The following is a 72,089-nucleotide window of genomic DNA, read 5'->3' on the forward strand; positions in this document are numbered from 1 at the left end:
GATAAAACACCCAACCGCGATATAAAGTTATAGCATAGCGCAGTAGAAACACTAGTAAAGAATAAAATATAAACTACAGAGACTAGTTAAATAAAGCCAAGTTATTTTATTCTAGCATAAAACACCGAACCGCGATATAAAGTTATAGCATAGCGCAGTAGAAACACTAGTAAAGAATAAAATACCATAGAGCTGCTGGTTCCCTAGGGGGCCGCAGCCTAGGGGAAAAAGGATCAGATTACGATAACTAGGAGAGACAGAGAGGGGCTGGAAAAACCCTGAAAAATAGGAACCAGGACTAAGATAGACAGAATAAAATAAACAGACAGAATAATAAAATAGACAGAATAAAATAGGAACGAAGCAATAAGAAGCAATCGGACAAACTAGCGAGCAAATAAATATAAAAAGAAAAGAATAGACATTATAAGAAAACAAAAAACAAAAGGATTGAATAAAGTAAAGCTGAGGTATAGATAACCCTCAAAATGAATAGGACAGATTCCCCCACCTTATTCCCATGGACAGATTCCCCCACCTTACTCCCATGGACAGATTCCCCCACCTTACTCCCATGGACAGATTCCCCAACCTTACTCCCATGGACAGATTCCCCCACCTCACTCCCATGGACAGATTCCCCCACCTTACTCCCATGGACAGATTCCCCCACCTCACTCCCATGGACAGATTCCCCCACCTTACTCCCATGGACAGATTCCCCCACCTCACTCCCATGGACAGATTCCCCCACCTTACTCCCATGGACAGATTCCCCCACCTTACTCCCATGGACAGATTCCCCCACCTTACTCCCATGGACAGATTCCCCCACCTCACTCCCATGGACAGATTCCCCCACCTCACTCCCATGGACAGATTCCCCCACCTTACTCCCATGGACAGATTCCCCCACCTCACTCCCATGGACAGATTCCCCCACCTCACTCCCATGGACAGATTCCCCCACCTCACTCCCATGGACAGATTCCCCCACCTCACTCCCATGGACAGATTCCCATGAGGAAGAGGGAGAACGAACCCCCACCTTACTCCCATGGACAGATTCCCCCACCTCACTCCCATGGACAGATTCCCATGAGGAAGAGGGAGAACGAACCCCCACCTTACTCCCATGGACAGATTCCCCCACCTCACTCCCATGGACAGATTCCCATGAGGAAAAGGGAGAACGAACCCCCACCTTACTCCCATGGACAGATTCCCATGAGGAAGAGGGAGAACGAACCCCCACCTTACTCCCATGGACAGATTCCCATGAGGAAGAGGGAGAACGAACCCCCACCTTACTCCCATGGACAGATTCCCATGAGGAAGAGGGAGAACGAACCCCCACCTTACTCCCATGGACAGATTCCCATGAGGAAGAGGGAGAACGAACCCCCACCTTACTCCCATGGACAGATTCCCATGAGGAAGAGGGAGAACGAACCCCCACCTTACTCCCATGGACAGATTCCCATGAGGAAAAGGGAGAACGAACCCCCACCTTACTCCCATGGACAGATTCCCATGAGGAAGAGGGAGAACGAACCCCCACCTTACTCCCATGGACAGATTCCCATGAGGAAAAGGGAGAACGAACCCCCACCTTACTCCCATGGACAGATTCCCATGAGGAAGAGGGAGAACGAACCCCCACCTTACTCCCATGGACAGATTCCCATGAGGAAGAGGGAGAACAAACCCCCACCTTACTCCCATGGACAGATTCCCATGAGGAAGAGGGAGAACGAACCCCACCTTACTCCCATGGACAGATTCCCATGAGGAAGAGGGAGAACGAACCCCCACCTTACTCCCATGGACAGATTCCCATGAGGAAGAGGGAGAACGAACCCCCACCTTACTCCCATGGACAGATTCCCATGAGGAAGAGGGAGAACGAACCCCCACCTTACTCCCATGGACAGATTCCCCCACCTTACTCCCATGGACAGATTCCCCCACTTTACTCCCATGGACAGATTCCCCCACCTTACTCCCATGGACAGATTCCCCCACCTTACTCCCATGGACAGATTCCCATGAGGAAGAGGGAGAACGAACCCCCACCTTACTCCCATGGACAGATTCCCATGAGGAAGAGGGAGAACAAACCCCCACCTTACTCCCATGGACAGATTCCCATGAGGAAAAGGGAGAACGAACCCCCACCTTACTCCCATGGACAGATTCCCATGAGGAAGAGGGAGAACGAACCCCCACCTTACTCCCATGGACAGATTCCCATGAGGAAAAGGGAGAACGAACCCCCACCTTACTCCCATGGACATATTCCCATGAGGAAGAGGGAGAACGAACCAACACCTTACTCCCATGGACAGATTCCCCCACCTTACTCCCATGGACAGATTCCCCCACTTTACTCCCATGGACAGATTCCCCCACCTTACTCCCATGGACAGATTCCCCCACCTTACTCCCATGGACAGATTCCCATGAGGAAGAGGGAGAACGAACCCCCACCTTACTCCCATGGACAGATTCCCCCACCTTACTCCCATGGACAGATTCCCCCACCTTACTCCCATGGACAGATTCCCATGAGGAAAAGGGAGAACGAACCCCCACCTTACTCCCATGGACAGATTCCCATGAGGAAAAGGGAGAACGAACCCCCACCTTACTCCCATGGACAGATTCCCCCACCTTACTCCCATGGACAGATTCCCCCACCTTACTCCCATGGACAGATTCCCCCACCTTACTCCCATGGACAGATTCCCCCACCTTACTCCCATGGACAGATTCCCCCACTTTACTCCCATGGACAGATTCCCCCACCTTACTCCCATGGACAGATTCCCCCACCTTACTCCCATGGACAGATTCCCATGAGGAAGAGGGAGAACGAACCCCCACCTTACTCCCATGGACAGATTCCCCCACCTTACTCCCATGGACAGATTCCCCCACCTTACTCCCATGGACAGATTCCCATGAGGAAAAGGGAGAACGAACCCCCACCTTACTCCCATGGACAGATTCCCATGAGGAAAAGGGAGAACGAACCCCCACCTTACTCCCATGGACAGATTCCCCCACCTTACTCCCATGGACAGATTCCCCCACCTTACTCCCATGGACAGATTCCCCCACCTTACTCCCATGGACAGATTCCCCCACCTTACTCCCATGGACAGATTCCCCCACCTTACTCCCATGGACAGATTCCCCCACCTTACTCCCATGGACATATTCCCCCACCTTACTCCCATGGACAGATTCCCCCACCTTACTCCCATGGACAGATTCCCCCACCTTACTCCCATGGACAGATTCCCCCACCTTACTCCCATGGACAGATTCCCCCACCTTACTCCCATGGACAGATTCCCCCACCTTACTCCCATGGACAGATTCCCCCACCTTACTCCCATGGACAGATTCCCCCACCTTACTCCCATGGACAGATTCCCCCACCTTACTCCCATGGACAGATTCCCCCACCTTACTCCCATGGACAGATTCCCCCACCTTACTCCCATGGACAGATTCCCCCACCTTACTCCCATGGACAGATTCCCATGAGGAAGAGGGAGAACGAACCCCCACCTTACTCCCATGGACAGATTCCCATGAGGAAGAGGGAGAACGAACCCCCACCTTACTCCCATGGACAGATTCCCATGAGGAAGAGGGAGAACGAACCCCCACCTTACTCCCATGGACAGATTCCCATGAGGAAAAGGGAGAACGAACCCCCACCTTACTCCCATGGACAGATTCCCATGAGGAAGAGGGAGAACGAACCCCCACCTTACTCCCATGGACAGATTCCCATGAGGAAAAGGGAGAACGAACCCCCACCTTACTCCCATGGACAGATTCCCATGAGGAAGAGGGAGAACGAACCCCCACCTTACTCCCATGGACAGATTCCCATGAGGAAGAGGGAGAACAAACCCCCACCTTACTCCCATGGACAGATTCCCATGAGGAAGAGGGAGAACGAACCCCACCTTACTCCCATGGACAGATTCCCATGAGGAAGAGGGAGAACGAACCCCCACCTTACTCCCATGGACAGATTCCCATGAGGAAGAGGGAGAACGAACCCCCACCTTACTCCCATGGACAGATTCCCATGAGGAAGAGGGAGAACGAACCCCCACCTTACTCCCATGGACAGATTCCCCCACCTTACTCCCATGGACAGATTCCCCCACTTTACTCCCATGGACAGATTCCCCCACCTTACTCCCATGGACAGATTCCCCCACCTTACTCCCATGGACAGATTCCCATGAGGAAGAGGGAGAACAAACCCCCACCTTACTCCCATGGACAGATTCCCATGAGGAAGAGGGAGAACGAACCCCACCTTACTCCCATGGACAGATTCCCATGAGGAAGAGGGAGAACGAACCCCCACCTTACTCCCATGGACAGATTCCCATGAGGAAGAGGGAGAACGAACCCCCACCTTACTCCCATGGACAGATTCCCATGAGGAAGAGGGAGAACGAACCCCCACCTTACTCCCATGGACAGATTCCCCCACCTTACTCCCATGGACAGATTCCCCCACTTTACTCCCATGGACAGATTCCCCCACCTTACTCCCATGGACAGATTCCCCCACCTTACTCCCATGGACAGATTCCCATGAGGAAGAGGGAGAACGAACCCCCACCTTACTCCCATGGACAGATTCCCATGAGGAAGAGGGAGAACAAACCCCCACCTTACTCCCATGGACAGATTCCCATGAGGAAAAGGGAGAACGAACCCCCACCTTACTCCCATGGACAGATTCCCATCTGGAAGAGGGAGAACGAACCCCCACCTTACTCCCATGGACAGATTCCCATGAGGAAAAGGGAGAACGAACCCCCACCTTACTCCCATGGACATATTCCCATGAGGAAGAGGGAGAACGAACCAACACCTTACTCCCATGGACAGATTCCCCCACCTTACTCCCATGGACAGATTCCCCCACTTTACTCCCATGGACAGATTCCCCCACCTTACTCCCATGGACAGATTCCCCCACCTTACTCCCATGGACAGATTCCCATGAGGAAGAGGGAGAACGAACCCCCACCTTACTCCCATGGACAGATTCCCCCACCTTACTCCCATGGACAGATTCCCCCACCTTACTCCCATGGACAGATTCCCATGAGGAAAAGGGAGAACGAACCCCCACCTTACTCCCATGGACAGATTCCCATGAGGAAAAGGGAGAACGAACCCCCACCTTACTCCCATGGACAGATTCCCCCACCTTACTCCCATGGACAGATTCCCCCACCTTACTCCCATGGACAGATTCCCCCACCTTACTCCCATGGACAGATTCCCCCACCTTACTCCCATGGACAGATTCCCCCACCTTACTCCCATGGACAGATTCCCCCACCTTACTCCCATGGACATATTCCCCCACCTTACTCCCATGGACAGATTCCCCCACCTTACTCCCATGGACAGATTCCCCCACCTTACTCCCATGGACAGATTCCCCCACCTTACTCCCATGGACAGATTCCCCCACCTTACTCCCATGGACAGATTCCCCCACCTTACTCCCATGGACAGATTCCCCCACCTTACTCCCATGGACAGATTCCCCCACCTTACTCCCATGGACAGATTCCCCCACCTTACTCCCATGGACAGATTCCCCCACCTTACTCCCATGGACAGATTCCCCCACCTTACTCCCATGGACAGATTCCCCCACCTTACTCCCATGGACAGATTCCCCCACCTTACTCCCATGGACAGATTCCCCCACCTTACTCCCATGGACAGATTCCCATGAGGAAGAGGGAGAACGAACCCCCACCTTACTCCCATGGACAGATTCCCATGAGGAAGAGGGAGAACGAACCCCCACCTTACTCCCATGGACAGATTCCCATGAGGAAAAGAGAGAACGAACCCCCACCTTACTCCCATGGACAGATTCCCATGAGGAAAAGGGAGAACAAACCCCCACCTTACTCCCATGGACAGATTCCCCCACCTTACTCCCATGGACAGATTCCCATGAGGAAGAGGGAGAAACGAACCCCCACCTTACTCCCATGGACAGATTCCCATGAGGAAAAGGGAGAACGAACCCCCACCTTACTCCCATGGACAGATTCCCATGAGGAAAAGGGAGAACGAACCCCCACCTTACTCCCATGGACAGATTCCCATGAGGAAAAGGGAGAACGAACCCCCACCTTACTCCCATGGACAGATTCCCATGAGGAAGAGGGAGAACGAACCCCCACCTTACTCCCATGGACAGATTCCCATGAGGAAGAGGGAGAACAAACCCCCACCTTACTCCCATGGACAGATTCCCCCACCTAACTCCCATGGACAGATTCCCATGAGGAAGAGGGAGAACGAACCCCCACCTTACTCCCATGGACAGATTCCCCCACCTTACTCCCATGGACAGATTCCCCCACCTTACTCCCATGGACAGATTCCCCCACCTTACTCCCATGGACCGATTCCCCCACCTTACTCCCATGGACATATTCCCATGAGGAAGAGGGAGAACGAACCCCCACCTTACTCCCATGGACAGATTCCCCCACCTTAATCCCATGGACAGATTCCCCCACCTTACTCCCATGGACAGATTCCCATGAGGAAAAGGGAGAACGAACCCCCACATTACTCCCATGGACAGATTCCCCCACCTTACTCCCATGGACAGATTCCCCCACCTTACTCCCATGGACAGATTCCCCCACCTTACTCCCATGGACAGATTCCCCCACCTTACTCCCATGGACAGATTCCCCCACCTTACTCCCATGGACAGATTCCCCCACCTTACTCCCATGGACAGATCCCCCCACCTTACTCCCATGGACAGATTCCCCCACCTTACTCCCATGGACAGATTCCCCCACCTTACTCCCATGGACAGATTCCCCCACCTTACTCCCATGGACAGATTCCCCCACCTTACTCCCATGGACAGATTCCCCCACCTTACTCCCATGGACAGATTCCCCCACCTTACTCCCATGGACAGATTCCCATGAGGAAGAGGGAGAACGAACCCCCACCTTACTCCCATGGACAGATTCCCATGAGGAAGAGGGAGAACGAACCCCCACCTTACTCCCATGGACAGATTCCCATGAGGAAAAGGGAGAACAAACCCCCACCTTACTCCCATGGACAGATTCCCATGAGGAAGAGGGAGAACGAACCCCCACCTTACTCCCATGGACAGATTCCCATGAGGAAGAGGGAGAACGAACCCCCACCTTACTCCCATGGACAGATTCCCATGAGGAAGAGGGAGAACGAACCCCCACCTTACTCCCATGGACAGATTCCCCCACCTAACTCCCATGGACAGATTTCCATGAGGAAGAGGGAGAACGAACCCCCACCTTACTCCCATGGACAGATTCCCCCACCTTACTCCCATGGACAGATTCCCCCACCTTACTCCCATGGACAGATTCCCCCACCTTACTCCTATGGACAGATTCCCCCACCTTACTCCCATGGACCGATTCCCCCACCTTACTCCCATGGACATATTCCCATGAGGAAGAGGGAGAACGAACCCCCACCTTACTCCCATGGACAGATTCCCCCACCTTAATCCCATGGACAGATTCCCCCACCTTACTCCCATGGACAGATTCCCATGAGGAAAAGGGAGAACGAACCCCCACAAAACTCCCATGGACAGATTCCCCCACCTTACTCCCATGGACAGATTCCCCCACCTTACTCCCATGGACAGATTCCCCCACCTTACTCCCATGGACAGATTCCCCCACCTTACTCCCATGGACAGATTCCCCCACCTCACTCCCATGGACAGATTCCCCCACCTTACTCCCATGGACAGATTCCCCCACCTTACTCCCATGGACAGATTCCCCCACCTTACTCCCATGGACAGATTCCCCCACCTTACTCCCATGGACAGATTCCCATGAGGAAGAGGGAGAACGAACCCCCACCTTACTCCCATGGACAGATTCCCATGAGGAAAAGGGAGAACAAACCCCCACCTTACTCCCATGGACAGATTCCCCCACCTAACTCCCATGGACAGATTTCCATGAGGAAGAGGGAGAACGAACCCCCACCTTACTCCCATGGACAGATTCCCCCACCTTACTCCCATGGACAGATTCCCCCACCTTACTCCCATGGACAGATTCCCCCACCTTACTCCCATGGACAGATTCCCCCACCTTACTCCCATGGACAGATTCCCCCACCTTACTCCCATGGACAGATTCCCCCACCTTACTCCCATGGACATATTCCCCCACCTTACTCCCATGGACAGATTCCCCCACCTTACTCCCATGGACAGATTCCCCCACCTTACTCCCATGGACAGATTCCCCCACCTTACTCCCATGGACAGATTCCCCCACCTTACTCCCATGGACAGATTCCCCCACCTTACTCCCATGGACAGATTCCCCCACCTTACTCCCATGGACAGATTCCCCCACCTTACTCCCATGGACAGATTCCCCCACCTTACTCCCATGGACAGATTCCCCCACCTTACTCCCATGGACAGATTCCCCCACTTTACTTCCATGGACAGATTCCCCCACCTTACTCCCATGGACAGATTCCCCCACCTTACTCCCATGGACAGATTCCCATGAGGAAGAGGGAGAACGAACCCCCACCTTACTCCCATGGACAGATTCCCATGAGGAAGAGGGAGAACGAACCCCCACCTTACTCCCATGGACAGATTCCCATGAGGAAAAGGGAGAACGAACCCCCACCTTACTCCCATGGACAGATTCCCATGAGGAAAAGGGAGAACGAACCCCCACCTTACTCCCATGGACAGATTCCCCCACCTTACTCCCATGGACAGATTCCCATGAGGAAGAGGGAGAAACGAACCCCCACCTTACTCCCATGGACAGATTCCCATGAGGAAAAGGGAGAACGAACCCCCACCTTACTCCCATGGACAGATTCCCATGAGGAAAAGGGAGAACGAACCCCCACCTTACTCCCATGGACAGATTCACATGAGGAAAAGGGAGAACGAACCCCCACCTTACTCCCATGGACAGATTCCCATGAGGAAGAGGGAGAATGAACCCCCACCTTACTCCCATGGACAGATTCCCATGAGGAAGAGGGAGAACAAACCCCCACCTTACTCCCATGGACAGATTCCCATGAGGAAAAGGGAGAACGAACCCCCAGCTTACTCCCATGGACAGATTCCCATGAGGAAGAGGGAGAACGAACCCCCACCTTACTCCCATGGACAGATTCCCATGTGGAAGAGGGAGAACGAACCCCCACCTTACTCCCATGGACAGATTCCCCCACCTTACTCCCATGGACAGATTCCCCCACCTTACTCCCATGGACCGATTCCCCCACCTTACTCCCATGGACCGATTCCCCCACCTTACTCCCATGGACATATTCCCATGAGGAAGAGGGAGAACGAACCCCCACCTTACTCCCATGGACAGATTCCCCCACCTTAATCCCATGGACAGATTCCCCCACCTTACTCCCATGGACAGATTCCCATGAGGAAAAGGGAGAACGAACCCCCACCTTACTCCCATGGACAGATTCCCCCACCTTACTCCCATGGACAGATTCCCCCACCTTACTCCCATGGACAGATTCCCCCACCTTACTCCCATGGACAGATTCCCCCACCTTACTCCCATGGACAGATTCCACCACCTTACTCCCATGGACAGATTCCCCCACCTTACTCCCATGGACAGATCCCCCCACCTTACTCCCATGGACAGATTCCCCCACCTTACTCCCATGGACAGATTCCCCCACCTTACTCCCATGGACAGATTCCCCCACCTTACTCCCATGGACAGATTCCCCCACCTTACTCCAATGGACAGATTCCCCCACCTTACTCCCATGGACAGATTCCCCCACCTTACTCCCATGGACAGATTCCCCCACATTACTCCGATGGACAGATTCCCATGAGGAAGAGGGAGAACGAACCCCCACCTTACTCCCATGGACAGATTCCCATGAGGAAGAGGGAGAACGAACCCCCACCTTACTCCCATGGACAGATTCCCATGAGGAAGAGGGAGAACGAACCCCCACCTTACTCCCATGGACAGATTCCCATGAGGAAGAGGGAGAACGAACCCCCACCTTACTCCCATGGACAGATTCCCCCACCTAACTCCCATGGACAGATTTCCATGAGGAAGAGGGAGAACGAACCCCCACCTTACTCTCATGGACAGATTCCCATGAGGAAAAGGGAGAACGAACCCCCACCTTACTCCCATGGACAGATTCCCATGAGGAAGAGGGAGAACGAACCCCCACCTTACTCCCATGGACAGATTCCCATGAGGAAAAGGGAGAACGAACCCCCACCTTACTCCCATGGACAGATTCCCATGAGGAAGAGGGAGAACGAACCCCCACCTTACTCCCATGGACAGATTCCCATGAGGAAGAGGGAGAACGAACCCCCACCTTACTCCCATGGACAGATTCCCATGAGGAAAAGGGAGAACGAACCCCCACCTTACTCCCATGGACAGATTCCCATGAGGAAGAGGGAGAACGAACCCCCACCTTACTCCCATGGACAGATTCCCATGAGGAAAAGGGAGAACGAACCCCCACCTTACTCCCATGGACAGATTCCCATGAGGAAGAGGGAGAACGAACCCCCACCTTACTCCCATGGACAGATTCCCATGAGGAAGAGGGAGAACGAACCCCCACCTTACTCCCATGGACAGATTCCCATGAGGAAAAGGGAGAACGAACCCCCACCTTACTCCCATGGACAGATTCCCATGAGGAAGAGGGAGAACGAACCCCCACCTTACTCCCATGGACAGATTCCCATGAGGAAGAGGGAGAACGAACCCCCACCTTACTCCCATGGACAGATTCCCATGAGGAAAAGGGAGAACGAACCCCCACCTTACTCCCATGGACAGATTCCCATGAGGAAGAGGGAGAACGAACCCCCACCTTACTCCCATGGACAGATTCCCATGAGGAAAAGGGAGAACGAACCCCCACCTTACTCCCATGGACAGATTCCCATGAGGAAGAGGGAGAACGAACCCCCACCTTACTCCCATGGACAGATTCCCATGAGGAAAAGGGAGAACGAACCCCCACCTTACTCCCATGGACAGATTCCCATGAGGAAAAGGGAGAACGAACCCCCACCTTACTCCCATGGACAGATTCCCATGAGGAAGAGGGAGAACGAACCCCCACCTTACTCCCATGGACAGATTCCCATGAGGAAAAGGGAGAACGAACCCCCACTTACTCCCATGGACAGATTCCCATGAGGAAGAGGGAGAACGAACCCCCACCTTACTCCCATGGACAGATTCCCATGAGGAAGAGGGAGAACAAACCCCCACCTTACTCCCATGGACAGATTCCCATGAGGAAAAGGGAGAACGAACCCCCACCTTACTCCCATGGACAGATTCCCATGAGGAAGAGGGAGAACGAACCCCCACCTTACTCCCATGGACAGATTCCCATGAGGAAGAGGGAGAACGAACCCCCACCTTACTCCCATGGACAGATTCCCCCACCTTACTCCCATGGACAGATTCCCCCACTTTACTCCCATGGACAGATTCCCCCACCTTACTCCCATGGACAGATTCCCCCACCTTACTCCCATGGACAGATTCCCATGAGGAAGAGGGAGAACGAACCCCTACCTTACTCCCAAGGACAGATTCCCCCACCTTACTCCCATGGACAGATTCCCCCCACCTTACTCCCATGGACAGATTCCCATGAGGAAAAGGGAGAACGAACCCCCACCTTACTCCCATGGACAGATTCCCATGAGGAAGAGGGAGAACGAACCCCCACCTTACTCCCATGGACAGATTCCCCCACCTTACTCCCATGGACAGATTCCCCCACTTTACTCCCATGGACAGATTCCCCCACCTTACTCCCATGGACAGATTCCCCCACCTTACTCCCATGGACAGATTCCCATGAGGAAGAGGGAGAACGAACCCCCACCTTACTCCCATGGACAGATTCCCCCACCTTACTCCCATGGACAGATTCCCCCACCTTACTCCCATGGACAGATTCCCATGAGGAAAAGGGAGAACGAACCCCCACCTTACTCCCATGGACAGATTCCCATGAGGAAAAGGGAGAACGAACCCCCACCTTACTCCCATGGACAGATTCCCCCACCTTACTCCCATGGACAGATTCCCCCACCTTACTCCCATGGACAGATTCCCCCACCTTACTCCCATGGACAGATTCCCCCACCTTACTCCCATGGACAGATTCCCCCACCTTACTCCCATGGACAGATTCCCCCACCTTACTCCCATGGACAGATTCCCCCACCTTACTCCCATGGACAGATTCCCCCACCTTACTCCCATGGACAGATTCCCCCACCTTACTCCCATGGACAGATTCCCCCACCTTACTCCCATGGACAGATTCCCCCACCTTACTCCCATGGACAGATTCGCCCACCTTACTCCCATGGACAGATTCCCATGAGGAAGAGGGAGAACGAACCCCCACCTTACTCCCATGGACAGATTCCCATGAGGAAGAGGGAGAACGAACCCCCACCTTACTCCCATGGACAGATTCCCATGAGGAAGAGGGAGAACGAACCCCCACCTTACTCCCATGGACAGATTCCCATGAGGAAAAGGGAGAACAAACCCCCACCTTACTCCCATGGACAGATTCCCCCACCTTACTCCCATGGACAGATTCCCATGAGGAAGAGGGAGAAACGAACCCCCACATTACTCCCATGGACAGATTCCCATGAGGAAAAGGGAGAACGAACCCCCACCTTACTCCCATGGACAGATTCCCATGAGGAAAAGGGAGAACGAACCCCCACCTTACTCCCATGGACAGATTCCCATGAGGAAAAGGGAGAACGAACCCCCACCTTACTCCCATGGACAGATTCCAATGAGGAAGAGGGAGAACGAACCCCCACCTTACTCCCATGCACAGATTCCCATGAGGAAGAGGGAGAACAAACCCCCACCTTACTCCCATGGACAGATTCCCATGAGGAAAAGGGAGAACGAACCCCCACCTTACTCCCATGGACAGATTCCCATGAGGAAGAGGGAGAACGAACCCCCACCTTACTCCCATGGACAGATTCCCATGAGGAAGAGGGAGAACGAACCCCCACCTTACTCCCATGGACAGATTCCCCCACCTTACTCCCATGGACAGATTCCCCCACCTTACTCCCATGGACAGATTCCCCCACCTTACTCCCATGGACAGATTCCCCCACCTTACTCCCATGGACATATTCCCATGAGGAAGAGGGAGAACGAACCCCCACCTTACTCCCATGGACAGATTCCCCCACCTTAATCCCATGGACAGATTCCCCCACCTTACTCCCATGGACAGATTCCCATGAGGAAAAGGGAGAACGAACCCCCACCTTACTCCCATGGACAGATTCCCCCACCTTACTCCCATGGACAGATTCCCCCACCTTACTCCCATGGACAGATTCCCCCACCTTACTCCCATGGACAGATTCCCCCACCTTACTCCCATGGACAGATTCCCCCACCTTACTCCCATGGACAGATCCCCCCACCTTACTCCCATGGACAGATCCCCCCACCTTACTCCCATGGACAGATTCCCCCACCTTACTCCCATGGACAGATTCCCCCACCTTACTCCCATGGACAGATTCCCCCACCTTACTCCCATGGACAGATTCCCCCACCTTACTCCCATGGACAGATTCCCCCACCTTACTCCCATGGACAGATTCCCCCACCTTACTCCCATGGACAGATTCCCCCACCTTACTCCCATGGACAGATTCCCATGAGGAAGAGGGAGAACGAACCCCCACCTTACTCCCATGGACAGATTCCCATGAGGAAGAGGGAGAACGAACCACCACCTTACTCCCATGGACAGATTCCCATGAGGAAGAGGGAGAACGAACCCCCACCTTACTCCCATGGACAGATTCCCATGAGGAAAAGGGAGAACGAACCCCCACCTTACTCCCATGGACAGATTCCCATGAGGAAAAGGGAGAACGAACCCCCACCTTACTCCCATGGACAGATTCCCATGAGGAAGAGGGAGAACGAACCCCCACCTTACTCCCATGGACAGATTCCCATGAGGAAGAGGGAGAACGAACCCCCACCTTACTCCCATGGACAGATTCCCCCACCTAACTCCCATGGACAGATTCCCATGAGGAAGAGGGAGAACGAACCCCCACCTTACTCCCATGGACAGATTCCCATGAGGAAAAGGGAGAACGAACCCCCACCTTACTCCCATGGACAGATTCCCATGACGAAGAGGGAGAACGAACCCCCACCTTACCCCCATGGACAGATTCCCATGAGGAAGAGGGAGAACGAACCCCCACCTTACTCCCATGGACAGATTCCCATGAGGAAAAGGGAGAACGAACCCCCACCTTACTCCCATGGACAGATTCCCATGAGGAAGAGGGAGAACGAACCCCCACCTTACTCCCATGGACAGATTCCCATGAGGAAAATCGAGAACGAACCCCCACCTTACTCCCATGGACAGATTCCCATGAGGAAGAGGGAGAACGAACCCCCACCTTACTCCCATGGACAGATTCCCATGAGGAAAAGGGAGAACGAACCCCCACCTTACTCCCATGGACAGATTCCCATGAGGAAAAGGGAGAACGAACCCCCACCTTACTCCCATGGACAGATTCCCATGAGGAAGAGGGAGAACGAACCCCCACATTACTCCCATGGACAGATTCCCATGAGGAAAAGGGAGAACGAACCCCCACCTTACTCCCATGGACAGATTCCCATGAGGAAGAGGGAGAACGAACCCCCACCTTACTCCCATGGACAGATTCCCATGAGGAAGAGGGAGAACAAACCCCCACCTTACTCCCATGGACAGATTCCCATGAGGAAAAGGGAGAACGAACCCCCACCTTACTCCCATGGACAGATTCCCATGAGGAAGAGGGAGAACGAACCCCCACCTTACTCCCATGGACAGATTCCCATGAGGAAGAGGGAGAACGAACCCCCACCTTACTCCCATGGACAGATTCCCCAACCTTACTCCCATGGACAGATTCCCCCACTTTACTCCCATGGACAGATTCCCCCACCTTACTCCCATGGACAGATTCCCCCACCTTACTCCCATGGACAGATTCCCATGAGGAAGAGGGAGAACGAACCCCCACCTTACTCCCATGGACAGATTCCCCCACCTTACTCCCATGGACAGATTCCCCCACCTTACTCCCATGGACAGATTCCCATGAGGAAAAGGGAGAACGAACCCCCACCTTACTCCCATGGACAGATTCCTATGAGGAAAAGGGAGAACGAACCCCGACCTTACTCCCATGGACAGATTCCCCCACCTTACTCCCATGGACAGATTCCCCCACCTTACTCCCATGGACAGATTCCCCCACCTTACTCCCATGGACAGATTCCCCCACCTTACTCCCATGGACAGATTCCCCCACCTTACTCCCATGGACAGATTCCCCCACCTTACTCCCATGGACAGATTCCCCCACCTTACTCCCATGGACATATTCCCCCACCTTGCTCCCATGGACAGATTCCCCCACCTTACTCCCATGGACAGATTCCCCCACCTTACTCCCATGGACAGATTCCCCCACCTTACTCCAATGGACAGATTCCCCCACCTTACTCCCATGGACAGATTCCCCCACCTTACTCCCATGGACAGATTCCCCCACCTTACTCCCATGGACAGATTCCCCCACCTTACTCCCATGGACAGATTCCCCCACCTTACTCCCATGGACAGATTCCCCCACCTTACTCCCATGGACAGATTCCCATGAGGAAGAGGGAGAACGAACCCCCACCTTACTCCCATGGACAGATTCCCATGAGGAAGAGGGAGAACGAACCCCCACCTTACTCCCATGGACAGATTCCCATGAGGAAGAGGGAGAACGAACCCCCACCTTACTCCCATGGACAGATTCCCCCACCTAACTCCCATGGACAGATTTCCATGAGGAAGAGGGAGAACGAACCCCCACCTTACTCCCATGGACAGATTCCCCCACCTTACTCCCATGGACAGATTCCCATGAGGAAAAGGGAGAACAAACCCCCACCTTACTCCCATGGACAGATTCCCCCACCTTACTCCCATGGACAGATTCCCCCACCTTACTCCCATGGACAGATTCCCATGAGGAAGAGGGAGAACAAACCCCCACCTTACTCCCATGGACAGATTCCCATGAGGAAGAGGGAGAACGAACCCCCACCTTACTCCCATGGACAGATTCCCATGAGGAAGAGGGAGAACGAACCCCCACCTTACTCCCATGGACAGATTCCCATGAGGAAAAGGGAGAACGAACCCCACCTTGCTCCCATGGACAGATTCCCCTGAGGAAGAGGGAGAACGAACCCCCACCTTACTCCCATGGACAGATTCCCATGAGGAAGAGGGAGAACGAACCCCCACCTTACTCCCATGGACAGATTCCCATGAGGAAAAGGGAGAACGAACCCCCACCTTACTCCCATGGACAGATTCCCATGAGGAAAAGGGAGAACGAACCCCCACCTTACTCCCATGGACAGATTCCCATGAGGAAGAGGGAGAACGAACCCCCACCTTACTCCCATGGACAGATTCCCATGAGGAAAAGGGAGAACGAACCCCCACCTTGCTCCCATGGACAGATTCCCATGAGGAAAAGGGAGAACGAACCCCCACCTTGCTCCCATGGACAGATTCCCATGAGGAAGAGGGAGAACGAACCCCCACCTTACTCCCATGGACAGATTCCCATGAGGAAAAGGGAGAACGAACCCCCACCTTACTCCCATGGACAGATTCCCATGAGGAAGAGGGAGAACGAACCCCCACCTTACTCCCATGGACAGATTCCCATGAGGAAAAGGGAGAACGAACCCCCACCTTACTCCCATGGACAGATTCCCATGAGGAAGAGGGAGAACAAACCCCCACCTTACTCCCATGGACAGATTCCCATGAGGAAAAGGGAGAACGAACCCCCACCTTACTCCCATGGGCAGATTCCCATGAGGAAGAGGGAGAACGAACCCCCACCTTGCTCCCATGGACAGATTCCCATGAGGAAAAGGGAGAACGAACCCCCACCTTACTCCCATGGACAGATTCCCATGAGGAAGAGGGAGAACGAACCCCCACCTTACTCCCATGGACAGATCCCCCCACCTTACTCCCATGGACAGATTCCCCCACTTTACTCCCATGGACAGATTCCCCCACCTTACTCCCATGGACAGATTCCCCCACCTTACTCCCATGGACAGATTCCCATGAGGAAGAGGGAGAACGAACCCCCACCTTACTCCCATGGACAGATTCCCCCACCTTACTCCCATGGACAGATTCCCCCACCTTACTCCCATGGACAGATTCCCATGAGGAAAAGGGAGAACGAACCCCCACCTTACTCCCATGGACAGATTCCCATGAGGAAAAGGGAGAACGAACCCCCACCTTACTCCCATGGACAGATTCCCCCACCTTACTCCCATGGACAGATTCCCCCACCTTACTCCCATGGACAGATTCCCCCACCTTACTCCCATGGACAGATTCCCCCACCTTACTCCCATGGACAGATTCCCCCACCTTACTCCCATGGACAGATTCCCCCACCTTACTCCCATGGACAGATTCCCCCACCTTACTCCCATGGACAGATTCCCCCACCTTACTCCCATGGACATATTCCCCCACCTTACTCCCATGGACAGATTCCCCCACCTTACTCCCATGGACAGATTCCCCCACCTTACTCCCATGGACAGATTCCACCACCTTACTCCCATGGACAAATTCCCCCACCTTACTCCCATGGACAGATTCCCCCACCTTACTCCCATGGACAGATTCCCCCACCTTACTCCCATGGACAGATTCCCCCACCTTACTCCCATGGACAGATTCCCCCACCTTACTCCCATGGACAGATTCCCCCACCTTACTCCCATGGACAGATTCCCCCACCTTACTCCCATGGACAGATTCCCCCACCTTACTCCCATGGACAGATTCCCATGAGGAAGAGGGAGAACGAACCCCCACCTTACTCCCATGGACAGATTCCCATGAGGAAGAGGGAGAACGAACCCCCACCTTACTCCCATGGACAGATTCCCATGAGGAAAAGGGAGAACGAACCCCCACCTTACTCCCATGGACAGATTCCCATGAGGAAGAGGGAGAACGAACCCCCACCTTACTCCCATGGACAGATTCCCATGAGGAAGAGGGAGAACGAACCCCCACCTTACTCCCATGGACAGATTCCCATGAGGAAGAGGGAGAACAAACCCCCACCTTACTCCCATGGACAGATTCCCATGAGGAAAAGGGAGAACGAACCCCCACCTTACTCCCATGGACAGATTCCCATGAGGAAGAGGGAGAACGAACCCCCACCTTACTCCCATGGACAGATTCCCATGAGGAAGAGGGAGAACGAACCCCCACCTTACTCCCATGGACAGATTCCGCCACCTTAATCCCATGGACAGATTCCCCCACCTTACTCCCATGGACAGATTCCCATGAGGAAAAGGGAGAACGAACCCCCACCTTACTCCCATGGACAGATTCCCCCACCTTACTCCCATGGACAGATTCCCCCACCTTACTCCCATGGACAGATTCCCCCACCTTACTCCCATGGACAGATTCCCCCACCTTACTCCCATGGACAGATTCCCCCACCTTACTCCCATGGACAGATTCCCCCACCTTACTCCCATGGACAGATTCCCCCACCTTACTCCCATGGACAGATTCCCCCACCTTACTCCCATGGACAGATTCCCATGAGGAAGAGGGAGAACGAACCCCCACCTTACTCCCATGGACAGATTCCCATGAGGAAGAGGGAGAACGAACCCCCACCTTACTCCCATGGACAGATTCCCATGAGGAAGAGGGAGAACGAACCCCCACCTTACTCCCATGGACAGATTCCCCCACCTAACTCCCATGGACAGATTTCCATGAGGAAGAGGGAGAACGAACCCCCACCTTACTCCCATGGACAGATTCCCCCACCTTACTCCCATGGACAGATTCCCATGAGGAAAAGGGAGAACAAACCCCCACCTTACTCCCATGGACAGATTCCCATGAGGAAGAGGGAGAACTAACCCCCACCTTACTCCCATGGACAGATTCCCATGAGGAAAAGGGAGAACGAACCCCCACCTTACTCCCATGGACAGATTCCCATGAGGAAGAGGGAGAACGAACCCCCACCTTACTCCCATGGACAGATTCCCATGAGGAAAAGGGAGAACGAACCCCCACCTTACTCCCATGGACAGATTCCCCCACCTTACTCCCATGGACAGATTCCCATGAGGAAGAGGGAGAACGAACCCCCACCTTACTCCCATGGACAGATTCCCATGAGGAAGAGGGAGAAACGAACCCCCACCTTACTCCCATGGACAGATTCCCATGAGGAAAAGGGAGAACGAACCCCCACCTAACTCCCATGGACAGATTCCCATGAGGAAGAGGGAGAACGAACCCCCACCTTACTCCCATGGACAGATTCCCATGAGGAAGAGGGAGAACGAACCCCCACCTTACTCCCATGGACAGATTCCCATGAGGAAAAGGGAGAACGAACCCCCACCTTGCTCCCATGGACAGATTCCCCTGAGGAAGAGGGAGAACGAACCCCCACCTTACTCCCATGGACAGATTCCCATGAGGAAGAGGGAGAACGAACCCCCACCTTACTCCCATGGACAGATTCCCATGAGGAAAAGGGAGAACGAACCCCCACCTTACTCCCATGGACAGATTCCCATGAGGAAAAGGGAGAACGAACCCCCACCTTACTCCCATGGACAGATTCCCATGAGGAAGAGGGAGAACGAACCCCCACCTTACTCCCATGGACAGATTCCCATGAGGAAAAGGGAGAACGAACCCCCACCTTGCTCCCATGGACAGATTCCCATGAGGAAAAGGGAGAACGAACCCCCACCTTGCTCCCATGGACAGATTCCCATGAGGAAGAGGGAGAACGAACCCCCACCTTACTCCCATGGACAGATTCCCATGAGGAAAAGGGAGAACGAACCCCCACCTTACTCCCATGGACAGATTCCCATGAGGAAGAGGGAGAACGAACCCCCACCTTACTCCCATGGACAGATTCCCATGAGGAAAAGGGAGAACGAACCCCCACCTTACTCCCATGGACAGATTCCCATGAGGAAGAGGGAGAACGAACCCCCACCTTACTCCCATGGACAGATTCCCATGAGGAAAAGGGAGAACGAACCCCCACCTTACTCCCATGGACAGATTCCCATGAGGAAAAGGGAGAACCCCCACCTTACTCCCATGGACAGATTCCCATGAGGAAGAGGGAGAACGAACCCCCACCTTACTCCCATGGACAGATTCCCATGAGGAAGAGGGAGAACGAACCCCCACCTTACTCCCATGGACAGATTCCCATGATAACCGGACACATGGAAATAAGAGGAACGGTAGAAGTAACGGAGGAAGAGGGGGCCTGCACACCTGGAGCAGTATGCGCACCCTCTCACTCAACAGGAAGAGGCCCAACAAAAACAAAGAGACACACAAGAATTGAAGAAGAAGGTTTCAATTGCTATGGTGGATTGATGGAAGCCCTAAAAGCAATGGAAACAGAAATAGGGAAAAAGGAAACATTGAAACACAAAAGAAGGAAGAAAAGAAAAGGACCAGAAGAAAGAGCAACCAAGGAAGCCCTTTTAAACACCAGAGGAATCCCAAATAGGGGACAGTCTTGGTGAAGAATCTGAAGAAGAGGAAGAAAGTGGTAGACTTGGTATAAATCAACTAGAAAGAAGAAGTAAACTATTAACACAACAGATACAAGAGGAGTATGAACGAGCACAGGAAGAATATGTACAAGAGCAAGAAAGACAAGATGAGGCGATAGCTCGCAACCTACAGGAGAGCCTGAGATATGAGCCCACAGAAACAGATCGCAGAGTACTCAGAGAAGGGGCAAAGAAGAAAGCAGGACACTATAGTCCCGAATAAACAAAGTCCAATCCTGATTAAAGGAAATCAAGGACACTACATACCATGGGCTACGCAGGACCTGGAAGGGTTGGTTGCCCGGTTGCCGGACCTCCATGAGGGAGCTGGAAAGTGGATCAGGACCTTTGAAGAATTTACAATGGGGAAATTGCTGGCGGTAGGCGACATAAGGGCATTGTTGGCAAGGGTAACGAACGTGCAGAGAATGGGAGAAATCATGCAGGAGGGAGGAATCAACGGCACAGAGTGGGAAGTGTCAAGGGATGGACTGATGTTTGACAGGTATAGGCCTGCCGTCTGGAGGGCCCTAAGGGCAGCATACCCAACAAAAGTGGACCCCAAGGCACTAAGGGGAGAGGCCATTGGAGATACAGAAAACCCGGCTGCATACCTGCATGGACAATTGAAAAGATGGAGAATGGAAACAGAGCAGGACCCGGAGGAAAATGAACTGATGACAACAATATTCCGGACCTCAGTGGTGGAAGCTATGCCCCAGCCAGTAAGGAACCAACTGGAGGACGTAGTGGGACTTACTTCAAAACCTTACAAAGAATTTCTGTGACTATGTAATTCACGCTGTGGAGAAACATAGAAAGGAAGAGCAGAAACAAGCTGAACAAGGAAAGGAAATCCAGAGAAGGTTGGCCCAGTTGCAGCTGGATGAACTGACCAAGGGAAAGAAGAAAGTCCAGGCCTCAGTAACCACTCCTTTGCCCGAGATTGGAACAATGGCTGCTGTTTCCCCAGGAGGGCCGCAACTGTCAACCCCCGGCCGGACCCAAGTGCCTGCCCCATTGCCAGTAGCAAATGTGTACACACAGCCCCCGAATTGGAATGGTGGGAATATACAACAGAAAAACATACAGGTGGATCAAGGGAGAGGGCCCAGGACCCCGCGGGGGCCGCCTGGTGTGTGTTGGGGTTGCTACCAACGAGGACACACCAGACGTGAATGTCCCGCAAACCCGTGGCAGGATCGGACTGGAGATAACACCTACAATAGGCGTCCACCAACAAACAACAGCTCCGGTGGCTGGCGGCCACCTGCTGGTGGAAACCAGAATGGCTGGGGCCCTACTGGGGGATGGCAGGGCAGCCAAAACACACCCCCGGGCCCTGTGAACCCATGGTCAGGACCCAATCAGACGTACTAGGGGTGCCCAGAGAATCCTAAAGGGGAGGGTCAGTTCCCAATTCTAACCACAAGAGCTGACCAAGAACCTGTGTTGCAGGTTCAAATAGAGAATAAAGACATACCCATGATGATATATACTGGAGCCACTTACACATGTGTGAGTTCAAATTATGCCTCTCATCTCCCCATGTCTGGTAAATATGCCAAAACAATAGGATTCTCGGGAAATACGCAGCTAATTCCAATGACCGCTCCAGTTCATCTTACTGCCAATGGTAAACCAGCCACAATCCCAATACTGGTATCAGATCAAACACCAGTTAATCTTTTAGGAAGAGATGCCCTATGCAAAATGGGTATACAAATTAAATGTTCCCCCCCGACGGGGTGATAATAGAAAAAATAGGACTACAATTACCAGTGGTAAGCACAGGAGTCATGGCCAACGTATATTGGTTAGGAGGAATTGAGACAGATGTAGACAGAACAGCGAGGAGATGGGGTAAATTTATTCAGGCCCAAATACCTAAAGCCGTTAGAGCAAAATCTGAATATCACTGCACAATGCAATTTGACCCTCATCAGGACCCATTATTAGAACAGCTCTGGGTTATGGGGGCAAATGGTAGGAAAGCACCAATTATGTCCCAATATATAATCATTGGAGAACAGGGAGCAGCCATGGATGTGATGGACGAAGATGGATCTGAATTTGTACAAAAAATGGTTCAATGTTTCTGACTCTATCCCTCACATCACATTGCTGGTGAATCAAGGTTTCACATCAAAAGATCTAGGACCCATGATGAGGAAAGCTAAAAAGACAATATGGGACAAAACAGACAATCCATTGATCTTCCATTCCGAAGATAAAGCATTTATCAAGATAGTAACCACTACAATGATGATTGGCGATTCTAGGGAGATAGAGGTCAGTGCAGGCCAACAAGTAGTGTTAGGTGAAGGGATAGGGCTACTTAGTGAGCTTAGAGAAGAAATGGAAAAAAAACATACCATCAGAAGTATGGTCACAACATGACACCGACGTGGGGCTTGTCAAATCAGCAAGTCCGATCAACATAAAAGTAAAACCAGACGCCAAACTTCCCTGGAAAGCCCAGTATCCTATGAAGCCTGAAGCTGAAGAAGGAATAAATTCAACAATTGAAGGATTGATCAAGACAGGAGTATTGATTGAGATGCCAAGTGTTTGCAATACACCTTTGCTACCTGTGCTTAAAGGCGATGGTAAAAAATGGAGATTGGTACATGACTTAAGGGCTATTAATGATATAGCACAAGATTGTCCAGCGGAAGTTCCCAATCCTCACACGCTGTTGACTAACGTTCCCCCAGATGCCAAATACTTCACCGTGATTGATCTATGTGGAGCATTTTTTAGTGTCCCCCTGGCGGAGGAATGTAGGTACTTGTTTGCATTTAGGTACAGAGGAAAAACTCTGTCTTACTCTCGTCTCCCCCAAGGATTTAAAAATAGCCCGCACTTGTTCAATCAAATATTGAGAGCAGATCTAGAAGAATTAATGCTTGACGGCACTCTGACCCAATATGTAGATGACCTGTTAATCTGTGCCTCCACAGTAGAACAGTGCCACTCAGACTCACTAAAAGTACTGCAGACGGAGGACACAAGGTCTCTAAAACAAAATGACAGTACTGTCAACCCCAGGTTGAGTACTTAGGCAGAACAATAGCCCATGGAACCAAAGCCATAGCTCCAGGACAGCTAGAGGGAATTAGCAAAGCACCATTACCACAAACGGTAGCGCAAATGATGACCTTTTTAGGAATGACAGGACTTAACCTGACTGGACAAAGGAGTATGTAGTCAAGACAGCTCCTCTGAGAGAAATAATGAAGGAAGCAGGACAGCTTAATCTAAGAGCACCGCTGGAGTGGAACGCGGATGCTGTAGTTGCGTTTGAAACACTTAAAAAAGAGATGCAGACAGCACCGGCCCTAGCGGCCCCCGACTACACTAAACCATTTTTGTTATACGTAGCAAATAGGTGTGACAACTGTGCGGCTGCTATTCTCATGCAGGAAACATGTAGTGGTAGGAAGAAACAGCCTATTGCGTGCTACAGTACTAAATTAGATCCAGTAGCCCAAGGCTACCCACCCTGTTATCAGGGATTGGCAGCCTTGCATTAAAGATTTGCCTATCCACAGGGCTTAACTGGGTAGATGCTTTGCCGCTTGCACTAATGAGCAGTCGCATGGAAACTAACAGAAACACGCACTTGTCACCGCATGAAATTCTAACGGGTCGACCCATGCCTGTGCCATCACTAGGGGGACTGTACAAAGGTCCCTCTTTAGACATACTAGAAACAGAACTAAAATCATATGTAAAGCACCTAACCAAGATACATGAAGTTATATATTCACAGGAGAAAAAGAAGGAACCGGAGTAGAGACCAGAGGGGCCACGCCAGGTGATACCAGGGGACCTGGTCTACATTCGGGTGTTCCGGAGAAAGTGGGATCAACCAAGGAGAGAAGGACCCTACGAGGTGGCCGAAGCAACATCAACAGCCGTCCAGGTGAAAGGAAGCAAGACGTGGTATCATCTCAACCACTGCACCAGAGTCCCAACAGAAAGGAAGAAACAACCGGATAGAAAAGAGGATGCTGATACACCAAACGGGGGCGCGACAGGAGAAGAAGCAGCGGAAGAAATTGTGGCTCCAAAAGGAAGCCAGGAAGCTAACAGGCCAAGTGGAAGCCAAGAAACAACTGATACACCACCAACTGCTCTCAGAAGAAGTAAACGAAGAAACAGGGCGGGAGAAGAAACCTGCCAACAAACAATATTCAAACCTGTGGGACCAGAGACTCCAAGGGGGGGGAAACGATATGCCTGATACTCCTGGTGATATGCCTGCTGTGGTAGATATCTATGGCGAAAGCCCAATACAATGGGACCCAGAAGTACACCCCAGAGAATGGGAACAATTCTTCCCTGGAATTAATGACTACCCAGATGGGGAGCCAGGTGGGTCAGAGGAGGGAGATCCACAAGCTAAAGAAGGAAATACCCCTACAGGAGCCACTGAAGAAGGAAATATCCCAACAGAAGCTACTGAAGGAGAGACGAGCCCAACAGGAGCTGCCGAAGGAGAAACTACTCAAACAGCAGGAGGAGAAACTTCCCAATGGAGAAAAGAGGGAGACGTTCGAAGGGCAAGGGACTTTTCCCACAATTGACTTCTCGACACTCAACAGGTCCCCTTGATGAACAATTGAATAGGAAAAAAAGAGAGGAACCTGCCGAACAACCGGGTAGGACAAACAAGGTTAGCATTCCAGTCCCACCTCAGATCATAACGGAAACAGGAGAACAAAGATCGGTCACGATATACAGGGTAAAACCCCTACCTGATGTCGCGTACTGTGGATGGACTCATCATCAGACGAAGGGAGAAGTGATTTGGGATCCGAAAGGATGTGACTTAACAATAACCAAAGAAGAAAATGAATGGGTGCTCAGCATAAATAACATTGAACCCGTTGAAGGAGAAGAATTTATAGTTGAACTGGCACGTACAGGACTGACTGAAGGGAGCAGTTCAACCACCATGAAAATCGAATTCACACCGGCACCCAATCTAGAGGTGCTTACAACGACTAGAACCACGACGACTGTGGCAGCTGCTGTACACACCACAGTGGTCACCACCAGAGTACCAACTACTACTCTGGGTGAAAAATCCACTATACCTACAACAAAACCAAAAGCATCAGAAACAGCAGGGTTCTTTACTGACATTTGGAACTTGTTGACAAAACCCAACAGTCCACCTCAAGAGAACGACGCGGATGAAACAGCAAATATGTTAGAACCAGAACCGCTCAAGGACAAAACATTGGAAGAAGCGGTAAAGAATGATTGGTATAAATGGGCTAGGTATACGGCGGACAGACATAGAATGGACGATTGTATCTTGTGCAGCAAATCACCCTTGTCTGAAGTGTTAATAGTACCTGAACCTGCATCATTTGACAGTTGTGCTAATTGGAAAAATGCTAATTGTAAACCGGGAAAGTACCATATTCCTTTGTGACATTGAATGCAGAATGGCCTTGGGTAGTACTAGGGGTAAAACTATGTTAAATGAGACTGTACTGGCTAATAAGGAATGTGCTGCATACAACATTAAAACTGATTTAACTAGACCTCAGATAGAAAAAAGTACTGTGTTTAAGGGAAAATATGAATGTTTCTATAACTATGGTATTGGTCGGATTAACGTAGGAAACACAACTGTTAAATGTGACACTATCTGGGTGTTAGAGATTGCGGGGATTCGCAAATTTGATGAGAAAGGATTAACTACCAATAGGAGGGGTTCGTGTGGCCACATCACTCAGGTTGCACCGTCTCTTACTATGTTAAAAACCCAAGATAGAGGTATTGCTGATAGCTTTTGGATGTGTGGGAAAAACAAACTTCTGAATGTTCTTCCTGAAGAATGGATTGGATTGTGTGCTTTAGTCAGAGCAGTCCAACAGGTTACCATCATCAAAACACCACAGGAGGAGCATGTTAAAACAAGAACTAGGAGGGAGTACGAACCAGATCCTAGAGTGTACCTTGATTCAATTGGACAACCCAGAGGTGTGCCCAACGAGTTTAAGGCCAGAGATGAGATTAAATCTGGATTTGAATCTATATTTTTGTGGGTAACACCCAATAAGAACTTAGAGTGGATTAATTATATATACTATAACCAACAAAGATGTATTAATTATACTGACTCTGCCTTGACAGCCTTAGGAGAACAAGTAAAGGCCACAAGCCAGATTACATGGCAGAATAGGGAAGCTCTCAACTGGCTATTGGCAGAAAAGGGGGGAGTTTGTGTAATGTATGGAGATGCTTGTTGTACTTTTATTCCCAACAACACTGCACCTAATGGAACATTTTCCCTAGCTATGAATAAACTTAAAGGGTTAAGAGCAGAAGTAAAGGCGAATGCGGGGTTTGATTCTCATGCCTGGGATTGGTTGGACCTGGCTTTGGGAAAATGGGGTGCTATGTTTACTAGGCTGGCCATTATGATGGGTGGAGGTCTAGTAGCATTGGGCATTGTATTTTGCTGTGTGGTGCCTTTGGTTAAATCACTTGTGGTCAAAACCACTGTTAAAAACAGATGGCAGTACATGGAGCAGACCCTAGACATAAGAGGGGGTCAAGAAAGAAGTTTAAGGAACATATACTGGATCCACCTCTCATAATCAATCCTGTCCCTGGTAACCCTGGACATTATACGGACAAGTATGGAAAACCTTGCAATGCTGTTGGAGGACCCCTTGATTGCCCTTTTGGTAATCCTAACTGTCGTCATGGGGTAATTCTTGGGGGAGGTTATGAGTGCCATGATTGGCGTCCTGGTGGGTTTCCTGTGTATGCCAAAGACCCCGATTCGGATGAAATAATGCTTGTCCATGTACACAAAAAATGTCTGCAACCCAGGCGTTGCAAGTGGTGCTCCCAAGAGGACAATGATGGACATTACCATCATCCTGAACCCTTATTCTGTGCAATGTGTCAAAGAGAGGATTGCCCTATATGTGGAAATAAGGAATGTGCCCCTATGATGTAAATTCTGGTATGACTTTGAACAAACCTTAAGTGTATGTCGTATTTTATGTTTGTTTTATGGTTTTCATACATATATAAATGTATGCATTTTCTTTTAAATTTAAGCTAGTTTTGCCTTCCTAAAATGAGGATCATTTATTACACGCTAGGTAACAGAAGGTATTCCGGTTACAAGTGTCTACGGACCATGCCCTTAATCTTCTAGCAGTAATGAGTGATGTATGCTTAATTTCTGTTAGAAAGGGGTCCGCGAGGGAGAATCGTGTCTCAATTTGGAATGTTGTCTGTAACTTTTATTTTTGCTCACTCAGGCCTTGTTCAGATTCATAGTAAGAATATTAACTTTAATTAGGTCTATTATGTTTATTATTCTTTTAAATTCTTGTTATATTCTATACTCTACATAACTGAGATAACCTCAGGCAAGGCTATGTACTACGTGCTCATGCTTCTTCATAGTATACTAATTTGTTATGTGTATCCTCATTTACTATTTTAAGCCTGACTGGATCTTTTACTCCTACCCATGTTATTGGATTGGAGATGTTTGGTCCAGTATATGATTATGTTTTATCTGTTCACATTTCGTTCAACACACTTACTATTCTATGTATCTATTATTTTGCTTCCATCCTTATTGTCTCTAGTTTAATCAGGTTTGATGTGGGTCTAATTAGTCCCAGAGGAGGGATTTATGTGGGAGACTGCTGAGGGAAAGAAATATAAATACATTAGCTAGCGAAAGAGGAGACTGGCAGCTGGCCCTGAGTGGAGATAACAGGTGGCCATACATCCCCAAGTAGGAACCACGCAACGGCCAGGCAAGCTGAATGTATGGCCATGACTAAATATATGCCAAGCGTAAGCATGCAAAGCATGCCTTATTTTCATATCCATATGAGGAGAATCTAGCCACCAAAATGTTAGAGCTAAAAGCAGATGAGGGCGTTATCCAGCCACTACTATGTTAGAGCTAAAAGCAGATGAGGGCGTTATCCATTGGGTTGAAAGAAAATGGTGGCAAAACGCATGGTTTTACTTCATTTACATAAAGGGTGGACCTATGTATTGTATATGCATAAAAGCAGAGCCGGGGCCTAAGGAAGGGAGTCGTTGTTCCGCGGACCGGCTCGGCTTTACTACTCTGTATTAAAGTCTATATTAAATTTACAAGTTCTTGTAAGAAGTGTTATTCTTAAGACAATTTTCCACCACACTAGCAGGCTGGTTAAGTTAGCATTAGCCTAGCTAACTTCTCCGACCATGCGTTCACTGAGCTACTCTCCTGCTAAAGAAGAGGACATCACAGTAAAACAAGAAGTAGAGGGTGAGGCCGTTACTGTGAAAGAAGAAAAAGACGCGTTCAGAGTGAAAGAGGAGGAGGATGTTACAGTAAAAGAAGAGGAGGATGCAGTTTATGGAGTGAAAGAGGAAGAGGGGGAGATGACTGTTACATCGATAGAGGAGGAAACTGGACATCTGGGCCCGGTTTCCCAAACGCAACTTAAGGCGTCCAATGGTTCTAACGGTGAACTTAGCCATAAGATGGTTTTGAGAAACCGTTCCCCGATTAACACTAGTAAGTACTGTCTTAACAGAGGCACAAACTCTGCAGTTGTTGAACTGATGTTTGGTGTTAAAGGGGAAATATAAAATTTCTACATCCATATTTGGACTTTTAAATTATTTATATATAGCCATTGATTCTTGAAGAATATAACACATGCCTCATGAGCTTAGTTTACCCCATCAGATCCCCAAATAAGCTTTTTTTTACTCCAACATCTAGAAACAATGTAAATCAACACTGTACAGCCTCAACATGGTTAAAACTGTAATGTTGATATCATGGATGGTCAGTCCTTGTATCCATAGGTCTGTCTATGCATTTGAAAGTAGTTACATTTCTCCAAACCCATCATCTTATTACCAAAACAGTGTTTGAACCGCAGATTGGTTGAGTGATTGCTGTGTGAGTTTTTTTAAACAGCAACAAAATGGCTGCCTAGAGACTTGGTTTGGTAAACAGCTGAGGGATGGGGGAAGGAGAAATGTAATCACTCTCAAATTGAAAGAGAAAGCTATTGTAGCAACCTTCAGGCTATCCCCTGAATTCACTACACTATGAATACAAAGACTGGCTGTTCATGATGTCATAATGATAGTTTAACCAGGTTTCTAGGCTTTATAGTATATTCTAGAATTCATCCATGATGTCATAATGATAGTTTAACCAGGTTTCTAGACTATATAGTATATTCTAGAATTACCAGTGTAGATTTCCTGTGGGGGTCAAATTATTACAGCTGTTGATAAGTCATTGTATAATATTCAGACAATTTTTTCATGCCATTACATTAAAGGCGAAACATACCTAGATTCAATAACATTCATGAATTGGTTTGAAACCTTTGTTTTAAACCCTTCTCAAAGTTGGTGCCTTGACGGATTTGTGAAAGACGGTTTGTCAAAAAACACTTATTTAAATGTTACCTTTATTTAACCTGTCTAGGCAACGTGGGACATTTGCGTCCCACCCTAGTCAACAGCCAGTGGAATCATGTCGCGCAAAATACAAATACCTCATAAATGCTATCACTTCAATTTCTCAAATATATGACTATTTTACACCATTTTATAGATACACCTCTCCTGAATCGAACCACGTTGTCCAATTTCAAAAAGGCTTTACAGCAAAAGCAAAACAGATTATGTTAGGAGAGTACCCTGCCAAAAATAATCACACTGCCATTTTCAAAGCAACTAGCATGCATCACAAATACCCCAAAACACAGCTAAATGCAGCGCTAACCTTTGACAATCTTCATCAGATGACACTCCTAGGACATCATGTTACACAATATATGCATTTTTTGTTCGATAAAGTTCATATTTATATATAAAAACAGCATTTTACATCGGCGCGTGACGTTCTTAAAATATTTTCCCTCAAATGCTTCCGGTGAATCAAATATAATATTGTCATTCAAAGAATTATAGATTAACATCTCGTGAATGCAACCGCATTGCCAGATTTAAAAATAACTTTACTGGGAAATCACACTTTGCAATAAACGAGGTGCTATGCTCAGAAAAATAGGCTAGGCGATACAGGTTAGCGCCATCTTGGACTCATCTAAAATCAAATATACTATTGTAAATATTCACTTACCTTTGATTATCTTCATCAGAAGGCACTTCCAGGAATCCCAGGTCCACAACAAATGTAGTTTTGTTCGAAAAAGTTGTTAATTTATGTCCCAATAGCTCCTTCTTGTTAGCGCGTTCCGAAGGCTACTCATAATTTACGAAGCGCGCGGGACTTGTCCTCACGAATGTGCAAAAAAAAATGTATTTACGTTCGTTCAAACATGTCAAACGTTGTATAACATAAATCTTTAGGGCCTTTTTCAATCAGAACTTCAAAAATATTCAAGGCGGACGATTGCATTGTCTTACTAAACGTTTCGGAGCGAGAGAGTACCCACGGGCACGCGCATCATAGTAGTAATGGCCCTCCCTCTATGACAAACTTTCCAGGCCTCTCGTTCGGTCAGTTTTTACCGGAGAAGACTCAAACCACTTTGTAAAGACTGTTGACATCTAGTGGAAGCCTTAGGAAGTGCTAAATGAATCCTAACTCACGGTGTGTTTCATAGGCAAAGGGTTGAAAGTGATTCCACAAATCAGATTTCCACTTCCTGTTAGGGTTTGTCTCAGGGTTTTGACTGCCATATGAGTTCTGTTATACTCACAGACACCATTCAAACAGTTTTAGAAACTTCACTGTTTTCTATCCAAATCTACTAATTATCTGCATATTCTTGTTTGTGGGTAAGAGTAGTAACCAGTTTAAATCGGGTACGTTTTTTATCCGGCCGTGAAAATACTGCCCCCTATCCCCAACAAGTTAACTGGGCAAGTCAGTTAAGAACAAATTCTTATTTCCAATGATGGCCTACCCCGGACAACGCTGGGCCAATTGTGCACCACCCTATGGGACTCCCAATCACGGCCGGTTGTGATACAGCCTGTAGTGACGCCTCAAGCACTGAGATGCAGTGTCTTAGACCGCTGTGCCACTCGGGAGCCCCAAAATCATGTTCTAGTGCTGTCCCCAACTAAAATACATCTTGGTCAACCAAGAGTCATCTGTTCTTTCTACAAATCGCCCCATGTGTTTTTATAAAATCAACTATATGTACGTAACTTGTCTGATGCTGTAAGCATGCTGTTTGATTAAATAATTACAGATACACAAGTTACTCGAGGGAGCCAGTCACCAATTTAACCAAGAAAAACTCTTCCCTCCTCCTCCCCCCGCTGCTGCTGGACTTCGTAAATTCTGCCGTTTTGTTCCTGAAGTTTTTTTCAGTAATTGACTACACCAGAGGTCGTAAAACTTTTCCATTTAGAGTGACAATGTATCTTACCATTTCTACCGATCTGCGTGCCAGTTATGATTTTCATATGCATATTTTACTGGAACAGTTTAATTTAATTCATAATAGTATCTCAAAATCATTGTCTGTGATTAATCTACATTCTATCTAAATCTAAATGAAAATTATACAAATCTAAAAGTAACTTTTATTGCCATTGCCAACTATGTAAAAATAAACTTGAAACATTGTATCAACTATCAATTGGGTCCTCCGAAACTTGTGATAGCAAGCTTGCAACATTGTATAAAATATTCTCGGCCCTCAGTTTCCCGGCGCCAGTGAGTTCAGGACAGACACAGCTGTCGGCTATTTGTGCAAAGGAAAAGAAGTAATCAGGTATTTTATGACATTTCCACTGGATCAGAGCATAACATTTTTCCCTTTCATGCCGAGTGGAAATATTTTACGAAAATACTTAGAGGAACTATTGTCGTACGCAATTGATTTTGATTAGACTTTGTTTACTTGCTGTTTGAGGTGAAGGAAAAATTACTTTGAGAAGCTCCACAACTCATTAGTGGTGGTGCATTAAGACAATCAGAAATACTATCAGACATCCCCAAATGGGCACATTTATAGGCCTACATTTGCACACAGGCCAGGTAGACTAGTCCTACTTCTATATGCGTAATTAGGTGTGCGTCCTTACTCAACATTGACAGGAGTGTTTCAAGCAAAGACAATTAATAAATTGCGAGGTCGGATCTGGGTGGTCTGCCAGGGGCCGTTTCATTTAGTGTCCGTTTGGGTCGGCATGGGAATTGATTGTCTATAGTATGTTGTACCGAAGTTGACCGAATGAAAGGGAACAGTAGTAATAGTCATAACGTTACGCTTGTCATATGATGAACTTCAACTTAAATACTGGATCTTGCTGTCGGACAGTTTTTTTTAAATTCTGAAATGCACTCGAATTACGTATCATTTAGTGGCTCCTTATGTTATGCTGGGAAAACAGTTTTCGTGGGCACAGAAATACTGAATAATTTCAGAGTTTGCTAAATCCAATGGTTTTTAACTGAGATTCATCTTGTAATCCAATGGCGTGTTGTAAATGTTATGTTTTTTTCGTCTTTTTTAAAATATATTGCAATATATTTCAATCTTTTTTTTCCATTTTTAAATTAAATACACCTTCCGGCAACCCGCCTCACCCATTATAATACGGATCTGCTATTTTTTAGGCCTTATAGCTAGAACCTCCATCAGCAGCTAACCAGCTAATTAGCTGGCAGCTATTTAGTCATTGTTAACCACTGCTAGATGTCTTTACCTTTTTAGCTCAGATACCAGCCGCTTTTAGCCTGGATAATACCTGCCAGTCTGCACAGCGCGATATCAACCCTGAGCATATCGAACTGTTTTTCTCCACTACATCACCGTATTCCTGCCGTAAGCTCTGGACCATTACACCGGATAATCGCAGCTAGCTAGCTGCTACCGAGTGACCTAGCCTCAAGCTAGCCTTGAGCCAGGCCCATCTCCCGGCCTGCTCAGTGGACCCTAGGATCACTCAGCTACACAGCTGACGCCTCCCGGACTCTTCACTAAGACGACTAGAAGCCACTACATCACCGGATTCCTGCTGTAAGCTCTGGACCTTTGCACCGGAGTGGCTATATGTTGACATGGAGCCCCAACGATCCATCACGACTGGTCTGCCAACGTAATTCCGTCCGATGTGCCCTCAACTGGCCTTTGCCAGACGTCGGTGACGCCCTTGTCCCAAAGCTAGCACCAGTTAGCCTCAAGCCAGGCGCGTCTCCCGGCTAGCATAGTAACGACTACCTAACGGCTTCCCTGGTTCATATATTGCTGTTCACTGGACCCTATGATCACTTGGCTACATAGCTGATCCCTGCTGGACTGTTCATTAATCACGGTACTCTGTTTTGTTTATCTGTCGGCCCCAGCCTCGAACTCAGGCCCTGTGTGTAGTTAACTGACCCTCTCTGCCCATTCATCGACACTTTACCTGTTGTTGTTGTCTTAGATGATTAACTGTTGTCTTACCCGTTGTTGTCTTAGCTAGCTATCCCAATCAACACCTGTGATTGCTTTATGCCTCGCTTTGTCTCTCTAATGTCAATATGCCTTGCATACTGTTGTTTAGGGTAGTTATCATTGTTTTATTTTACTGCGGAGCCCCTAGTCCCACTCAACATGCCTCAGAGAGCTCTTTTGTCCGACCTCCCACACATGCGGTGACCTCACCTAGCATAACTGGTGCCTCCAGAGATGCAACCTCTCTTATCAGCACTCAACGCCTAGGTTTACCTCCACTGTACCCGCACCCTACCATACCCCTGTCTGTACATTATGCCTTGAATCTATCCTACCACACCCAGAATTCTGCTCCTTTTATTCTCTGTTCACAACGCATTAGACGACCAGTTCAGATAGCCTTTAGCCGTACCCTCATCCTACTCCTCTGTTCCTCGGGTGATGTAGAGGTTAACCCAGGCCCTGTGTGTCCCCAGGCGCTCTCATTTGTTGACTTCTGTAACCGTAGAAGCCTTGTTTTCATGCATGTTAACATCAGAAGCCTCCTCCCTAAGTTTGTTTTACTCACTGCTTTAGCACACTCCGCCAACCTTGATGTCCTTGCCGTGTCTGAATCCTGGCTTTGGAAGGCCACCAAAAATTCTGAAATTTCCATCCCCAACTACAACATTTTCCGTCAAGATAGAACTGCCAAAGGGGGAGGAGTTGCAATCTACTGCAGAGATGGCCTGCAAAGTTCTATCATACTTTCCAGGTCTAAGCCCAAACAGTTCGAGCTTCTAATTAAAAAAATTATTCTCTCCAGAAATAAGTCTCTCACTGTTGCCGCCTGTTACAGACCCCCCTCAGCTCCCAGCTGTGCCCTGGACACCATATGTGAATTGATTTCCCCCCATCTATCTTTAGAGTTCATTCTGTTAGGTGACCTAAACTGGGATACCTGGTTGTTCTTTAAAAGTAATTTCCTCACCACCTTAAATAAGCACGGCCCTTTCAAAAATGGTAAAACTAAGAACAGATATAGCCCTTGGTTCACTCCAGACCTGACTGCCCTCGACCAGCACAAAAACATCCTGTTGCGTACTGCACTAGCATCGAATAGTCCCCGCGATATGCAACTTTTCAGAGAAGTCGGGAACCAATACACAGTCAGTTAGGAAAGCAAAAGCTAGCTTTTTCAAACAGAAATTTGCATCCTGTAGCTTTAACTCCAAAAAGTTTTGGGACACTGTAAAGTCCATGGAGAATAAGAGCACCTCATCCCAGCTGCCCACTGCACTGAGGCTAGGAAACACTGTCACCACCGATAAATCCACGATAATCGAGAATTTCAATAAGCATTTCTCTACGGCTGGCCATGCTTTCCTCCTGGCTACCCCAACCCCGGCCAACAGCTCCCCACCCCCCTCAGCTCCCAGCTGTGCCCTGGACACCATATGTGAATTGATTGGCTCCCATCTATCTTCAGAGTTTGTTCTGTTAGGTGACCTAAACTGGGATATGCTTAACCTCTCTAGGGGGTGTGGGACGCTACCGTCCCACATGGCCAACATCCAGTGAAATTGCAGAGCGCCAAATTCAAAAACAGAAATACTCATTATAAGAATTCATAAAACATTCAAGTGTTATACATCGGTTTAAAGATTAACTTCTTGTTAATCAAACCACGGTGTCAGATTTCAAAAAGGCTTTACCGTGAAAGCATACCATGCGATTATCTGAGAACAGCGCCCAGCAGACAAATCATTACAAACAGTTACCAGCCAAGTAGAGGAGTTACACAAGTCAGAAATAGCGATAAAATGAATCACTTACTTTTGATGATCTTCATATCGTTGCAACTCACAAGACTCCCATTTACTCAATAAATGTTTGTTTTGTTCGATAAAGTCTCTCTTTATATCCAAAAACCTCCGTTTTGTTCATGCGTTTTGTTCAGTAATCCACAGGCTCAAAGGCAGTCACTACAGCCAGACGAAAAATCCTAAAAGTATCAGTAAAGTTCGTAGAAACATGTCAAACGATGTTTATAATCAATCTTCAGGTTTTTAGCCTAAATAATATATAACATTTCAACCGGACAATAACGTCGTCAATATAAAAGGTAAACAAGAAAGGTGCGCTCTCGGTCTCGCGCATGAAAAATCTCTGAGATACTGAATGGTCCACTCATTCAGAGTGGTCTTACACTCTCATTTTTCAGAATACAAGCCTGAAACTATTTCTAAAGACTGTTGACATCTAGTGGAAGCCATAGGAAGTGCAATTTGAGGCCTAAGTCAATGGAATCTGTATAGGCAGTCAATGGAAAACTACAACAACAACAAATCCCACTTCCTGGATGTATTTTTCTCAGGTTTTTGCCTGTCATATCAGTTCTGTTATACTCACAGACATTATTTTAACAGTTTTGGAAACTTTAGAGTGTTTTCTATCCAAATCTACCAAGTTTACTTTGGCACGCTTTTCATCCGGAGGTGAAAACAGTGCCCCCTACCCTAGTGAGGTTAACACCCCGGCCGTCCTACAATTCAAGCTAGATGCCCTCAATCTCACACAAATTATCAAGGAACCCACCAGGTACAACCCCTAAATCTGTAAACATGGGTACCCTCATAGATATTATCCTGACCAACTTGCCCTCCAAATACACCTCTGCTGTTTTCAATCAGGATCTCAGCGATCACTGCCTCATCGCCTGCATCCGTTATGGGTTTGCGGTCAAACGGCCACCCCTCATCACTGTCACATGCTCCCTAGAACACTTCTGCGAGCAGGCCTTTCTAATCGACCTGGTATACATATTCGTCGCCAAACCCACTGGCTCCAGGTCATCTATAAGTCTTTGCTAGGCCGACTTCACTCAGCTCACTGGTCACCATAGCAACACCCACCCATAGCACGCGCTCCAGGAGGTATATCTCACTGGTCATCCCCAAAGCCAACACCTCCTTTGGCCGCCTTTCCTTCCAGTTCTCTGCTGCCAATGACTGCAACGAATTGCAAAAATCGCTGAAGTTGGAGACATATATCTCCCTCACTAACTTTAAGCATCAGCTATCTGAGCAGCTTACCGATCGCTGCAGCTGTACACAGCCCATCTGTAAATAGCCCATCCAACTGCCTACCTCATCCCCATGTTTTTATTTACGTTTTTTTGCTCTTTTGCACACCAGTATTTCTACTTGAACATCTATCACTCCAGTGTTAAATTGTAATTACTTCACTACTATGGCCTATTTATTGCCTTACCTCCGTACTCCATTTGCACACACTATATATAGATTTTTCTATTGTGTTATTGACTGTTCGTTTGTTTATCCAACGTGTAACTCTGTTGTTTTTGTCGCACTGCTTTGCTTTATCTTGGCCAGGTTGCAGTTGTAAATGAGAACTTGTTCTCAACTAGCCTACCTGGTTAAATAAAGGTGAAATACATTTTTTTTTTTTTTAAATCTTAGCTTTATTGACAACACTCAAATGGATACTGTCATTAACGCAGTTCTTCAATAATTACACATAATACTTAATACTGTAGATGTTTAGTTACAGTCACATGATCAACTATCAGAAGATCCAGGAAATACTTTTCTGAATGACAGTCAAATTACAAACATCACAACATGCAACAACAACCAAAGTGCTTCTTCATTCATTACTCTGGTAAAGACAGTTATGACGTGCTCCACGTTGGATCCAACATCCCTAACAAATTGATGTTTATAATGTGTTATTGTCTGCTTGATTTACTGTAGGGTCTCGTTAGTCCGTTTGGAAACGGAGATACTTAGCTCATAATGTGTAGAGAACTGTTCCTTGATGGATAGGCTATTGTTCAACACACAGAGCTATTTTCCTATATTTGTTGTTAGGTGTAGTTATGGGTCCTACAGTAGGTCTATGTTATTGTTAGGTGAAGTTATGGGTCCTACAGTAGGTCTATGTTATTGTTAGGTGAAGTTATGGGTCCTACAGTAGGTCTATGTTATTGTTAGGTGAAGTTATGGGTCCTACAGTAGGTCTATGTTATTGTTAGGTGAAGTTATGGGTCCTACAGTAGGTCTATGTTGTTGTTAGGTGAAGTTATGGATCCTACAGTAGGTCTATGTTATTGTTAGGTGAAGTTATGGGTCCTACAGTAGGTCTATGTTATTGTTAGGTGAAGTTATGGGTCCTACAGTAGGTCTATGTTGTTGTTAGGTGAAGTTATGGGCCAATTTGGCAAACAGTGTACAAACCCTCATTGTCAGGCTGATGGAAAAGCCAAAGAGCATTTTACTGGTTGAAGTGTTTTTTAAGTACAAAGCGGTTGATTTGCGATGACGACACAAACATTATATTAAGCAGGAGATTCAAGCGAGCCTGACAATTATAATCCAAGGTAGTGTGAAATGAACTCATAAGCAACCTGGTAATGGAGGTTACTCCCCTGAGCAAAAATCTTTTCTCACCAGCAAACATAGAAAAGGGCCTCCAATCTTAGATGTTACTACTAATGTGAAAACAAGACAAAATATGACTATTGTTGCTCATTTTAAGACAAATGTCAAGTAATCATTACATTCATTACAGATGTCAATTGTTGTACAACATCATGGCTACGCTATTGGCATCACCTTGGACCTTAGTGGATTTTCGCTGTTGTGGGCCTTTAACCATCTGTATGACTTTGTTGTTCACACAGGAGAGAGACGTGACTATCGTGGATCCTCTGGGGAGCCTCAACAACCTCATGATGCTGACAAGGCAGAGAAGAGTCTCTCCAGATCAGAACTCCTCAAGAAACACCAGCAGAGACCCACAGGGAAGATAATTAACCTCTCTGACTGTGGGAAGAGATTAACCTCATCAGGCATTAAATTTCATCGGAGAAGCCACACAGTAGAGAAAGCTTATTGCTGTACTCAATGTGGGAAGAGTTTTGATACATCTAGCCATCTTATTGTACACCAAAGAACACACACAGGAGAGAAATCTTATAGCTGTGATGAATGTGGGAAGAGTTTTACTCGTTCAACCAGCCTGAAATTACACCAGAGAATACACACAGGAGAGAAATCTTTTAGCTGTGATCAATGTGGGAAGAGTTTTACTCAGCTAGGCAACCTGATAACACACCAGAGAACACACACAGGAGAGAAACCATATAGCTGTGATGAATGTGGGAAGAGTTTTACTCATTCAACCAGCCTGAAATTACACCAGAGAACACGCACAGGAGAGAAACCTTTTAGCTGTGATCAATGTGGGAAGTGTTTTACTCATCGAAGCAGCCTGATATCACACCAGAGAATACACACAGGAGAGAAACCGTATATCTGTGATGAGTGTGGGAAGAGTTTTACTTGCTTGCGCAATCTGACTCTTCACCAGAGAACACACACAGGAGAGAAACCCTATAGCTGTACTCGATGTGGGAAGTTTTTTTTAAAAATCTAACCATCTGACGATACACCAAAGAAGACACACAGGAGAGAAACCCTTTAGCTGTACTCAATGTGGGAAGAGTTTTGTTCAATCTGGAGAACTGAAGATGCACCAGAGAAGACACACAGGAGAGAAACCTTATAGCTGTACTCGATGTGGCAAGAGTTTTGTTCAATCTGGCGAACTGAAGATACACCAGAGAACACACACAGGAGAGAAACCTTATAGCTGTGGTCAATGTGGGAAGCGTTTTGGTCAATCTGGCCAGCTGACATCACACCAGAGAACACACACAGGAGAGAAATCTTATAGCTGTGATCAATGTGGGACAAGATTTGCTTGGCTAACCAGCCTAGTATCACACCAAAGAACACACACGGGAGAAAAACCTTATAGCTGTGGTCAATGTAACAAGAGATACTCCGATAAAAGACATCTGATCAAACATCAGAAAATACATGAAGGAGTTGTTTCATGATATCAATGAATTAATGTCACAATGTAGAATGTTTAAACATTGTAGTAGGAGTATTTTAATGATGTCACAATGTAGAATGTTTAAACATTGTAGAAGGAGTATTTTAATGATGTCACAATGTAGAATGTTTTAACATTGTAGAAGGAGTATTTTAATGATGTCACAATGTAGAACCCTAAACGTTTGTCCCCTGTTCTATTGATTTCAACATGATATGGATATTAGCCTCAGGGGGAAAATCCAGGCTCTGAAATGGAAGAGTACTATTTATGTGATTTAACAAAAAGTACTGACAAAAAAAGAGCTGTGTTACACTTACCATGTTGGTGACCCACTTGAATCAAAATGCAACACTTCAAAATGTAGCTAGCTGTTTTCTACAAGTTGTCCTCTAACCAATGATGTACACATTATTCCCAGATTCTGTGTGGTTTTTGAGCTGTTAGTTTTAACAGGACGTGCAACCTCATCTCCCTCCTGTCGTACAATTGATTTCAACATGATATCGATGAGTTATGACAAATAAGTTTTGCGTTCCTTTGTTTAGCAACCCCTACATTTAAATGTATCACTCCAAAATGTAGCTGACTGTCTTCTGCAGGTTGTCATCTAACCAGTGAGGTAAAAGATATCTCCATTTCCATGTGTTTTTTGTTTTGTTGTGTTAGTTTCAGGAGCAGGTTCAACCTGATTTCCCCCCAAATGGATATAAGATTTGTGTTTTGCGTTTAGCTAGTGCGTTGCTATGGATCTTTATTTATTTTGACTGGACGTTTTTCCGTATTGGAGATGAGTTTTGTTTGGGCTCGTTCCAAGGGGACGAGAGTTCTAGAATCTAGTGAGTTTTAGGAAGACGAGAGTTCTAGAAGCTAGTGGGATTTAGAAAGAGGAGAGTTCTAGAATCTAGTGAGTTTTAGGAAGACGACAGTTCTAGAAGCTAGTGGGATTTAGAAAGAGGAGAGTTCTAGAAGCTAGTGAGTTTTAGGAAGACGAGAGTTCTAGAATCTAGTGGGATTTAGAAAGAGGAGAGTTCTAGAATTTAGTGAGTTTTAGGAAGACGAGAGTTCTAGAAGCTAGTGAGTTTTAGGAAGACGAGTGTTCTAGAAGCTAGTGAGTTTTAGGAAGACGAGTGTTCTAGAAGCTAGTGGGATTTAGGAAGACGAGTGTTCTAGAAGCTAGTGAGTTTTAGGAAGACGAGAGTTCTAGAAGCTAGTGGGATTTAGGAAGATGAGTGTTCTAGAAACTAGTGAGTTTTAGGATTCTATAGAAGAAAAAGGAGAAAAAAAAGAATCCTATTGTATATTATTATTCAGAAATACGTGTTTTTTCTTGTTTTTAATTGTTGACATCCTGTAGACACCATGTTTATATTGGTGAAGGTGAAGCATTGTAGTTGATTATAATGTGAAATGGAAGTTGTTTTCTGTTGGTGTTAAGCAAACTTTTCCAACAAAAATGTAGGATATATTTGTTGTCTTAAGGTGTTACAGGCTTTGGTTTTTCCATTTATGTTTTGAGGTTGGACTTTAGTACGTCTAGCTCGTTAGCACGTCTAGCTCGTTAGCACGTATAGCTCGTTAGCCCGTCTAGCTCGTTAGCTCGTTAGCACGTCTACCTCGTTAGCACGTCTAGCTCGTTAGCACGTCTAGCTCGTTAGCACGTCTAGCTCGTTAGCACGTAGGACGCACTGATTGGTGTCACCTCGTTAGTCAGTATGTGTTACACCTGTGCTGGCTTGTCCATCTCGTTAGTGGGAAGGTGTTTCACCTGAGCTGGTCCAGGTTCTATTTAAGAGTGTCTGGCCCAGTGCTCCAGTTGTCTTGATACATGTGGAGAGTCAACACCTTTAGTTGCTCCACCTTTTTGGTTTACTTCCTGTCTTTAAGTTTGGTGTGGGTTTTTCTTTTGTTTGCCTCTTCTTGGGCAGATTTAGTGGTTCTCATGGTGGGTGTCTTTTAGGTCCCAGTTGTTGTTACTAGTCAACTTCCAGTGGACACCCCCATAGTGTCTTTCAGAACCCCTCCTAAAAAACAAGTTATATTGTGGGTTGGATATTGCATCATATTGTTGATATTTTAATCAATGGCATTTCCTTACAATGCTCATTAGTCTTTCAGTTGTTATTATTGTTTTTTATCCTCATATTTGTGTACTAAATATTTCTGATTATTTTCATAGTTTTTTCCTGTGAAGCCATTGTGTTGCATCCATGTCTGAAATGTGCTGTATAAATAAAGCTTGATTTGATTTGAACATATTGTAAAACAAATTAACCCAATGACTGACCAATCAACAAACTATTGGTCCACCTTAGTATGAAAAACTGTATCAATCCCACTTTTCCAGCCTGCTGAAGGCGTGGTGGAGTGGTAAACACCACCCCCGGCTCTACCAGGGGCTTGAGGTGGTCTCCCACAGCTCTGCTTATGTCATGTTCTGTGGCCTTGCGGTTCCATTTCTGACTGTCCCTGCAACACAGAAACACATTTAGTCATATTATATACAACACTCAAAGTAATGGATATGGAGCATCTACAGCCTCAGTTACACCTGGCACCTAAATGTGACCTCTGTCATCTGATCACTCCAAGCTGCATTAGGTTCAGATCTACCAGGATGGGCCTTTGACATAGTCTGGACGCAGTCAGGCCACTGAATATGCATAAGCAATGTAAAGAGGTGGGGTGAATGAGGGGAAAAGTAAATTTGACACAAATTACCTTCGTAATAAATCAAATGTTGTTGGTCACATACAGGTGTTCAGCAGATGTTATTGCAGGTGTAGTGAAATGCTTGTCCTTCTAGTTCCCACAGTGCAGGAATATCTAACAATTAATATCTAACAATTTCACAACAAATACCTAATACACACAAATCTAAGTAAAGGAATGGAATTAGGAATATATAAATATATGGATAAACAATGTCAGAGCAGCATAGACTGAGATACAGTGGAGGAAAAAAGTATTTGATCCCCTGCTGATTTTGTACGTTTGCCCACTTACACTTTCACTGACAAAGAAATGATCAGTCTATCATTTTAATGGGAGGTTTATTTGAACAGTGAGAGACAGAATAACAACAACAAAAAATCCAGAAAAACGCATGTCAAAAATGTTATAAATTGATTAGCATTTTAATGAGTGAAATATGTATTTGACCCCTTTAACTTGTTGTCCGAAGATAAAATGTACATTTTACTGAACTGCGTCCAGTCAGCAGATGGACTAGATGCCTCTTAGGCCGCCCATTGTGACTCCGTCAAGAATTCAGCAGAGCAAGTTTGTATGAAGGTCTGGTTATTAAATGGGTATATAGTTCAATAGTAATATCCTCTAAAACGCTCTGGTGACAAACTTTACTGCCCTGTTTCCAGTTGTCCACATTGCTGGAAGAACCTATTCAAGTAAGTAAGTAAATAGATTTTGAAAATGTAAAAAAACCCGATGTATTATTAGCTAACTAGCTACAGTGCAGGCTAACTCAAATGAGCTGCTAAATGAGCTAGCTATCTAGCCAACTACACATTCTGTATAGATAGATAGCTAGATAGAATTAAATATCACATTCTGTATAGATATAATTAAATATCACCAGCTACCTAACTTCATTTTAGCTAGCTATCTTGATGTATTTATCATTGTAAAAAACAAACTCCACATGCATTTGTAGGTAGCTAGCTAACAGCCATGGAGGAGGGTGAAAGGATAGCAGCCCCAACTGTCAGTGAGAGAGGAGGCTATTCTGGATAGGGCAGGTACTTTTGTGTAGTTCCTGTCCCTAGAAGTGAGGATGGAGATAATAGTAACATAATATTCAGTGTGGTGTAATTTGACTATAATGAAGTCTGTTTCTTGTGAGGTTTTCTGTCCTCAGATAAAGAGCTCTATGAAAGCCAGTCTACATATGAAGAGGTCCCAATGAAGAGCAGTGGTTCTCAGTCCTGGGGACTCAAAGAGGGGCACATTTTGGTTTTTGCCTTCACACTGCACAGCTGATTCAAATGATCAACTCATCATCAAGCTTCAAGTGGTATTTATGTATTCATTTGTGATGCTATCCTTGATATGATCCTGTTATTGTCACATGCTACACATGTACATATGTGTGCCCATGCATCTATCAATCCAATGTTATCATGATTTGTTATCAGGGATATTATACTTTAGTAATCCACAATGACCTGGTGATGTAACAGTCTAATAATTACATTGTCTTCCATATTCCTACAGAGACCTTGTAACTGGAGATTCCTTCATAACGATTGCCTACAGTTAACGTGTAGGGCACTGCAAGGTTGGGTGACCAGGGTCATCTGGGACTGCCTCCTGGAGGAATTCAGGTGTGTGAAGGCTACCTGTGTCCTGCGTAACTTCATGAGGATGGACACGAGGACCAGGAGGGGATCTGCAGCTCGCCGCCGTGTGCCAGAGGAGGAGTCTGCTGCTCTGCAGGATGTTTCAAGGATGGGGTCCAACAACGCAGCAAGAGAGGCAATCCGTGTGCAGGAGATCTTCACCTCCTACTTCTTCAAAGAGGGTGCTGTTCCCTGGCAACACCATAGACTACACTATGCACAACCAAAGGCTCTTTTAAGAGCCATTCACATTGCAATAAGAGTATTCTTCCATTTACTGAGCTATGTCAACTGCAGTTATTCAATTCCCAATTTCTTTCCTTTGATTTCTACTTCTCAGGTGAGGGTGCTGTGTAGGTAAGGGTGTGATGTCTGTGCAAAAACAAAACAGGCTTTTTTAAATCACCCATATTGAAAAAATGTAGAACAATTAGACACCCTATAACCCACACCTACACACTCATGTATCAATCTGATTGATGGATTGTGTTGTGCAGTAAGCAGGTTCAGGTGTATAACTGTGGCTCCTTCCACCTTCAAAGAATAGGCAAGAGGGCCAACCATGGAGAATAGTAAGACACTTCATTATTTCTATAACTACACTATATTGTTTGTCCTCGTGTGTCCGTTCATGTTTTTCAGCATAAAGTACTCTGCAACCACTTAGTGTGGTGTGGACACCAGGTGAGGCCACACACAGATTCCTGTTGAACACTGTCGCTTTAACTACCTTATTTTCTCAATAACAGTCTCTCTCCTTCACTTCATCCCTCTCTCCTCTTCTCCCTAAATCATCTAGGTTATATCAGCTGTGTCGGTGAACCCCTCCTGCATCTGAACTGGCTACATAGAGGGCACAGCATGAACAGAGGTGAGAGGTCACTTGGTCAGGTCAACAGGAAGTATTATTAAAGAGATGCTTTACATTGAAATACAGATAGAGATGCAGTAGTCACAGAGTTAATGATCCCAGGTCAGTTTTTTATTTCACCTCCTGATTGATGACTAACAATGTTAGAATAAAAAATATAAACACAAGGTTTAAACATGCTCTCTCTCTCCATCTGTCTCTCGTCTGCAGATATGTTTTGATGTGAGAGGATGCCAACCCCCAGTCCCATCATCACCACCTCACCTGCTTTTAAGAACCTTTGGGCCGACGAGAGACACTATTATGTAATTGTGATGAACTGAGAGAATATTTATGTAGCACTGTGATTCATTAATCATGTGCTGCCTTCCCTGCTCCTATGTGCTTACCTCTTTCCCTTTCTGTCTTTTACACCTCTCTCACCACCTCCTCTTTCTTCCTCTGTTTTTATAATGCACAACAGATGTGCATTGAAGTACAGATTAAACTTGTATTTATAACACTTGGATAATGAGCTTTTCAATAAAGCGTTTCACATTCTCCACTGGTTGAAATGAAGTGTAATGTGATGAAATACTCCACCTATCCTGTGTTTATCAGATCAATGCAGATGAAGGGCATTAGATGTTGAGATGAACCAGTGTTAGAGTATTTACATGATGCATAGGAAGTGTAGTGTACTGTTTTTTAACATTATATTTCTGTATATATGAATTAACTAGTTAAATCCTGTTTCTAGTCTATTAGTTACAATGTGTAACCATTGATGTCCCAGGACCAAGATTGGTAAACACTGTTGAAGTGTATAATTGTAATACATACATGCAGACACAGCGTCATTCAAAGACTGGAATTTGATGGTATTGGATATGACTGAAAAATAATCTCAAAGACATTCATACCTAAACTGCACCTTTATTTGCCAAGGTAGAGTACATGATCAGTGAATATATTAAATGTACAGGCTACAAAGTGGGGATCTCATGCATGGTAATAACTACATGTATATACGACTTGCATCCTTGGCACAAAGTTATATTATATTCTACTCAATCCATAGGCTTCATTAATGTCATTCAGGCTGTTTTGAAGTTGATACAACTGGCTATGATAGCTGAGGTTCATAGGTTCTGAACTAATATGTATACCAAACGTTTGGGTCCATACACAGATCGGCTAGATAGCTAGCTACACATCCATAGGCATACAGGTATTTTAATCATCCACTGCACAATAAGCAAGAACATAGCTAGCTACGTTATTTCATCTATCTGCATGGCAAATATCAGCAAGGCAAGCTTACAAAATTGTACATTCAATTTGCAGTAAATTCTTCAGCTAACTAGATTCTATACATTCACTGTTTCACAAAACGACAGCCTGGTTTGCTGGTTGTTTCAGGAGTCCCTAAAACAGCCAGAATGACAATTTCATACTCATGTCACAACAGCCATAAAGCTAGCCAGCTAGCTGGCTAATGTTAGCTAGTCAGCTAGCTGGTTAATGTTAGCTAGTCAGCTAGCTGGCTAATGTTTGCTAGTCAGCTAGCTGGCTAATGTTAGCTAGTCAGCTAGCTGGTTAATGTTAGCTAGTCAGCTAGCTGGCTAGTGTTAGCTAGTCAGCTAGCTGGCTAATGTTAGCTAGTCAGCTAGCTGGCTAATGTTAGCTAGTCAGCTAGCTGGCTAATGTTAGCTAGTTAGCTAGCTGGTTAATGTTAGCTAGTCAGCTAGCTGGTTAATGTTAGCTAGTCAGCTAGCTGGTTAATGTTAGCTAGTCAGCTAGCTGGCTAGTGTTAGCTAGTCAGCTAGCTGGCTAATGTCAGCTAGTCAGCTAGCTGGCTAGTGTTAGCTAGTCAGCTAGTTGGTTAATGTTAGCTAGTCAGCAAGCTGGCTAATGTTAGCTAGTCAGCTAGTTGGCTAATGTTAGCTAGTCAGCTAGCTTGCTAAATCGCGATTTTCATAAATGAACTTTACGATTAAAAAAAAGCATAATCGTTTGTCTCTACATTAACTAACATTCCTGTCAACTGTACATGTTTTTGCATGATTCGTTATGACGTTATAATCCCTTACATTTGCTTCCATCCTAGTATTTCTGTCCGCCATCTTTGACCCAGATCAGTTCTGTGTAGGGGTACGCCTCTCTCCTAGTGTTTCTGTCCGCCATCTTTGATCCAGTTCAGTTCTGTAGGGGTACCCCTCTCTCCTAGTATTTCTGTCCGCCATCTTTGATCCAGTTCAGTTCTGTGTAGGGGTACCCCTCTCTCCTAGTATTTCTGTCTGCCATCTTTGATCCAGATCAGTTCTGTGTAGGGGTACCCCTCTCTCCTAGTATTTCTGTCCACCATCTTTGATCCAGATCAGTTCTGTGTAGGGGTACCCCTCTCTCCTAGTATTTCTGTCCGCCATCTTTGATCCAGTTCAGTTCTGTGTAGGGGTACCCCTCTCTCCTAGTATTTCTGTCCGCCATCTTTGATCCAGTTCAGTTCTGTGTAGGGGTATCCCTCTCTCCTAGTATTTCTGTCCGCCATCTTTAGATCCAGATCAGTTCTGTGTAGGGGTACCCCTCTCTCCTAGTATTTCTGTCCACCATCTTTGATCCAGATCAGTTCTGTGTAGGGGTACCCCTCTCTCCTAGTATTTCTGTCCGCCATCTTTGATCCAGTTCAGTTCTGTGTAGGGGTACCCCTCTCTCCTAGTATTTCTGTCCGCCATCTTTGATCCAGTTCAGTTCTGTGTAGGGGTATCCCTCTCTCCTAGTATTTCTGTCCGCCATCTTTAGATCCAGATCAGTTCTGTGTAGTGGTTCCCCTCTCTCCTGGGGAGGGCGCTGGAAGATGGCGGTGAGTGTAGACGAGATTTCAGCTTGCTCCGAGTAACCTTAACTTTTATCCCTCTCAAACTTACTTAAATGTAACGGAACTTGGCTTATAGTAAACACAATAGAGAACAACACTTAGTTGACCGATAATTTGATTCATAACTTTGAGAAATGGAAGGAAAAAATGTGCGAAAGAGCAAAGGGAGGAGAAGGCAGTTGCTAGCTGAGCACTCATACGTTGGAGAAAAACCGCCACCTGACTCCTCAGGAGAAGAAATGGAGGATTCTGGACATTCGGTTGATTCTGACAATGCAGTCAATAGTCCTGCACCCAAAAAGACACATAAAGAATTATCTTTGCGCGAACTACAGATCAACATAATCGATGCTGTAAACGAAAGAGCCGACGGTCTGGAGAAAATGATACGCGAAAACACATCAAAAATAGTTGACCTCGAGACCTCTCTGAATCATGCATACAAGAGTATCGAAGAGCTTAAACTTGCAAACACTGCTACGTCTGAGAAATGCATTGCTCAGGAGAAGACCATCGCAGACATGCAAGAGCGCTTATCGGAAGCAGAGCGATACCGGAGAAGGTGGGGGCTACGGCTTTACGGTGTCCCCGAGAACCAGGATGAGAATGTGAAGCGCTTAGTAAGAGACATCTGTAACCGTGTGGCACCGGACTTTCCCGATGGATATATGGATATGGCTGTGGATGTCGCTCATCGGATTGGGAAGAAACAAGATGCCATCGTCAGCCGATCGATCATCATCCAGTTTGCTTTTCGCACAGCGAGAGATGCAGTTTGGAAGAAAGCAAAGGAAAGCGCCTTTCTGAAAGAAAGAAAACTTAGATTCGGTGAGGACTTGACTGCAGCAGACAAGGCAGCAAAGGCAAAATTGTGGCCTCTCGTACAACAGGCCCGAAATCAAGGAAACGGTGGATACTACAGGGGAATCAGAGCTTTTTTCGCCAACGGTAAAGAAATACGACCGGGGTGATTTGATTTGTTCTGTCGGTAGGTTTACAAGGTAGTTCCTTCCCCACTGCAAACTGAACGTTCTACTTTTGAAACATGGTGTTACTATTTTACAAGTTAAGAATTCTGTTAATACATATATGAAGCAACTTTTTATAGAGAGGGTAAAGTTGAGATTGCATAGGATTTTTCTTTCTATTCTATAGATATGGACTTGAAGTTTATGTCAATCAATGCCAGGGGGATACGTAACCTGTTGAAGAGAAAAGCTTTTTTTTAGTTTTGTAAGGACTGCAACGCAGATCTTGTATTCGTTCAAGAAACACATTCATGCAAAGAGGACTATAATTATTGGAAAAATCAGTGGGGCAGTGACATTTTTTTGGCCCACGGGACAAATCATTCAGCTGGGGTTGCAATTTTAGCACACAATTTCAAAGGGACATTTTTGTTTACTCAAATGGACTCCAATGGACATTGGCTAGTAGCGGTCATCAACCACATGGACAGATTATTTGTGTTGTGTAATGTATATGGATACTGTTCTAGTCCTCCAAATAACTTACTTCTAGAGGAAATTGAAGAAATTGTTAAAAATCTTCTGAGAAAATATCCATCCAGTCAGATAATAGTTGTTGGAGATTTTAATATGGTTTATTCTAATGAGACTGATAGATTGCCTCATAGGCCTAACATTGGTGTGAACAAGTTGGTGAATTTCTGCCAAAGCCTGGACTTAATTGACATATGGAGAGTAAAAAACCCTGGAGAGATACAATACACATGGAGTAATAGAGATCGTTCCTTACAATCAAGAATTGATTTGTGGGTGATAACCTCTAGTCTTGTGCCCAACACTGTAGAGGTGAAAATACTGCCTGCAGTCCTGACGGATCATAAAGTCATATGGTTGACTGTAAGAATATGCAGTAATGATGCTAAGAAATACTCTGGTGGTTACTGGAAACTAAATAACTCATTGTTATTGCATGATGATTTAAAAAATGTGATTAAGAATCTAATCTCTGTTTACTGGAGTTTAGCTACATCTAATGCAGAATATGGGAAATATTGGGAACTGCTGAAATTTAAAATCCGCTCAGCCTGTATTACTTATGGAAAACGGCTTGCTTTAAGAAGGAGATGTGAGGTAGCTGAACTCTCTAAGACAATTGCCGATATCACAGAGATTGAGCATCTTCATCTTAATGAGAAAGCTAAATTGAATGATTTACAGAATCAACTAGATACATTGTATGAGGAAAAGGCTAGAGGAGCTTTCATAAGATCTAGAAAACAATGGCTTGAAAAAGGTGAAAAGAACAGTAGATACTTTTTTAATTTGGAGAAGAGGAGAGGGGAACTCAACACACTTCGGAAACTTAAAATTAATGGGGTTACCACTGAGGATAGAGAGTTGTTATCAGAATTTACCACTAAATTTTATGAGAATCTTTACTCCTTAGATAACAATTTGAGTGACTAAGGATCTCCTTGATTCTATAGAGAATGTTAATTCGATTAGTGAAGAACTCAATCAGTCTTGTTGCCAAGATTTATCCATTATGGACATCCAGTACGGGGTTGCTCAGTTAAAAAAGAACAAATCTCCAGGTTGTGATGGATTAACCTCTGAATTTTACAAAACCTTCTTTGAAGAAATAGCACCTTTTTTACTTGAAACCTTTAAGGAGGCTATAAAGAAGGGAGAACTACCTGCCTCTCTGAAGCAAGGGGTTATTACTCTTATACCTAAACCACACAAGGATCTCCTAAGTATTGATAATTGGCGTCCAATCACACTCCTAAATAACGACTACAAAATTATAGCCTTAATCTTTGCAAAAAGGTTAAAGTCTTGCTTAAATGATCTGATTGATGAATGTCAATCAGGGTTTATGAAATGGCGCCATATATCTAATAATCTGAGGCTGATATTAGACTTGGTTGAGTATCGTGATCTATTAGATGACTTCCCTGTTATCCTATTTCTGGATTTTCAGAAAGCATTTGATACAGTAAGTCACAATTTTATCTTTGATTGTCTTAAGCATTTGAAATTTGGTCGTTTCTTTGTTGATGCTATTAGAACTCTGTATAATGGTGGCAATAGCTGTATCAAACTCTGTCATGGAACATCCTCAAGATTTAACATTTACAAAGGAATACGACAAGGTTGTCCAATTTCACCTTTTTTATTTTTGTTAGTTTCTCAAATGTTATGCTCATTAGTTCATAAAAGTCCATTTGAAGGCATTACATTCCAGTCCAGAGAGATCAAGATATCCCAACTGGCGGATGACACCTCACTTTTTTTGAAAAATGTATCTCAAGCTAGATTAGCATTGGATATCGTGAAGCAGTTCTCCAAAATCTCAGGCTTGACTTTAAATCTTTCCAAATGTGAGTTGTTTGTTGTGAAAGGAGCTGTCAACCCAGCAGATTGTAACATCTCTGAAAAAGATACTGTAACCTACCTCGGTGTAAAGATCACCAAAAATCTTAAGGCTATGAATGATCTTAATTTGAACCCTGTAACTGAATCTGTCAAAAAAAAATTATCCTCATGGTTAGGGAGGGATTTAAGTCTTCAAGGAAGGGTGCTTTTATCCAAAGCTGAGGGGCTATCTCGTGCATCTTATCTTTTTTCATCTATTGACATTCCCAAATCCACTTGCTGTACCTTAGATAGGCTTTTGTACAACTTCATATGGAAAAACAAGCCACATAAGATAAAAAGAGATGTTATCACCAACAGGGTTTGTGATGGCGGTCTAAATGTCTTAGATTTCACTCTCTTCAATCAGATATCAAAGGTCAACTGGATTAAAAGGTACATAAAAAATCCTCATAGCTTCTGGAATATTATACCTCATTTTGTTTTTCAGAAGTTCGGCGGGCTTAATTTTTTACTATAATGTCCATATATTGTGGGTAAGATTCCTGTGAAACTGGCGGTTTTTCACAAGCAGGCTTTAATGTGCTGGGCTTTGTTGTATAAACACAACTTTTCACCTCATAAATGTTTTATTTGGGACAATGGGTCAATATTACATAGAAATAAGATGTTATTTAACCATAAATGGTTCTCCAAAAACATTGTTCTTGTCAGCCAATTGGTTAATAACAGTGGGAATCTATTTACACGGAGAGAATTTATGGAAATATACAACTTTGAGGTTTCAAGCAAGGAATATGACACTGTTATTAAAGCTATACCTAGTGGGATAAAAACTTTACTTCAGAATAATGCATATTTTGGAATATCTCCGATTGTAAGCGATATTCAGGTGAATGGCATTGGTCTACTAGATACGAAATTCAACAATCTTTTAATAAGGGATATTTTCTACAGGAAGTCTATTCCCTCTGCTATATTTTGTTGGGCTTCATCGTTTGATGTAAACTGGCGCCGTGCTTGGCTCACTCCACACAGATTTATGGTGACCAATAAAGTAAAGGAGATCTCCTTTAAGATAATCCATAGATGCTATCCGTGTAATAGCTTAATTTCTAAATATATATTTGACGTTACCAGTGAATGCAGTTTTTGTGAACTAGAAACTGAATCTATTGAACACTTATTCTGTAATTGTTTATATAGTGAAGTGTTTTGGACTGATGTAAAACTATATCTTAGCTGCAAATTGCATACAACCATTGATATTACTAAGTTTGACATATTATTTTACTACACTGATTCCACAATTGAACGTGAGTATGTCATAAATCTCTTTATTTTATTAGGAAAATCTTTCATCCACAAATCAAAATTTATGAAGAAAAAGCCCCTTTTCCTAATTTTTTTATCTGATTTGGAACAGTACGTAGAATCTTTAAAACGTATACAAAACAATATGTCAAAAAAATGTATTCGATATATGTCTGTATTTGATTTGATATAATAGTTTTTTTTTATTTTTCTCTAATTTCTTTGGATTCCCTCTGGCTGTTATGTTATGTTTATGTTTTGCATGTTACTGTTATTTACAACAAGTTAAATAAAGATTTGTGCAAACATAAAAAAATAAAAAAAAATAAAAGAGTTGATAATACATATGACGTTGGAAAATAGTGCATTGTGGGTAGTTTAGAAGATTTCCCTAAATAAGTTAATACTGTAACGACCCTGGGTTTATACGCGCGGATATTGACTCTGCCGTTCGAGCTTTTGCGGCACAGTCGATAGCGCGCTGGACTTCGGGCTTGAAGGTCGAGGGTTCGAGACCTGTTCCCTGCTGTTTCATTACAATACATTTGTAATAACGCAAAAACATAACTGTTTGTACTTATAGGTAACCATATCGTGACTACAACTAGCTTACTAAGTGTTTAACCACGCTGTGTTGTTACACTGGTGAGTAAAAAAATCTTCCTACAATCAAACTTGTCTGAAAATTAAATAAACATTTTACTCAACTGCGTTACCCACTCCAGTCAGCAGATGGCGGTGTGGGAATGTAAGGTAATGCTGTTGGTGTGACGTATAATGTAGTGGACGGAACGCTTCTTTCAACAGCAACAACAGTTATTCAGCCACCTCGGTAGCTTGCTAGACAAAATAGCCGAACCAATAAAGCTCTTTAGACGCTTTAGTGTATATTAACCACTGTGTTTTAAACCCACTTCTGTCGTCTAGTTAGTTATCCGTTTTAATTTCATATTTACGGTGTTGTTGTTATTATTCAGCTAGCGGGCTGGTTGAGTTAGCATTAGCCTAGCTAGCTAACATTCCCAACCATGAGGTCACTAAGCTACTCTTCTGCTAAAGAAGATGAGGTCTGCTGGACAGAGAAAGAGGGTCTCGTCAAAGAGGAGGAGGAAGAGGAGGCTGTTTCAATGCAAAAACAAGTAGAGGGTGAGGCTGTTACAATGAAAGAAGAAGAGAAAGACGTTGCAGTGAAAGAAGAGAAAGACGCGTTCAGAGTGAAAGAGGAAGAGGATGTTGCTGTGAAAGAAGAGGAGGAAACTGGATATCTGGGCTCGGTTTCCCAAACGCATCTTAAGGCGTCCAATGGTTTTAATGATGAACAGGCCCTGGTTAACACTAGTAAGTACTGCCTTCAAAACAGAGCCACAAACTCTGCAGTTGTTGAACTGATGTGTGGTGTTAAAGGGGAAATCTGTAGTTGCAACATCCATATTGTGACTTTTAAATTATTTATTTATAGCCATTAATTATTGAAGAATATAACACATGTCTCATGAGCTTAGTTCAACTGTTGTACCCCATCAGAACCCCAAATAAGCTTTTTTTACTCCAATGTTTAGAAACAATGTAAATCAACACTGTATAGCCTCAACATGGTTAAAACTATAATGTTGATATCATGGATGGTCAGTCCTTGCATCCATAGGTCTGTCTATGAATTTGAGAGTAGTTACATTTCTCCAGCCCCATCATCTTATTACCAAAACAGTGGTGGAAGTACAGCTTTGTTATTGTTTGAACTGCAGATTGGTTGGTTGATTGTGTGGCTTTTGTAAAGTGGCAACCTAGTTTTAAAACAGAAACAAAATGGCTGCCCAGAGACTTGGTTTGGTAAACAGCTGAGGGATGGGGGAAGGAGAAATGTGACCACTCTTAAATTCATAGAGAAAGCTATTGTAGCAACCGTAACCCAACACCTAGCAACATCGTCAAGAAGTTAAGACATCTTGGCTTAACACTTATAAAGTGTTGGTGAAACATACCTAGATTCAGTTACATTCATGAATTGTTTTGAAACCTTTGTTTAAACCCTTCTCAAAGTTGGTGCCTTGACGGATTTGTAAAATACGGTTTGTCATAAAACACTTTTTTATTTATTCATTAACATTATTCATTTTATTTTTTATTTATTCATTAACCTCTTATGGACAGACATTCCACTAGCGGAACCCCGTTCCGCCTGCAGAACCCCTAGCCGACTGCCAATGGCATCGCACCGCGCGAAATACAAAACCAACTACAATACCACAATTCAATTTTCTCAAACATATGGCTATTTTACACCATTTGAAAGATAAGACTCTCGTTAATCCAACCACATTTTTCGATTTCAAAAAGGCTTTACAGAGAAATCTAATGTTTTGCTTATGTTAGGAGAGTACCCAGCCAGAAATAATCACACGGCCATTTTCAAAGCAAGCATATATATCACAAAAAAACAAAACCACAGCTAAATGCAGCACTAACCTTTGATGATCTTCATCAGATGACACTCCTAGGACATTGTTATACAATACATGCATGTTTTGTTCAATCAAGTTCATATTTATATCAAAAAACAGCTTTTTACATTAGCATGTGATGTTCAGAACTAGCATACACACCGAAAACTTCCGGTGAATTTACTAAATTACTCATAAACCTTGACAAAATACATAACAATTATTTTAAGAATTATAGATACAGAACTCCTTTATGCAATCGCGGTGTCAGATTTTATAATAGCTTTTCGGCAAAAGCACATTTTGCAATATTCTGAGTACATAGCTCGGCCATCACGGCTAGCTATTCAGACACTCGCCAAGTTGAGGCTCACTAAACTCAGAATTACTATTAGAAAAATTGGATTACCTTTGCTGTTCTTCGTCAGAATGCACTCCCAGGACTTCTACTTCAACAACAAATGTTGTTTTGGTCCCAAATAATCCATAGTTATATTCAAATAGCTCTGTTTTGTTCGTGCGTTCAGGTAACTATCCGAAGGGTGACGCGCGGGAGCATTTCGCGACAAAAAAATTTGAAATGTTCCTTTACCGTACTTAGAAGCATGTCTAACGCTATTTAAAATCAATTTTTATGCAATTTTCCTCGTAAAATAGCGATAATATTCCAACCGGACGATATTGTATTCATTCAAACTGGTGAAGAAAAACATGGAGTACTCTCGTGGCTGCGCATCTCCAGGCTCTGAGCCACTAGGCTGACCACTCACAAACAGAGCTGCTGGACCCTGCCCAGAGACAGCAGAGATCCCATTCCACTTTCTGGCGTCTTCAGAGAGCCTATGGGAGCCTTAGAAATTGTCACGTTACAGCAGAGATACAGTATTTTCGATAGATAGGCAAAAGAAGCACCAGAAATTGTCAGACAGGCCACTTCCTGTATGGAATCTTCTCAGGTTTTGCCTGCCATATGAGTTATGTTATACTCACAGACACCATTCAAACAGTTTTAGAAACTAGAGTGTTTTCTATCCAAATATACTATGCATATTCTAGTTTCTGGGCAAGAGTAGTAACCAGATTAAATCGGGTACATTATTTTCACCCGGTCGTGAAAATAGTGCCCCCTAGCCCTAACAGGTTAATTAACCTCTTGAGGACCCCTTCCCGCTCGGATCCCGTTACCGGGATTCGATTTGACAACAGCCAGGGTGCCAAATTCAAAACTACAAAAATCTCATAATTCAAATTTCTCACACATACAAGTATTATACACCATTGTAAAGATAAGATTCTCCTTAATCCAACCACAGTGTCCGATTTCAAAAAGGCTTTACGGCGAAAGCAAAACATTAGATTATGTTAGGACACCACCTTAACAAGAAAAGCTACACAGCCATTTTCCTAGCAAGGAGAGGCGTCACAAAAACCAGAAATACAGCTAAAATGAAGCACTAACCTTTGACGATCTTCATCAGATGACACTCCTAGGACATCATGTTACACAATACATGTATGTTTTGTTCGATCAAGTTCATATTTATATCCAAAAACCCCATTTTACATTGGCGCGTAATGTTCAGAAATATTTTGCCTCCAAAACTTCCGGTAAATGAGCATACATATTACAGAAATACTCATCATAAACCTTGACAAAATATATAACAATTATTTAAAGAATTATAGATACACTACTCCTTAATCCCCTGAGTTTTCCACCATTCACATTCAGAATACATTGTGAAAAACTAAAATCTTTGCTCACTATTTTTGCTCCAGGTAGATATAGTACATCCATAACTATCGGTTTCCTCATTAGCAGGGAGGAGTTTCCGCAATCAAATTGCCCTCGTCCCGCAATTTTAGCAAACACAGAAAGGGGCCTATATTGGAAAACAAAAGTTGTCTGGCACACTGCTTAGAGTTTCAACAACATGAATATCTTATTTCTAGCCTACAATCATGAATGTTACTACTAATGTGAAAACAAGACAAAATATGACTCTTCTTGCTCATTTTAAGACAATTGTTAAATAATTTTAACATTCATTACAGATATCAATTGTTGTATAACATCATGGCTACGCTGTTGGCATCACCTTTTACAGTGGATTTCTGCTGTTGTGGGCCTTTAATCATCTGTATGACTTTGTTGTGCACACAGGAGAGATATGGGACTATCGTGGATCCTCTGGGGAGCCTCAACAACCTCATGATGCTGACGAGGCAGAGAAGAGTCTCTCCAGATCAGAACACCTCAAGAAACACCAGCAGAGATGCACAGGGAAGAGAACTCACTGCTGCTCTGACTGTGGGAAGAGATTCACCTCCCCATCAGGCATTAAAATGCATCAGAGAATCCACACAGGAGAGAAATCTTATAGCTGTAATCAATGTGGGAAGAGTTTTGGTCAGTCTGGAAAGCTGATTTTACACCAGAGAACACACACTGGAGAGAAACCTTTTAGCTGTGATCAATGTGGGAAGAGTTTCACTACATCAAGCATTTTGACTGTACACCAGAGAAGACACACAGGAGAGAAACCTTATATATGTGGTCAATGTGGGAAGAGTTTTGGTCAATCTGGAGAACTGACTTTACACCAGAGAATACACACAGGAGAGAAACCTTTTAGCTGTGATCAATGTGGGAAGAGTTTCACTACATCAAACATTCTGACTGTACACCAGAGAATACACACAGGAGAGAAAGCTTATATATGTGGTCAATGTGGGAAGAATTTTGGTCAATCTGGAGAACTGACTTTACACCAGAGAATACACACAGGAGAGAAACTTTTTAGCTGTGATCAATGTGGGAAGAGTTTTAGTACATCTGATAATCTGACAGTACACCAGAGAATACACACAGTAGAGAAATATTATAGCTGTGGTAAATGTGGGAAGAGATACTCTGATAAAAGATCTCTGATCAAACATCAGAAAATACATGGACTTGTTTCATGATATCAATGAAATAATGTTACAATGTAGAATGTTTAAACATTGTAGTAGGAGTATTTTAATGATGTCTATTGATTTCAACATGATATGGATATTAGCCTCAGGGGGGAAATCCAGGCTCTGAAATGGAAGAGTTACTATTTATGAGATTTAACAAAAAGTACTAACAAAAAAAGAGTTCTGTTACACTTACCACGTTGGTGACGCACTTGAATCAAAATGCAACACTTCAAAATGTAGCTTGCTGTTTTCTACAAATTGTCCTCTGACCAGGGATGTACACATTATTCCCAGATTCCGTGTGGTTTTTGAGCTGTTCGTTTTAACAGGACGTGCAACTTCATCTCCCTCCTGTCACACAAATGATTTTAGCATGATATCGATTAATAAGTGTTGTGTTCCTTTGTTTAGCGACCCCTACATTGTTTGGTGGTAAGCAAACTTGTCCAAAAGAAATTTAGGACATATTTGTTGTCTTAAGGGGGAAGGTGTTACAGGCTTTGGTTTTTCCATTTATGTTTTGAAGTTGGACTTTAGCACGTCTAGCTCGTTAGCACGTCTAGCTCGTTAGCACGTCTAGCTCGTTAGCACGTCTAGCTCGTTAGCACGTCTAGCTGGTTAGCCCGTCTAGCTCGTTAGCACGTAGGACGCACTGATTGGTGTCACCTCGTTAGTCAGTATGTGTTACACCTGTGCTGGCTTGTCCATCTCGTTAGTGGGAAGGTGTTTCACCTGAGCTGGTCCAGGTTCTATTTAAGAGTGTCTGGCCCGGTGCTCCAGTTGTCTTGATACATGTGGAGAGTCAACACCTTTAGTTGCTCCACCTTTTTGGTTTGCTTCCTGTCTTTAAGTTTGGTGTGGGTTTTTCTTTAGTTTTCCTCTTCATGGGCAGATTTAGTGGGTCTCATGGTGGGTGTCTTTTAGGTCCCAGTTGTTGTTACTAGTCAACTTTCAGTGGACACTGAGAGAGCAAAACTGCAACTTTGTTATAATACTTTTATTGCATCAAATGGTTGTTTTATGCAACAGAATAGAGGGTTCTTAGAACTATTGTGTCTGTGTGTTCTACTGAGGATGGGCCTCTGGGAGAAACACTGACAGGAGATTTACAATGTCTTTTGGGTGATAAAACCTAAAGAGACTGCATTCCAGAACATGAGTTAATGTTTCTGTTCTATATGGTACCAGGGAGAGATGACCCCAGGGCCAGACCCTGGTCTCTACACAGAGTACTGTTTTTACAGCAGATAGTCTCTGCTGAGAATTTATAAGTATCTTTCATACAAATCTTAACCTTGTGACCCGTTCTATACATCTGTTGTTGGTCATGTAGGTTGAAAGGGGTGTATCTTGGCAGTAAAAGACCTTTGTACTTTTGTCTCGGGGCTCTCAACGAATCATCTGGGGGTGATTCATCTCTCAACGAATCATCTGGGGGTGATTCATCTCTCAACGAATCATCTGGGGGTGATTCATCTCTCAACGAATCATCTGGGGGTGATTCGTCTACCAGCCATCATTTTCGTAGAACACTCAATTGATTCACTTTATATGTGTCTGTTGTATTGACCTGCTCCTGTATTAATATGTGAATAAAGATTTAGTTTCAGAATAACTCTGACTTGTGTGACAAGTTTGTCTCTTCATTTGATATGAAAGAAATTAACCACATTTGGGGATGTTAAAACCGCTCCTGATGACCTGGGTAAATGGTGCACCAGGGATCCCTCTAACTTGGGATCTCAGGGAGACCACACTGCGGGAACAGAGCAGATGGACCCACCTTTGATCTGAGAGGCAGCGAGCCGAGTGGATACCATCAGTACAGTATATATAGTGGATACCATCAGTATAGTATATATAGTGGATACCATCAGTATAGTATATATAGTGGATACCATCAGTATAGTATATATAGTGGATACCATCAGTATAGTGTATATATAGTGGATACCATCAGTATAGTATATATAGTGGATACCATCAGTATAGTATATATAGTGGATACCATCAGTATAGTATATATAGTGGATACCATCAGTATAGTATATATAGTGGATACCATCAGTATAGTATATATAGTGGATACCATCAGTATAGTATATATAGTGGATACCATCAGTATAGTATATATAGTGGATACCATCAGTATAGTATATATAGTGGATACCATCAGTATAGTATATATAGTGGATACCATCAGTATAGTGTATATAGTGGATACCATCAGTATAGTATATATGGTGGATACCATCAGTATAGTATATATAGTGGATACCACATCTCAAACCTAGTTAAAAAAAAAAAAGAGGTGAGTGAAACACGCAAAGTGGAGTTTTTAGAAAAGCCTCGTAGGCTCTGAGTGTGTATTGCTGTGTGGAGGTGTAAACAGGGCCCAGTCAGTAGGCTCTGAGTGTGTATTCCTGTGTGGAGGTGTAAACAGGGCCCAGTCAGTAGGCTCTGAGTGTGTTCCTGTGTGGAGGTGTAAACAGGGCCCAGTCAGGAGGCTCTGAGTGTGTATTCCTGTGTGGAGGTGTAAACAGGGCCCAGTCAGGAGGCTCTGAGTGTGTATTCCTGTGTGGAGGTGTAAACAGGGCCCAGTCAGGAGGCTCTGAGTGTGTATTCCTGTGTGGAGTTGTAAACAGGGCCCAGTCAGGAGGCTCTGAGTGTGTATTCCTGTGTGGAGGTGTAAACAGGGCCCAGTCAGGAGGCTCTGAGTGTGTATTCCTGTGTGGAGGTGTAAACAGGGCCCAGTCAGAAGGCTCTGAGGCTGAGTCAGCTATCTGTGTGAACTGGATGAAAACTAGAATCTGTGTTTACTAGTTAAGACCATTTGTGATATAGTATACGATGGTACGGTGCACCTGGAATTATTTTAAACCTGTACCCCATTTTAGAAGTATTGAAAGATGTAAATGTATGAGTTTCATTATCCTAGGAACTAACCATTAGATAAATGTGAAAATGTTCCTGCAGGTTAAAATATTGTTGAAAAACAACTAATTGATTAGGTATGTTTGGGAATAGCATTGTGTGACTGTGATATGAGCGTTGTGTGACTGTGATATGAGAGTTGTGTGACTGTGATATGGGAGTTGTGTGACTGATATGAGAGTTGTGTGACTGTGATATGAGTCTTAATCTGATGTTTGGATAGTAACATAGAAATATGCTGAATCAGATGATTGAAATGTGGATAATAAGCGGGATGATATTTTAGAAAGCAGCGGAAGGTCTATAGTTCCTGGGAGGCTTGATTTTGCCGTCGTCTCTGGGAGGTTAGAGAACCGTTGAGGATCCCATGGTCATTGTCTGGGAAACTAAAGTTTATTTTTGGTTCTGCTGGGAGGATGTTTGGAGAGCTGCTTCGTTGCTATGGAGAGTCCCTGAAAAAGCAAATGGAATGGTTGTCGTGACTACCTGAGAATTTCTTACGTTTTATATGGATTCTGTGAATATATGAAAATATGATGAATTATATGTGTGTATAATGATTACTAGAGATTTGATGAAGTAATACTGGGAATATAATTAGATACAATTTAAACAACCCATATGTAGACGAACGTAGGTTTTGAGTTGGTATCTTTAATGGATCATTTGATAAAGATGAGGTTTAAGCATTATTAAACTGTCTACAAAGTCTGAGCAGTTGTCTCAGAAACTGATGGGAGTGTGTCCACTTTAGGGTAAGTTACCCTAACAATGTAACTATAAAACGCTTATTGGATTTTCTCCGTCCGGGTACTACATTTCAAATACATGTAAATCTACATTTGAAATGGGGGGGGGTTCTTCCTGGTATGAGAGGAGTTGGGGGGGAGTTTAGTTAGTTAGTTAGTTAACGAAGCTAACGTTAGCTAGTTCATTATCACAAAAGTGAGAACTGCTCTAGATTGGAAACTTACGTTAATGAGTGTAAAGCCATGTTGGCTTTATGGAAACGATATACAATATATGGGAAAGAATATAGTTGAGGAAATAATCCAAACCTAGTTGTGCCTAGTTAGGACATAACGTTAGCTAGCTAGCTAACGGTACTGTACTGTAGCTCATACAACGCCGACGGTCAAACCCGGCTTTCTAATATTTACGTTCATTAACTATAGTAACGTTATGGAAGATATTCACAGAAAACCATCATTGTCATTCATTATTAGTATGTTATATTATTATAATAAATGATTTCGAGACATATTCAGAGCCAAACATCAACACAACTTAACCTTTTTAACTGTTGTCGCATCCAAACTTGTCACCATCGTTTTCAGTTGTAATTGCGAAGTTCCCGGAAGAAGTCCAGCAACAACGGAGGTTCCTCGATGAACCCACCTTCTAACAAGTTCTTTGAAGAACCTTTTGGGGCTGTTTTTCATTGACCAAGAACCCTACGGTTCTTAGGGGATCTGAGAACAACTCCAGTTGAACCCTTCATTTTTAGAGTTGTAGTCGGCTCTATTTACTCTCAGATTCAAACATGATGATTAGCATCAACGATCAAGTCAGCTGCTGCTGCTCCAATACAGTATGAGGTGAGGCGGTGAACTGATGTTGAACTGGGCAGTCAGCTGCTGCTGCTCCAATACAGTATGAGGTGAGACGGTGAACTGATGTTGAACCGGGCAGTCAGCTTCTGCTGCTCCAATACAGTATGAGGTGAGACGGTGAACTGATGTTGAACCGGGCAGTCAGCTGCTGCTGCTCCAATACAGTATGAGGTGAGACGGTGAACTGATGTTGAACCGGGCAGTCAGCTGCTGCTGCTCCAATACAGTATGAGGTGAGACGGTGAACTGATGTTGAACCGGGCAGTCAGCTGCTGCTGCTCCAATACAGTATGAGGTGAGGCGGTGAACTGATGTTGAACTGGGCAGTCAGCTGCTGCTGCTCCAGTACAGTATGAGGTGAGATGGTGAACTGATGTTGAATCATAATGATTAAGTTAATTAAAATGAATTAGTGAAACTATTAAAAAATAGTATTTGTCATATTAAATATATTACTCTATTGTTATCAGATAGAAACATGATGGAATATTGTACATCATATTAGCATCAACATACATTATTGTTTCATACAATTTCACATAATAAGGATATTTAATATTTTCAAGTTCAGAACTCATCACCTGCTATGTAAAAGAGACAGAATAATGCACAATGGTCAATGCTATCTGGGATCCTTGGGACATCCCTACCCTAAACCCTAACCTTAACCCCTACCTTAACCATTTTAAATGTCAACTTCAACGGGCTAGGACGTCCCAAGGATGTATCTATACCTGAAAATACATGGTCTAAGTGATTGATAGTTGGTATTCAGCAGTCATAAAGCCTTATTTACTTTAATGAACTACTAAAATAGTGATTTTGTCAGACAGCATAGACAGCAGCTCTACACTTTATTGAGTGACTGATCCATTCATCCTTCCATCCCTCCTCAGCCTTCCTCTCCTCTGAAGACCCAGTGAGGGTGGAGCTCAGTCAGAGAGCTGTTGAGGGACTGGTTAGGAAGAACACTTCTACAGCCAGAGAGGTGAGAGGTCACACATGGTTTAGATGGTAAATATTTATGTCCCCTTAGTGGTTCATCACGTCAGCAAAAGGGAATATGTTCCATCATCTATGTTTATTTACATTAGTGCAAATTGTCCACTGATATTGGTGTAATTTCTCACCCCTTTTGGCTGTATGAAAGTTCATTTCCCCTCAGACACACACATTTGTTCTTTGTTATTACCCGAGCCACTGCCTGTTCAGCCTGCTATCATCCAGAAGGCGAGGTCAGTACAGGTGCATCAAAGCTGGGACTGAAAGACTGAAAAACAGCTTCTATCTCAAGGCCATCAGACTGTTAAACAGCTTCTATCTCCAGGCCATCAGAGTGTTAAACAGCTTCTATCTACAGGCCATCAGACTGTTAAACAGCTTCTATCTCCAGACCATCAGACTGTTAAACAGCTTCTATCTCCAGGCCATCAGACTGTTAAACAGCTTCTATCTCCAGGCCATCAGACTGTTAAACAGCTTCTATCTCCAGGCCATCAGACTGGTAAACAGCTTCTATCTCCAGACCATCAGACTGTTAAACAGCTTCTATCTCCAGACCATCAGACTGTTAAACAGCTTCTATCTCCAGACCATCAGACTGTTAAACAGCTTCTATCTCCAGGCCATCAGACTGTTAAACAGCTTCTATCTCCAGACCATCAGACTGTTAAACAGCTTCTATCTCCAGGCCATCAGACTGTTAAACAGCTTCTATCTCCAGACCATCAGACTGTTAAACAGCTTCTATCTCCAGGCCATCAGACTGTTAAACAGCTTCTATCTCCAGGCCATCAGACTGTTAAACAGCTTCTATCTCCAGACCATCAGACTGTTAAACAGCTTCTATCTCCAGGCCATCAGACTGTTAAACAGCTTCTATCTCCAGACCATCAGACTGATAAACAGCTTCTATCTCCAGGCCATCAGACTGATAAACAGCTTCTATCTCCAGACCATCAGACTGATAAACAGCTTCTATCTCCAGGCCATCAGACTGGTAAACAGCTTCTATCTCCAGGCCATCAGACTGATAAACAGCTTCTATCTCCAGACCATCAGACTGTTAAACAGCTTCTATCTCCAGGCCATCAGACTGTTAAACAGCTTCTATCTCCAGGCCATCAGACTGTTAAACAGCTTCTATCTCCAGGCCGTCAGACTGTTAAACAGCTTCTATCTCCAGGCCATCAGACTGTTAAACAGCTTCTATCTCCAGGCCATCAGACTGTTAAACAGCTTCTATCTCCAGGCCATCAGACTGTTAAACAGCTTCTATCTCCAGGCCATCAGACTGTTAAACAGCTTCTCTCTCCAGACCATCAGACTGATAAACAGCTTCTATCTCCAGGCCATCAGACTGTTAAACAGCTTCTATCTCCAGACCATCAGACTGTTAAACAGCCTCTATCTCCAGACCATCAGACTGATAAACAGCTTCTATCTCCAGGCCGTCAGACTGTTAAACAGCTTCTATCTCCAGGCCATCAGACTGATAAACAGCTTCTATCTCCAGGCCATCAGACTGATAAACAGCTTCTATCTCCAGGCCATCAGACTGTTAAACAGCTTCTATCTCCAGACCATCAGACTGTTAAACAGCTTCTATCTCCAGACCATCAGACTGATTAACAGCTTCTATCTCCAGGCCATCAGACTGTTAAACAGCTTCTATCTCCAGGCCATCAGACTGTTAAACAGCTTCTATCTCCAGACCATCAGACTGTTAAACAGCTTCTATCTCCAGACCATCAGACTGTTAAACAGCTTCTATCTCCAGACCATCAGACTGATAAACAGCTTCTATCTCCAGGCCATCAGACTGTTAAACAGCTTCTATCTCCAGACCATCAGACTGATAAACAGCTTCTATCTCCAGACCATCAGACTGTTAAACAGCTTCTATCTCCAGGCCATCAGACTGTTAAACAGCTTCTATCTCCAGACCATCAGACTGTTAAACAGCTTCTATCTCCAGACCATCAGACTGTTAAACAGCTTCTATCTCCAGGCCATCAGACTGTTAAACAGCTTCTATCTCCAGACCATCAGACTGGTAAACAGCTTCTATCTCCAGGCCATCAGACTGTTAAACAGCTTCTATCTCCAGGCCATCAGACTGTTAAACAGCTTCTATCTCCAGGCCATCAGACTGTTAAACAGCTTCTATCTCCAGACCATCAGACTGATAAACAGCTTCTATCTCCAGGCCATCAGACTGATAAACAGCTTCTATCTCCAGGCCATCAGACTGTTAAACAGCTTCTATCTCCAGACCATCAGACTGTTAAACAGCTTCTATCTCCAGGCCATCAGACTGCTAAACAGCTTCTATCTCCAGGCCATCAGACTGTTAAACAGCTTCTATCTCCAGGCCATCAGACTGTTAAACAGCTTCTATCTCCAGGCCATCAGACTGTTAAACAGCTTCTATCTCCAGACCATCAGACTGATAAACAGCTTCTATCTCCAGGCCATCAGACTGTTAAACAGCTTCTATCTCCAGACCATCAGACTGTTAAACAGCTTCTATCTCCAGACCATCAGACTGTTAAACAGCTTCTATCTCCAGGCCATCAGACTGTTAAACAGCTTCTATCTCCAGGCCATCAGACTGTTAAACAGCTTCTATCTCCAGGCCATCAGACTGGTAAACAGCTTCTATCTCCAGACCATCAGACTGTTAAACAGCTTCTATCTCCAGGCCATCAGACTGTTAAACAGCTTCTATCTCCAGGCCATCAGACTGTTAAACAGCTTCTATCTCCAGACCATCAGAGTGTTAAACAGCTTCTATCTCCAGGCCATCAGACTGTTAAACAGCTTCTATCTCCAGGCCATCAGACTGGTAAACAGCTTCTATCTCCAGACCATCAGAGTGTTAAACAGCTTCTATCTCCAGGCCATCAGACTGTTAAACAGCTTCTATCTCCAGGCCATCAGACTGTTAAACAGCTTCTATCTCCAGACCATCAGACTGATAAACAGCTTCTATCTCCAGGCCATCAGACTGATAAACAGCTTCTATCTCCAGGCCATCAGACTGTTAAACAGCTTCTATCTCCAGGCCATCAGACTGATAAACAGCTTCTATCTCCAGACCATCAGACTGTTAAACAGCTTCTATCTCCAGGCCATCAGACTGATAAACAGCTTCTATCTCCAGACCATCAGACTGTTAAACAGCTTCTATCTCCAGGCCATCAGACTGATAAACAGGCATCATGAAATCATTGGCCCTTTAATAATGTTTACATATCATTTCTCATCTCATATGTAGAAACTGTATCTCAGTCTATGCTGCTCTGACATTGTTTATCCATATATTTATATATTCCTAATTCCATTCCTTTACTTAGATTTGTGTGTATTAGGTATTTGTTGTGAAATTGTTAGATATTAATTGTTAGATATTCCTGCACTGTGGGAACTAGAAGGACAAGCATTTCACTACACCTGCAATAACATCTGCTGAACACCTGTATGTGACCAACAACATTTGATTTATTATGAAGGTCATTTGTGTCAAATTTACTTTTCCCCTCATTCACCCCACCTCTTTACATTGCTGATGCATAATCAGTGGCCTGACTGTGTCAAAGGCTCATCCTGGTAGATCTGAACCTAATGCAGCTTGGAGTGATCAGATGACAGAAGTCACATTTAGGTGCCAGGTGTAACTGAGGCCATAGATGCTCCATATCCATTACTTTGAGAGTTTTATATAATATGACTAAATGTGTTTCTGTGTTGCAGGGACAGTCAAGAAATGTAACAGCAAGGCCACAGAACATGACATAAGCAGAGCTGTGGGAGACCACTTCAAGCCTCTGGTAGAGCCGGGGGTGGTGTTTACCACTCCACCACGCCTTCAGCAGGCTGGAAAAGTGGGATTGATCTGGTTGATCCATTTGTTTGTGTCCGTTTCCAGTAGTTGAATCCTTTGACATATTGTTGAATTAAACATTTATCTTCAACAAATGCACTGGGTTGGTTGAAAAGTGATACTAAACGTACATACCAGCACTATTTTGACATAGTGGGAAATATACTGAATTTATACTTTTTTCATAATAAGATGGACCAAGATACGTATTGGTTTTGCAAGAGTCTGTTGATTGTCAGTCATTATGTTAATTTCTTTTGCAATATGTTCAAATCAAGCTTTATTTATACAACACATTTCAGACATGGATGCTTCACAGGAAAAAAATAAAACAATGAAAATAAACAGAAATATTTACCACAACAAACATAAGATTAACAACTGAAAGACGAATTAGCATTCTAAGGAAAATCCATTGATTAAAATATTAATTGGATGCAACATCCAACCCAAAATATAAGCATGTTTTTAGGAGGGGCTCTGAAAGACACTATGGGGGTGTCCACTGTAAGTTGACTAGTAACAACAACTGGGACCTAAAAGACACCCACCATGAGACCCACTAAATCTGCCCAAGAAGAGGAAAACAAAAGAAAAACCCACACCAAACTTAAAGACAGGAAGTAAACCAAAAAGGTGGAGCAACTAAAGGTGTTGACTCTCCACATGTATCAAGACAACTGGAGCACTGGGCCAGACACTCTTAAATAGAACCTGGACCAGCTCAGGTGAAACACCTTCCCACTAACGAGATGGACAAGCCAGCACAGGTGTAACACATACTGACTAACGAGGTGACACCAATCAGTGCGTCCTACGTGCTAACGAGCTAGACGGGCTAACGAGCTAGACGTGCTAACGAGCTAGACGTGCTAACGAGCTAGACGAGCTGACGGAGCTAGACGTGCTAACGAGCTAGACGAGCTAATGAGCTAGACGCGCTAACGAGCTAGACGAGCTGACGGAGCTAGACGTGCTAACGAGCTAGACGTGCTAATGAGCTAGACGCGCTAACGAGCTAGACGTGCTAACGAGCTAGACGTGCTAACGAGCTAGACGAGCTGACGGAGCTAGACGTGCTAACGAGCTAGACGTGCTAATGAGCTAGACGTGCTAATGAGCTAGACGTGCTAACGAGCTAGACGTGCTAACGAGCTAGACGAGCTGACGGAGCTAGACGTGCTAACGAGCTAGACGGGCTAACGAGCTAGACGTGCTAAAGTCCAACCTCAAAACATAAATGGAAAAACCAAAGCCTGTAACACCTTATGACAACAAATATATCCTATATTTCTTTTGGACAAGTTTGCTCACCACCAACAGAAAACAACTTCCATTTCACATTATAATCAACTACAATGCTTCACCTTCACCAATATAAACATGGTGTCTACTGGATGTCAACAATTAAAAACAAGAAAAAAAACACGTATTTCTAAATAATAATATACAATAGTATTATTTGTTTCTCCTTTTTCTTTCTATAGAATCCTAAATCCCACTAGCTTCTAGAACTCTCGTCTTCCTAAATCCCACTAGCTTCTAGAACTCTCGTCTTCCTAAATCCCACTAGCTTCTAGAACTCTCGTCTTCCTAAAACTCACTAGCTTCTAGAACACTCGTCTTCCTAAAACTCACTAGCTTCTAGAACTCTCGTCTTCCTAAATCCCACTAGCTTCTAGAACTCTCGTCTTCCTAAATCCCACTAGCTTCTAGAACTCTCGTCTTCCTAAAACTCACTAGCTTCTAGAACACTCGTCTTCCTAAAACTCACTAGCTTCTAGAACTCTCGTCCCCTTGGAACGAGCCCAAACAAAACTCATCTCCAATACGGAAAAACGTGCAGTCAAAATACATTGTGATCCATGGCAACGCACTGTCTAAACACAAAACTTTTTGACTGCCCACCTTGAGACAATCAGCAACCAAGTTGTCCTCACCACAGACATGTCTGATTTCAAGAGGAAACTCCTGCAATATCCATAGTAACTTTCCACCTCACTGCAGAGCTTCTCTCCCTTTTCAGGGTTCACTAGATAGGCATGTTGTTGGATCGGGGCCCAGTCCCCAATGTCATGCTCTAGTACATTTGGGTTGGCACATCTGAGAATGAACCCTGATATTTTAAAAGCAGGGCAACAATGTCAATATAATTGTACCAAAAATTGTCAGTTGGTTGCATGAATAAATATCATCAATAAATCGATTACTAAATCTGATCATGAAATGTAAATATGAAATATTTGGTTGCATAGTCATATTTTCAACGTCTTATCAATGACATGTTGCTAGATGGGATATCCCCAATGTCAAAACACAGTTTTAACGTGTCCAAATCAATAACCAATATGCAGAAAGAGTTTGGGATATATTGAAAACATAAAATGTGCTATATACACAAACATCTGCCACAATAATCATGTTACTCCTTATAAAATAGGGGGAAATTAGGGGGAAATCAGGTTGTACGTGATGTTGAAACTAACAACTAAACAAAACACATGGAAATGGGAGATATATTTTACCTCACTGATTAGAGGACAACCTGCAGAAGACAGTCAGCTACATTATGGAGTGATGCATTTAAATGTAGGGGTCGCTAAACAAAGGAACACAACACTTATTTGTCATAACTCATCGATATCATGTTAAAATCATTTGTGTGACAGGAGGGAGATGAAGTTGCACGTCCTGTTAAAACGAACAGCTCAAAAAGCACACGGAATCTGGGAATAATGTGTACATCCCTGGTTAGAGGACAATTTGTAGAAAGCAGCTAGCTACATTTTGAAGTGTTGCATTTTGATTCAAGTGCGTCACCAACATGGTAAGTGTAACACAGCTCTTTTTGGTTCTACATTGTGACATCATTAAAATACTCCTACTACAATGTTAAAACATTCTACATTGTGACATTAATTCATTGATATCATGAAACAACTCCTTCATGTATTTTCTGATGTTTAATCAGAGATCTGTTATCAGAGTATCTCTTCCCACATTGATCACAGCTAGGAGATTTCTCTCCTGTGTGTGTTCTCTGATGTGATACTAGGCTGGTTAGCCAAGAAAATCTTGTCCCACATTGACTACAGCTATATTGTTTCTCTCCTGTGTGTGTTCTCTGGTGTATAGTGAGATAGCTAGACGTAGAAAAACTCTTCCCACATTGAGTACAGCTATATGGTTTCTCTCCTGTGTGTGTTCTCTGGTGTATAGTGAGATAGCTAGACGTAGAAAAACTCTTCCCACATTGAGTACAGCTATATGGTTTTTCTCCTGTATGAGTTCTCTGGTGTTTAGTGAGATAGCTAGATGTAGAAAAACTATTCCCACATTGGTTACAGCTAAAAGGTTTCTCTCCTGTGTGTGTTCTCTGGTGTATAGTGAGATAGCTAGATGTAGAAAAACTATTCCCACATTGGTTACAGCTATAAGGTTTCTCTCCTGTGTGTGTTCTCTGGTGTAATATCAGGCCGTCTGACCGAGTAAAACTCTTCCCACATTGATTACAGCTATAAGGTTTCTCTCCTGTGTGTGTTTTCTGGTGCTTCTTCATATTCTGTGAAGTTGAGAATATTTTTCCACAATCTGAACAGTGGAAAGATTTCTCTCCTGTGTGTGTTTTCTGGTGTAGAGTCAGAGAGCCAGATGCAGCAAAACTCTTCCCACATTGATCACAGCTATATTGTTTCTCTCCTGTGTGTGTTTTCTGGTGTAATATCAGGCTGTCTGGCCGAGTAAAACTCTTCCCACATTGATTACAGCTATAAGGTTTCTCTCCTGTGTGTACTCGCTGGTGTTTAGTCAGATGGCAAGATGAAATATAAGTCTTCCCACATTGATCACAGCTATAAGGTTTCTCTCCTGTGTGTGTTCTCTGGTGTATTATCAGGCTGTCTGGCCGAGTAAAACTCTTCCCACATTGATTACAGCTATAAGGTTTCTCTCCTGTGTGTACTCGCTGGTGTCTACTCAGATGGCAAGATGAAATATAAGTCTTCCCACATTGATCACAGCTATAAGGTTTCTCTCCTGTGTGTGTTCTCTGGTGTGATAACAGGTTGCTTGACTGAGTAAAACTCTTCCCACATTGAGTACAGCTGTACGGTTTCTCTCCAGTGTGAATTCTCAGGTGTACTTTTAGTGCTTTTAAACTTGAGTAACTCTTCCCACAATCAAAACAGTGGTGAGATTTCTCTCCTGTGTGTGTTCGCTGGTGTATTTTAAGTTCTGATGAAGAT

General features: G+C 44.7%; 2 protein-coding genes and 1 pseudogene across 2 annotated transcripts in view; 2 read left to right on the top strand and 1 right to left on the bottom strand.

Annotated features, from left to right (window-relative positions):
• The first annotated feature begins 25,881 nt into the window (after positions 1-25,881).
• On the top strand, positions 25,882-41,482 carry LOC123741791 (uncharacterized; annotated as a pseudogene).
• A 14,678-nt stretch (positions 41,483-56,160) lies between these two features.
• Positions 56,161-58,416, top strand: LOC145867179 (uncharacterized). The gene is made up of 2 exons (XM_082971229.1): positions 56,161-56,173; positions 57,614-58,416. The coding sequence occupies exons 1-2, from the start codon at positions 56,161-56,163 to the stop codon at positions 58,414-58,416; spliced, it is 816 nt and encodes a 271-aa protein (XP_082827355.1).
• Positions 58,417-69,567: 11,151 nt separating this feature from the next.
• The window catches only part of LOC145867180 (uncharacterized), a gene marked incomplete at its 5' end in the record, with an annotated part of 2,686 nt that continues 164 nt past the window's right edge, over positions 69,568-72,089 (bottom strand). Inside the window, one exon of the mRNA XM_082971230.1 lies at positions 69,568-72,089. This exon is cut by the window's right edge and continues 164 nt beyond it. Within this exon, the coding sequence (XP_082827356.1) occupies positions 70,775-72,089 (1,315 nt within the window).

Source organism: Salmo salar, unplaced genomic scaffold (genome assembly GCF_965601325.2).
Source record: "Salmo salar unplaced genomic scaffold, fSalSal1 ptg000221l, whole genome shotgun sequence".
NCBI lineage: Eukaryota > Metazoa > Chordata > Actinopteri > Salmoniformes > Salmonidae > Salmo > Salmo salar.